Genomic DNA, 72089 nt, shown 5'->3' with positions numbered 1-72089 from the left:
TGCCTCAATCTTCTTAGGATCCACTTTAATGACCTCGGAATGTACAATATGGCCAAAAAAGGCAAACGAGTCCAACCAGAACTTACACTTTGAAAACTTGGCATATAACTGACAATCCCTCAGAGTCTGAAGTACGATCCAAAGATGCTGCTCATGCTCCTCTTGACTGCGGGAGTAGAACAAAATATCATCAATGAAGATGATCACAAAAGAATCCAGATAGGGCTTGAACACCCAGTTCATCAAATCCATAAAGGTTGATGGAGCATTAGTTAAGACAAATGATATCCCTAAGAACTCATACTGACTATATCGAGTTTGAAAAGTTGGGTTAGGGACATTTGATGCCCTAATCTTCAACTGATGGTAGCTAGATATCAAGTCAATCTTTGAAAACACCTTGGCACCCTGAAGCTGGTCAAATAAGTCATCAATTCTTGGCAACGAATACTTGTTCTTGATAGTGACCTTGTTTAACTACCTATAATCTATACACATCCTTATCGTTCCATCTTTCTTCTTCACAAACAAAACTGGTGCACCCCACGGCGAGACACTAGTTCTAATGGATCCCTTGTCAAGAAAATCCTGCAACTTCTCCTTCAATTCCTTCAACACAACTGGGGTCATACGGTATGGTGCGGTAGAACTGGGTTGAGTGCCCGGAACCTGATCAATGCAAAAGTCGATGTCTCTATCGAGTGGCATCCCCCGCAAATATATAGGGAACACCTCTAGGAACTCGCGCACAACTAGTACTTAATCCTTGGAAGGAACCTCCACACTAGGATCACGAATATAGGCAAAACATGCTAGACATCCCTTCTCGACCATATGCCTAGCCTTCATATAAGAAATGTCCCTACTAGTGTAATGGCTAGGAGTCCCTCTCCATTCCAATCGAGGCAACCCCGGCATAGCTAGTGTCACAGTCTTAGTGTGACAGTCCAAAATAGTGTGATAAGGTAACAACCAATATGCCCAAGATCATATCAAATCTACCATATCAAGAAGTAGAAGGTCTACCCTAGTCTCATATCTCCCGATAGAAACCACACACGAGCGATAAATATGATCTACCATTATTGAATCTCCCCTAGGTGTAGACACATAAATAAGAGCACTCAAAGAATCACTAGGCATAACCAGATATAAAGCAAAATAGGATCACATATATGAATAAGTGGAGCCCGGATCAAATAAAACAAAGGCATATCTATGGAAAATCAAAACAATACATGCGATGACCGCATCAGATGACTCTACCTCAGGTCTAGCTGGAAATACATAGAAATGGGTTGAGCCCCACCACTCTGACCTCCGCCTCTCAAACGGCCTTTCCTTGGCTAACCTCCATCTCTAATGACCTAACCACCACCTCGGGCTGGTTAACTAGTGTATGCAGTAGGGAAACCGTCGTTGTCGGAATTATGGCACGAGAACTCTGATGTGGCGTGCTGCCCTGTGACCTTGGGCAAAACATCACAACATGCCTCGGGTCTTAACAACTATAACAATTCCTCGGCTACTATGACTGCCAACCTTGAAACTGACCTTGTCAATCTGAATAACCACCCTGATAACTCTAAGTTAGAGGTGCACTGACCAAAGCTGAAGGTGCATTGTAAGCTAGCTACTCAGGATGAGACCCATAAGAGCATGACTACTCAAAGAACCGAGGATCCAAAAGTGCTAACTGAATCACCTGTGAAGATAGACTCTACCAAGTGAACCCCTGCCTCCAGATGAGGCACCACTAAAACCACCAAAATGTCGAGGCCTCTTCTCAAATACCACCTCCCTACCCTGATGACGAATCATCACAATCCGTTTAGTAGTCTCCACCACCCTCTGGAAAGGAATATCATCCCTGGTCTCCTTGGCCATCTGTAGCCTAATACTGAAAGTAAGGCCATCAATAAATCTCCTCACTCTCTCCCTCACAGGAAGAAGCAAGACAACTGCATAGCAAACTAAATCCACAAATCTGGTCTCCTCCACCACCCTCTGGAAAGGAATATCATCCCTGGTCTCCTTGGCCATCTGTAGCCTAATACTGAAAGTAAGGCCATCAATAAATCTCCTCACTCTCTCCCTCACAAGAAGAAGCAAGACAACTGCATAGCAAACTAAATCCACAAATCTGGTCTCATACTGGGTAACAGTCATACTACCATGTTGAAGGCACTCAAATTGCCTGCGGTACTCCTCTTTCAGAGTAAAATAAATGAACTTCTCCAAAAATAGCTGTGAGAACTGATCCCAAGTGAGTGGAGGCGATCCTGCTGGTCTGGCTCATTCATAGTCTTGCCGCCACCTCTTGGCGGAGCCATATATTTGAAATACCGCAAAGTCAACTCCATTGGACTCCATTATACCCATGTTGCGCAACACCTTGTGGCAACAGTCAATGAAACCATGTAGGTCCTCGGAGGGAATGCTACTGAAGAGAACAGGAAATAACTTTGTGAACTTGTCCAACCTCACTAACCCCTCAGAAGACATCGCGGGCCTCTCCCCGGTCTGTGTAGCAACAATAGGCTGAGCCACTCCAATTGGTGGAACTTCCGGAGTCTGATATCCGTGAGCCATCTTCTCTGGTGTGTGAGTAGTGGGAGTCTGGGCTCCTCCCCCAGCCAATCTTCTTCAATTTATTTTTATTGCTTCATCTATGTGTTTTCAATCATTCCTATTGGAAAAATCCTTTTTGCTTAAATTTATGAATATTATATGCTATTGGTAACTTTTTCTAGCTATTTTTGGTGGCATGGCATATAGCCTATTGGGCCATGCTAGAAAAATTAATTTATTTTGATAAGTGCTTTTTCACAAAGTTCTTTTTGAAAAACTACTTTTGGAGAGAAGCAGTTTGTGTTTGGCTAATCAATATGAAAGCACTTTTAAGCAGTAATTTGTATTTGGCCAAGCTTTCAAAAAGTGTTTTTAAGTATCAAATTACGAATAAGGACATGAAGAGATCTACTTAATAGTTAATATTATATAAATAAATAAATAAGCAATCTCAAATATTTATTATTATCACGACCCAAATTCCACCTTAAGGATCATGATGGAACCTAGTCTCTAAAACAAGGTAAGCCAGTCACTTACAAATTTTTAAATCAATAAAGGCATGATATAATAAAACGGAGTTTAACATAAATGCGGAAATGAAAGTGATAGAGGCAAACGGGGAGAAAATCAAAACATACTCGCAGAACTAGGTGGTACAGAGTCACGAGCTCTAATTGAATACATAGAAATATCTCAAAATATAATATTGATCGGATGGATAATTGATAGTAAAACAGTAAGAAAATGACTCCAAAGGACTGCGATGATCAAAACAGGTCTACCTTGAATTCTCGCGATCAAAGAATGTCAAGTCCCAAATTCCCAACCTCGAGATCGTGATGGCACGTAACATCTACTTGTTAGGCAAGCCAACATTAGATAACCAATTAACGATTTTAAGAATTTATAATACAGTAGTAACAATTTCTAATGATTAGTGTTGTCTTAATATCTAAGTTAAACCCATAATATAACACGGTCTAGTCTAATCCAAAAATTTGAAGTTACCAATACATGAGCAACTAGAATACTATAAGTATGGCGTGAATGACATACAACTGTTTGAAATAAAATAAACAACAAGGATAGAAATAGATGGGGACTTCAGGGACTACAAACACCAGCAGCTCTACCTCAAGTCTCCACTGTAGATATGATACGAGGAGAAGAACCATTAGACATCATTGGGACCAATACCATAAACTGCACAAAAGTGAAAAAGTATAGCATGAGTACAACCGACCTAATGTACTTCATAAGTTTCGAGCCTAACCCTAACGAGGTACCGACGAGGCTGTGACAAGAAATCTACTAAAATCATGTACAAATATATACACAAAGCAACATAAATAACAAGTAGAGCATTTAAATAATAATTAGGAGGGAACACATAGAGAAGGAAGTATGATAAGAACAGCATGTACAAAAGCATCAAGTAGCCTTTTTCCGAAATATACAATATTGCGACCAATTAAATCATCAATTCGAAATTCAAATAAAGCAATGAAATCAATAATGACACGGCATCACCCTTCGTGCTTTTACTCTCATCCTTACCATGTAATATCATAAATGTAATGGCATGGCATCACCCTTCGTGCTTTTACTCTCATCCTCACCATACAATAATGATATGACAAAAGAAATGGAACGGCATACCCTTCGTGCTTTTACTCACTTCCTCACAGGATTTGATAAATGATAATAAGAAATCAAGTGCATGATATCACCCTTCGTGCTTTAATCCTTACAATCTCTCAAATAAATTATATTATATGCAAATAAGGTACGGTAACACCCTTCGTAGTTTTCACTCTTCCTCACCAAGCAACAACAATAATCCAAGGTACCAAATTCAAGGTGGGAAGCAAATTTCACTTCAATCATAGTGTTATGATAAACAAACTTAATTTTCAATAGCCCAACAAATAAATAATAAATACGAAGGTGGACAATTAAAGAAATGCTAATCTAACTAAGGCATGGAAAGCATAGTCAATGAAACAATATAGTACGGCGAAATAATTTCCACCCCCATGCGTAACCTAGTGACAACGCATATATACCTGTCACTTTACATATACGCCATCCCCACACATATGTAGCAAATATACCAACAAGTCCTGATTCCATTAAGTAAAAGTTAATCACGACACTTACCTCACTCTGCAACTAAATTAATGCTCAACCATGACTTTTCCTTTAGAATTAGCATCAAAACCAATCAATCTTGCAAAATATAGTTCAAATAATTCAAAATAAGCTTTAGAACTGACCACGAGTGAAAAAGACTCAATCATTAATGAATCCGAAAAAACATAATAAAAGTTAACCCCGGGCTCGCTTGGTTAAAACTTGAGTTCGGACGAAAACCCGATTACCCATTCACTCCTTAGCCCGGTTATGTGATTTGTTTCAAAATCTGACCTTAATTTGAGGTCCAAATCTCAATTATGCAAAATCCCTAAATTCTACCCAATCCCCTAATTTCTACCATGTAACTCCTAGAATAAAGGTTAAAATCAATGGGTGATTATGGAAATATATCAAAACTAGTTAAAATTTACTAACCAATAAAGTTCGGATGAAAAACCTCCTCAAAATCTGTCACGGCCCAAAATCCTCTAAGGGTCGTGATAGCGCCGGACACCACTGTCAGGCAAGCCAACACCAAAAAGTTAATTAAGTTCTCGTTTTAGGACTTATTGAAATCGTTCCTTTTATACAATTAAACAATAAATGAAGAAATTCATTGAGATAAGATGATGTCTTTAACTTATTTAATATTAAACAATCCCATAACCATCCCAGAACCCGGTGTCACAAGTGCATGAGCTATCCCTAGGAAGCAATATAATACAACAACCGTCCGGAATACAAATTGGACAGAAAGTAAATACAATAATCTGAAAGAGACTCTGCTGGCTGCAGGCCGTCTCGAGAAGTGCAGCTCACCCTAGTCTCCGTATCAACCATACTGTTATGCCCACTAGGTCTCTAGAGATGCATGTGCATGTGCAACAAAAATGCACAGCAAGTGTAGCATGAGTACGAAAACAGTGTGTACTCAGCAAGTATCTCGTCTAATCTCAAAAAAGTAGAGACGAGAGGCCGATTTCGACACTTGCTAGTGGTCCAAAAATAATATACCAATACTGTAGTGAATCGAGGATATACATAAAATGGTTGTAAATCAATAGCATGGAGCATGTAATCGATTCTTTTATTAATAGGAAATTTCCAGATTCATTTTCATCATTTAAGCACTTATCTCAAGCCAGGGAGAAACAATTATCAACATCAATGAATTTCAAGGCAAGCAATACAAGCATGCGCAAATCATTCCGAGGTCATACGGCCCGATCCAAGAATATTTAAATTATGTACTGCCAAAGGGTCGAATGGCACGAACCATAGATGCATCTATTTAATCTACCGAGGCATTCGGCCCGTTCCACAATAGATAAAAACATTCAAACAGTCAAATCAAGAATTCATCAAGGAGCAATTATTCAGGAAAAGGCAAGTTTCTCTTTTAAAAGTCAAGAAGTGATATCTAGCCTTGTAGAAATTTATACAATCGATATGTGTTTAAGAATTTTTAAATTGACAACAAGATTGCAAATATTACAAGTAAAGCATGCTTTTGGGCCCTAGACTACCCGGACTTAAGCATAATAGTAGCTACGCACGGACTCTCGTCACCTCGTGCATATGTATCCCCCACAAATAGGAGCACATGATCAGTTAACTCACCTATGGGGACAATTCCCTCTTACAAGGTTAGAAAGGAGACTCACCTTGCCCCGAAGATCCATAACCGGCATTCCACACCCTTTCGAAGACTCGAATCGATGCTAAACGCTCCAAAACTAGCCAATAATTATGCAAATCCATTAATATGTGTTCAATTACTCATTACAATCCAAATTATAACAATTCCTAACCCCGGTCGAAAAGTTGACAAAATTGTCCTCGGACCCACTTGCCCGGATTCCAAAATTTTTCGAAGATAAAGTTTATCCATAACCTCACGAAATCAAATATACCATTTACTCTTAATTTCATGCCCAAAATCGTGGTCAAAATCCAAGAATTCTAATTTTCTAGGTTTTCACTCAAACCCCAAGTTTTCCACTAATTTCCATGTTAAAATCTACATATAAGCAATGTATTTAACTCATAATAGGTAGGATTAACTTACCTCCAAGTTTCTAGGTGGAAGCCCCTCTCAAAAACCTCCAAATTCGCTTCTGCGCTTGCGCAGATGTGGCCAATACCGCATCCGCGGTCCTTCCCTTGGCTGCCCATTTCCGCTCCTGCCACTCCCAAGCCGCTTCTGCGGCTCCGCACATGCGGCCACAACCTTGCAGGTGCGGTTACACCAGATACCAGCTGTTGAAGCCGTTCTTCAAACACCAAATTTGATCCGTTAACCATTCAGAATCCACCCGAGGCCCCCAGGACCCCGTCCAATCACACCAACCAGTCCCAAAACACATTACGGACTTGCTCGAGGCCCCAAATCATATCAAACAACGCTAAAAACATGAATCGACCTCCAATCCAAGCTTAATGAACTTTAGAATTTCAAACTTCTACATCCGTTTCCAAAACATATCAAATCACGTCCGATTGACCTCAAATTTTGCACACAAGTCGCATTTGACATTACGGACCTACTCCAACTTCCGGAATTGGAACCCGACCCCGATATCAAAAAGTTCGCTTACGGTCAAACTTCTCAAAAACCTTCAAATTTCTATCTTTAGCCAAATGACTCCAAAATGACCCACGGACCTCCGAATTCACTTCCGATAGCGCTCCCAACACCAGAGTCACCATACGGAGCTATTCCCAGACTCGGAACCCCAAATGGACATTGATAACACTGAAATGCACTTCAACCCAAACTTATGAAATTCCTCCAAAATGTTAACTTACACAATAGGCGCCAAAATGTTCCCGGGTCTTCCAAAACCCGATCCGGACCTACGCCCAAGTTCGAAATCATCATACGAACCTGCTGGAACCTTCGATCTCGATTCCAAGTTCGTTCACTCAAAAATCCAATCTTAGCTTATTCTTTCAACTTAAAGCTTCCGAAATGAGAATTCTCTTTCCAAATCAACTTTGAACTCCCCGAAATTCAATTCCGACCACGGGTACAATACCTGAAATGAAGCTGCTCATGGCCTCAAACTGTTGAACGACGTGCTAGAGCTCAAAACGACTGGTCGAGTTGTTACATTCTCTCCCACTTAAACATACGTTCGTCCTTGAACGTGCTAAGAACTATGCTGGAGTTGTCTGAAATCACAGTTAAACACATTGTGCACCTGCCCGTGCTACCACAACTCGGTTGAGCATATTAGCTCGAGCAAATCCGAAGATATTCCCTTTTATTCAAACAAATAAGCTTAGAACCCAATTCCAACATCTGGAATTCTCCGTCAGGCCTGCTCCCTTTATATGAACACCGTGACAATCACTACACGCAGTACCACAACATGACTGCATACCTTAGCTGAATTCACACCTTGCACCACTTTACTCACAGGACCACAATAACATTCTCTGATCAAATTAGTCGAAATTCCACAAATCTGATGCTCACAACGCACCTCTTGATATATATAAGTCTTGTTCCAACTCTCACAATGCCGCAACGATGGAAGAGATGTGAAGAATTCATAACCAACTACAGAGCCAACAAACCATTGAGCATATACCCCTGACAAGAATCATTACCTTATTCTACACCAAATTATGGTATTTGTTCTTTAATATACCTCATATAATCCGATCGCACTGATCCTAGATCCAATAACCTTGTCTCACCCAGTACAAAATGCTCAGGCAACAAGCCACCCCAGTCATGATCAAAAGTCTCATATGCTGCCATAATGTGCCAATAGGCTACCAATTCGAACATGATACATAAGGAAACCGAACTCTGGAAGGGACTACTCAACTCATGCTACTAATATGGACTTTTCTCAGAAAATGGGAAACAAAACATATAAAAACAGGTATATGGAACTGTACTCAACATCACACTGTTGCGGCGTGCAACCCGATCCAAACAACATACCCATGGCGGTGTGCCACCCAATCCACACATAAAATTCACACAAGGTGATACACACCGAGCTAAATTGATCATTACAACAAAAATCCCGAATATCGGTCATAAGCACGCTAAGTGCATAACACCATCCCTGGGGTGACATATAGCGCTAAGCTACAAACTCAAGCACAACTGAGGTGTGATATATGATCTGAATCGCAATAGCCATTCTGCTCTTATAAAATCATCTCTACGCAGAACCTCAACACAGAAGAAATTCACCAAGCCGTCTCACAACTCACACAGTGCAATATATCATTACATGAAATAGCTGACGACGAAATAACACCCCGACTACTCTTCCATAAGGAGCGCATTGCTGAAATGAACACATTCGGCCTGATATAGAGTCCATATTCACATTTAAATCCATCTACATACTTCAAGCTTATTCTGATCACACTGAACTAGGCTAATAACCTTTCAAAGGTCCATAATCACCCCCCTTTTTCTTATAACACCCAAGAACAACCATCATAATCGGAGTAATCCTCCATAGTCCACAACTCAATAAACTGAGCGCCCTCCAGGCATCAATTCTCAATTTAACGACATCACTACAATCTTTATACTTGGTCTAACTCTTCAATCAATCAAGTGGCTACATGCCACACTTCTATACCCTTCCCGTGGGGCTCGCTCCCACAACCTTCCGTAATAGATAACAGGTCTATACATCCAAACCACCGGCCGTACTAACGCTGAAAAGCGATCAAGAATCCTTAACCAGGATGCAAAGTCTTTTTCACAAAACACCAATCTCAGATGACGCCGAAGTCAATACCAACTTACTTTAAACATCGAAACTCCTTTCCTGCTCATCCAAGCTCGTAACACCCCTTGTCAACACCGAACTGCAACCTTGATACTCACTTCAAATTCCATACCACTCACTGCACCCAACATGCCAATATATGATAGAACACGATTTTCATCATAACTCTGGAACCACTAATAGATTAACACTTCATCATATAAAAACTTTTTACTTAACTCATTCCAAGAGAACCATAGCAACACACGAGTGAATTCTCATAATCGTAGAATATGCAAATATCTAAGTAGTGGTCTAAGCCACCTTAGCCCTTCCGGGATCTGCCTACACATAACAGGCCATGCCAGTAGGATACTCCTGAATAACATCAATTACGGTGGCCGACAAGCCTCACACATTCCGTCACAAATCACTTGCATAACTTGATCACGCTGAAGGAACTGATTACTACTACCAATATGCCAATTCAACTATGGCTAACCAACCTATCTTCTTCCAATTTATCCTTGATTGACTTAGAAATAATAATAACTCCATGAATCTTCTAGCATATGAATACCCTCTCGACGAAGCACCCGGTAGAATCAATTCCCTTGAAACTCGCACCTATACAAGGCATAAATCCTGAATCCTTCCCCAAGTCTGAACATGAGCCAATAAGGCCAACCATAGCATACCTTTAACAATTTCTTTGCTCAAATTACCACTTATGTTCTTTTCCCGTAGCTAAAATAACCCATCAATATGCTAATAACCAGAAACCTCGCAAGTAGTTAACCGTGCAACCCAATCATTGGCGGTGGGACTCTCCCACTTGGCTTGAAGTCACTATTACACAACTCTGGAATTCACCAGGATTCCTTATCTCTTATTGACATAATCTTGCTCAATCAACCGCCAAAATTCTCGGAATCTTTTTATTAAACCCACTTTTATACTCTGAATTATCAACCACATTCGCACGACCGATCTCTTTGCTGAATAACCAATAGAATTCTTCGTAGAAGCTTCGCCAACCATGTGACCGCCGATCTGCTCACTGGAGATAACCCACCTATTGAATTTACGTGCCTACATCTTCCAATGCCGTTACACGGGGTACAATCACCATGACATCAATAACCCATCATGAGTCCAAGTTCACTCTCTAGCCGCACAAGTCCATTCACCCCTCGTGGACATCAATTAAATGTGCGGCAACATCCTTGCAATTCAAAGTTATGTTGAATCCTTCTTCATATCAAGTAGCTCCTTTTCGTTATATCAAATATCCTACCGCATAATAGCCCATGCTTCAAATTAAATTTGTAGACCCAACATCGTCTGCTAAAAATTCCCAAATCATTCAAAACTTCTGTTAAGGTGTGTGGTCATCCTATCACAAAACCCATATGCAACTCCGCCACTCTCCCTCTTTGGCAGAAATCACTCCTTTAATTAACTACTCGACCTTCACTTCTTATACCTGGACTTCTAGAAAAGTTAACCACTGCCTGACACTCCTCACATGTCCTTCCCCATCCTTTGCTGCTCAGTTGTTGCCATAAATATAATCTATCTTCGTAGAGCTTGAACCCACAAATCGCTACTAACTTTAAACCCTTCTGAAGATCATCTTTCTCGAGCCGTCAACATTAGAAACACCGATTCAATCCTGAACTACCGCATCCCGCGATCTCTGACAGCCGTTTCTCCAATATTATTTCACAATATCTTGCCCCAAAGGCGAATTGCAGAAGACCATAACACCGGCGAACTTAACACATACAATCGAGGATGACGACACTACATAGCAGATAAAAATTCCACCACACTCAAAAATATCAAGTCTCGTTATTCCATCACCCCAAATATGGACATTTATAGGCCAATTGCTTTTCCTCTGCTAGAAATAACATAGCAGATCTCTGAATTGTGCACTGAGTAGACTTCCTTTCAAATCATTCACCACCCCAACACATGGGCAAGTATCCTACCATCAAGTCAATACTGTGCGATATATAATCGTGAGCATCATAACAACCTGTGCATAGCCTCCAAGCTCTTAAAAAAACAACTACCGAGCCGAAGTGATAGAAAAAAATCCTTCTGCAAGGCGACGACAATAGCCCAACCAACCATGCCAGGAGAAACATCCTGCACCACATCTGTAGTACCATTACAATTCTTCAATTCTCGATTTATAACAAGCGGTTCACATGGTATAAGATTGAGTAGGAAGGAAACAAGGTCATAAGCCTCAAGGAATCAAATCGCACATTGAGGAATCAAGAAGGGAAGTACTCCTAACAACCCTGTAGCCTCCCGAAGATAACTACAGACGTCTCTGTACCGATCTGCAAGACTCTACTAGACTTGCTCATGACTCGTAAGACCTAAGGGAACCTAGTGCTTTGATACCATGTTGTCACGACCCAAAATCCTCTAAGGGTCGTGATGGCACCGGACACCACTGTCAGGCAAGCCAACACCAAGAAGTTAATTAAATTCTCGTTTTAGGACTTATTGAAATCGTTCCTTTTATACAATTAAACAATAAATGAATAAATTCACTAAGATAAGATGATGTCTTTAACATATTTAATATTAAACAATCTTATAACCATCCTAGAACCTGGTGACACAAGTGCATGAATTATCCCTAGGAAGCAATATAAACAACAACCGTCCGGAATATAATAATCTGAAAGAGACTTTGCTGGCTGAGGACTGTCTCGAGAAGTGCAGCTCACCCTAGTCTCCGTATCAACCATGCTACTACGCCCACTAGGCCTCTAGAGATGCATGTGCATCTGCAACAAAAATGCACAGCAAGTGTAGCATGAGTACGAAAACAACATGTACTCAGCAAGTATCCCGTCTAATCTCGAAGAAGTAGAGACGAGAGGCCAATTTCGACACTTGCTAGTGGTCCAACAATAATGTACAATACTGTAGTGAATCAAGGATATACATAAAATGGTTGTAACTCAATAGCATGGAGCATGTAATCGATTCTTTTATTAATAGGAAATTTCCAGATTCATTTTCATCATTTAAGCACTTATCTCAAGCCAGGGAGAAACAATTATCAACATTAATGAATTTCAAGGCAAACAATACAAGCATGCACAAATAATGTTGAGGTCGTACGGCCCGATCCAACAATATCTTAATTGTGCACTGCCAAAGGGTCGAATGACGCGAACCATAGATACATCTATTTAATGTACTGAGGCGTTCAGCCCGTTCCACAATAGATAAACACATTCAAATAGTCAAATCAAGAATTCATCAAGGAGCAATTATTCAGGAAAAGGCAAGTTTCTCTTTTAAAAGTCAAGAAGTGATATCTAGCCTTGTAGAAATTTATACATTCGATATGTGTTTAACAATTTTTAAATTGACAACAAGATTGCAAATATTACAAGTAAAGCATGCTTTTGGGCCCTAGACTACCCGGACATAAGTATAATAGTAGCTACGCACGGATACTCGTCACCTCGTGCATACGTATCCCCCACAAATAGGAGAACATAATCAGTTGACTCACCTATAGGGACAATTCCTTCTTACAAGGTTAGAAAGGAGACTCACCTCGCCCCGAAGATCCATAACCAGCATTCCACGCCTTTCTGAAGATTCGAATCGATGCTAAATTCTCCAAAACTAGCCAATAATTATGGAAATCCATTAATATATGTTCAATTACTCATTACAATCCAATTTATAACAATTCCTAACCCCGATCGAAAAGTTGACAAAATTGTCCTCGGGCCCACGTGCTCGGATTCTAAAAATTTTCGAAGATAAAGTTTACCCATAACCTCACGAACTCAAATATACCATTTACTCTTAATTTCATGCCCAAAATCGTGGTCAAAATCCAAGAATTCTAATTTTCTATGTTTTCCCTCAAATCACAAGTTTTCCACTAATTTCCATATTAAAATCTACACATAAGCAATGTATTTAACTCATAATAGGTAGGATTAACTTACCTCCAAGTTGCTAGGTGGAAGCCCCTCTCAAAAAGATACAAAATCGCCCAAAGTAGAGAAATGGGTAAAATGAACTCAACCCCGCTTTTCAAAACATTTCGCCCAGCGACTTCCGCACCTGCGGACTCCTCGTCACTTCTGCGAGTCCGCATCTACGGAGCCCTCATCGCACCTGCGCTAGTCACTGCTTTTGCGGTCTTCCGTCTCGCTTCTGCGCTTGCACAGATGCGGCCAATACCCCGCATCTGAGGTCCTTCCCTTGGCTACCCCTTTCCGCTCCTGCGACTCCCAGGCCGTTTCTGCGGCTCCGCACCTGCGGCCACAACCTTGCAGGTGCGGTTACACCAGATACCAGCTGCTGAAGCCCTTCTTCAAATTCCAAATTTGATCAGTTAACCATCCGGAATCCGCCCGAGGTCCCCGAGACCCCGTCCAATCACACCAACCAGTCCCAAAACAAATTACGGACTTGCTCGAGGCCCCAAATCATATCAAACAACGCTAAAATCATGAATCGACCTCCAATCCAAGCTTAATGAACTTTAGAATTTTAAACTTCTTCATTCGATGCCAAAACATACCAAATCACATCCGAATGACCTCAAATTTTGCATACAAGTCATATTTGACATTATGGACCTACTTCAACTTTCGGAATCGGAACTCGACCCCGATATCAAAAAGTCCACTTCCGGTCAAACTTCTCAAAAACCTTCAAATTTCTATCTTTATCCAAATGACTCTAAAATGACCCACGGACCTCCGATTGCGCTCCCAACACCAGAGTCATCATACGGAGCTATTCCAAGACTCGAAACCCCAAACGGACATTGATAACAATGAAATGCAACTTCAACCCAAACCTATGAAATTCTTCCAAAATGCTAACTTCCACAATAGGCGCCAAAATGTTCCTAGGTCTTCCAAAACTCGATCCGGACCTACGCCCCAGTCCGAAATCATCATATGAACCTGCTGGAACCTTCGAATCCTGATTCCGAGGTTGTTTACTCAAAAATCCAACCTTATCTAATTCTTTCAACTTAAAGCTTCCGAAATGAGAATTCTCTTTCCAAATCAACTTCGAACTCCATGAAATTCAATTCTGACCACGCGTACAAGTCATAATACCTGAAATAAAGCTACTTATGGCCTCAAACTATTGAACGATGACCTAGAGCTCAAAACAACTGGTCGGGTCGTTACATCGCCTCTAGGCCGTGTTCTAGCTTTCAAAAATGGTGAAAATAGTCAAATCATGATTTTTAGCTTTTTAATAGATGGACGTCGAGTGTTCTTCGTGTTTGCGAAGCACTTGACGCGTTCGCGAAGAGCACTGGCCAAAAGGCCTACACATTCGTGAGCCCTGTTTCGTGTTCGCGAAGGCATCCCTACGCGTTCCCCATACAAGGTTAGGCAAGATACTTACCTCAAAACAAGCAAAATCAATGTTCTAAAAATCCTTTCTAGCGTGAGTCAACCTCAGGCTGACTCGAATATAGACAAAACAACTTAATAATATCAATAAAAGTGATAGGAAACAAGCCCAAGCGATAAAGCTACGATCTTGGTCCAATTATGCAAAGTCAACTCAATAAGTCAACCCCGGGCTCACACCCTGGAACCCAACAAAACTCATAAATTCCAAATATTCATTCAAATATGAGTCCAAATATACCAATTTCATCCACTTCCGACCTCAATTCGACCTCCAAATCATCAGTTTACATTTAGAAAAGTTTTTACAAAAATCTCATTTTCCCTCGCTTACATTCATCAAATAAATGCTAAAAATAAGGTTTCCAATTAGGAGGAATGAACAAGAGAAAGTTATTTGTGATAAAGTGGCAAATTTTGAAGCTTTAGTGCCATGACTTGATTTCTACTTTGACTAACTTGGTGTTTGAACACTTGTAATGAAATGATATTCTTACGATGTTGTCGGTGATTCATATGCCTTGGATTAATTGTTGGTACCAATCGAAGTCACTAGATTGTGTTTAATTTAAACCTTTTTGACTTAAAATGATGTTTGGTATGTCATTGAGCTTAATTGATGATTTTATTGAAGGATGTTCTTAGTCGTTGAATTGCTTTAGGACAAGCAATAGTTTAAGTTTGGGGGTTTGATAAGTGGGTATTCTACCAACTTATCTCGTCTTTAATCTTAAATTTTTGTTATATTTGATTGATAAAATCGTGTGTTTAATGTCATTTACTTCTATTTTATAGGGTTTATGTGATTTAGAAGTGGTGGTGAAGAAACCAAGTGAAAACGAGTTAAAAGGAGATACAATGAAGAATAGAGATTTGCCCAATGAATTACCCTTCACGAACGCGAAGGTGTAATGCGAATGTGAATCAACAAGAAGCCAAACCTTCGCAGATGAGAAGGATAGCTCGCAAATGCGGAGAAGTAGGAATCAAAACCTTCGTGAATGCGAAGGATAGTTTGGGAACACGAAAGATAGTTCACAAATGTGGAGAAGCAGGAAGTTAAACCTTCACGAACACGAAGGACATACCACGAACACAATGCTGCAGAAATCAAATCTTCGCAAACGCGAAGGATGGATCGCGAACACGAAGAAGAAATGGGCGGAAAAGCCTGCAGTTCTGGAATTTCATGTTTTTGACCCCAAACCATTTCTTACACAACCTAGCTCATTTGTGAGGCAATTCTTAGGCAGTCTTCGGGCATCTCTTGACTAGATAACACAAGTTTTGTGTAACGACCTGACTGGTCATTTTGCTTTTTAGGACCTTGTTCCCCTAAATAAGACTTCCCACGCTTGCTTTAACTAATTTACAACCTGCGGGAATGGTTGATTTGGGATTTGGAAGAGTTTGGGTTGAAATAGGCACACTTGATTCCCTAAGATTTTCTTAAAAGGCTAAGTTTGACATTTGTCAATATTTCGAGTAAACGGACCCGAACTTATGTTTAGACGGTCCAGGAAGGTCCATAGTAAAATATGGGATATGAGCGTATGCCCGGAATCGAATTCCAAGTTCCCTAGTCCGAGTAATGAATTTTCGTTAGAAATTGTTAAACTGAAATTCTAAGGATTTAATGAAATTGAATAATGCTTGATCATGTTGGTATTGGGACCATATGTTGGTTTCGGAGCCCGGTACTGGTCCAATATAATGTTTAAGACTTGCTCGCAAAATATGGTGTCAATCTGAGTAGCATAAGTACGTTTCGGCATGTTAGAAGTGAATTTAAGAACTTGAAGTTCATAAGTTTGATTCAATTGGGTTTAGGGGGTGATTCTTAGATTTAGCGTTGTTTCAGGCGTTCTGAGGGTCCAAGCGAGTCCGTTTAATGATTTCAAACTTTTTGGTATGTTCGGATGGGGCCCGGGGTCCCCGAGCGTCAATCGGACGAGGCTCGAGTGAAGTTGGAAAATATGGCAAGGAGCTGAACCTCCAGCTATCTGTCATAACCGCACCTGCAGTTGGTCAGCTGTAGTTACAAGACCGCAGATGCGGTCGACACATCGCAGAAGCGGCCAAGGAAGGAGCCCAGGAACTGCAGATGCGGCTCCTTCTCCGCAGAAGCATCTTCGTAGGAGCGGCTCCAATGCCACAGAAGCGGTCCCAGGCCCCTAGCCTAATTTCGCAGATGCGGACCCCCTCTCGCAGGAGCGAGACCACAGATGATGTCCCCTAACTTCAGGTGCGGAAATCACTGAAGGCAGTGCCTTCATTTAATATGGGAATGTGTCATTTTTGACACATTTCCAGCATTGTTTGGGTGATTTGGGAGCTTTCCAAAGAGAGATATTCCACCTAGCATCTTGACGTAAGTTCATCCCACTCATTTCTAGTTTAATATTTGAGTCTTGGGTAGATTAACACACAAAGATTAACGAATATGGTTTTGATAAAAGTTAGATTTAACCACAAAATTTGTTAAGAAATTAAGTAAAAATCATATATTATTGATCCTTAGGTTATAAAGAACAACTTTCTTCGTAAAATTTCGGAATCCGGGCGCATCGGCCCGGGGTCAAATTTTAGGAAACTTATTTAGGGTTGGGAAATTTCTTTAATAGTTAGAATGCGAACTTGTGAGCTTGTATTGACTAGTTCCTACCTCGTTTAATTAGTTTTGGATCGTTCGGCTCCAAATTGAGGGTTTAAGCACTTTCTTGGTATTGGAAGTACGCTTCGGAGCGAGGTAAGTCTCCTTTCTAACCTTGTAAGAGGGAATTGTCCCTATATGTATAATAATTGAATAAATTGCCACTAATTGCAGGGGCTATGTACACACTAGGTGACGAGAGTCCATACGTAGCTACTACTATGTTAATTGTCTGGGTAGTTTAGGACTCGTATCATGCCATATTTGCAAATGTTTATATCCTTTTAGGCTTATGAGATCACTTAAGATATGCTAGAGACTTGGAAATGAACCAAGGTGAACTTATGCACTTGTATGAATTATTTGAATATAAATGCGCCTTCGTGCACCTTATTGATGATAATTGATATTTGTGGATTGGGCCGATCGCCTCGGTAGAAATGGATGCATCTATGGTTCGCGACATTCGACCCTCTGACAGTGCACAGTTTCTTTTCTGTTGGACCGGGCTGTACGACCTCGGCATAACGTGTGCATGATATTTATGTGAAATTTTATTCATGAATTACTTTGTTAAATGCTCTGAAATGTAAATGGCTAACTGTGATACTGTCTAGACATGACTTATCACTTCTTGCTATAAACTGATATTATCTGTGACATCCATGCTTAGCATAAAACTTTAGTATATTATTTGACCCTAGTAAGTATCAAGTCGACCTCTCATCTCTACTTCTTCGAGATTAAATGAGATACTTACTGGGTACATATGATTTATGTACTCATACTATGCTTCTGTACTTAATTGTACAGGATCTGATGCAGGTACATTTGGCTATCAGTCTGGTGCGCATTCTTGATCATAGTCCGAGACTTCCACGGTAAGCTGCTCCCTTTCTATGTCGTTCAGCATCTTGATGGAGTCTCTCTTTACTTTTGGTTGTCTACCCCATTTCAGACAGAAGGATAGATTTACTCTTTTGTACATTCTACTAGATGCCCACATACTTGTGACACCGGGTCTTAGCACACACATTAGTAGACTATTCTTTTGGGAATTGTATAATTATTTTTGGTACATTACTAATTATCCCTTGCTTTTAACTTCAAATTAAGAAATGGCTATACTTGTTTTTGGTAAAGTAAAATGAAAACTTATTCATATTTCCGCATTGGCTTGCCTGAAAATGGGGATAGGCGTCATCACGACCTATAATGATATTGGGTCGTAACAACATGGTATCAAAGCCCTAGGTTCACGTAGGTCTCACAAGTCATGGGCAAACCTAATAGAGTCTTGCGGAAATGTACAGATACATATGTATTTATCTTCGAGAGGCTATAGGGTGTTAGGAAACTACTCTTTATTCATTTCCTATCGTGCAGTTGTTGGTATACTAAATTCCCTCTTTTATTCTCTCATAGATGGTGAGGACACGCACGGCAGATGTTCCAGACCCGAGAGGGGCTGCCCCCCCCCCCCCCGGTTGCTAGAGGCCGAGGCAGAGGTGGGGGGAGGGCACCGTCCCGAGGTAGGGGACGAGGATGTCCCAGAGCTATTCCAGTAGTACTACCGGTGGATCCTGTAGAAGATCCTATCATTGAGGAGCAGGGCGAGGTGCCCGCAGCTGAGCCTACCCTGGCGGACTTTATGACAGCATCGGGTTTCCAGGAGGTCATAGGCCGTATGCTGCGGTTCATGGACACCATGACTCAGGCTAGTTTATTTCCAGCGGATCCAGCTATATCATAGGCAGGAGAGGGAGCACAGACCCCTACTACTCAGGCTCCTGGTCATGAAGCTGCAGTGTATCAGACTCCGGGTGTACTACCCACGTATGGGGCTGAGTCAGTTATTGTAGTGGTGCCCGAGCACAGACCAACTGTGGATGGTGACCCGCAGAAGTTGTTGGATAGATGGACTAGACTTTACCCTCCTATCTTCGAGGGTGAGCATCATGAGGATGCCTAGGATTTCATTGATAGGTGCAGGGATAGACTGCACAACATGAGGATATCAGAGTCGCATGGGGTTGAATTCACTCCTTTTCAACTAGAGGGCAGGCCCCGTAGATGGTGGCAGTCCTATGTTATTGGCAGGCCAGCAGGTTCTCCTCCCATCACTTGGGGCTAGTTCACACAGTTATTCTTGGATAGGTATATTCCACCCTCTGAAAAGGAAGAGCTACGGTATCGGTTTGAGCAGCTTGAGCAGGGTCAGATGTCCATGACCGAATATGAGGCGAGGTTTTCTGAGTTATCCTACCATGCATTGATGATACTTCCTACTGACGTGGAGAGGGTGCACAGGTTTGTTGCATGTTTGTATTCTGGCATTAGGGCCAACATAGCCTGAGAGGTGGAAATGGGGACTTCTTATCAGCTAGTAGTAGAGATTGCTCGGAGGATTGAGGGCTACCGTCTAAGGGGTAGGGAGAAGATGCAGCAGGATAAGAGGGCTAGATTCTCCGGAGAGTTTAGAGGTGCCCTGGCTAGGGGTAGAGGTCAGCTTGGGAGGGGTTATCCTAGCAGACCCCCATATTCAGCGCCACCACCTACTCGGGGTACTCCAGCGTGCCCCTATTTTAGCGTCATGCTAGAGAGTCCATATCGCCCGCCAGCTATTCAGGGTTCCTCCAGTTGGTATTCAGGTCCCCAGGGTTCTTCAGGTTCCTATTTCAGTGCTATGCCAGAGAGTTCATACCGTCCACCGACTATCCAGGCTTCTTCCAGTGGGTCTACAGGCCATCAAGGTCAGCCATCAGGGCAGCAAGTCACCGTGTCGTGGGGTTGTTTTGAGTGTAGAGACCTTGATCATATGAGGGGATACTGCCCTAGGCTTCACGGCAAGGCAGTACAGCAGGGTCAGCAACCTATGATTTTAGCACTGGTTGCCCAACCGTCTAGAGGTGGGGGCAGACTGGTAGAGGCCGTCCTAGAGGTGGAGGCCAGACAGGGAGAGGTCAGCCAGCTACTGTTTAGTTGGGTGGAGGCCAGCCAGCTGGCGCTCCAGCCAGGCCAGATGCATTGGACTCAGATGTTGTTATCACATGTATTATTTCCGTCTGCGATAGAGATGCTTCGGTATTATTTGATCCAGGGTCTACCTATTCATATGTATCATCTTTGTTTGCTCGTTTCCTGGTTATTCCTTCGGAGCCTTTGGGCACTCATGTTCATGTGTCCACTCCTATGGGTGATTCTATGGTTGTGGATCGGATCTACCGGTCCTGTGTGGTCACATTCTGTAGTTTCGAGACTAAAGAAGATCTCCTGTTACTTGATATGATCGACTTTGAGGTCATCCTGGGCATGGATTGGTTATCCCCATACCACGCCGTCCTTGATTGCCATGCCAAAACTATTACATTAGCAATGCCAGGGTTGCCCAGGTTGGAGTGGAAGGGCTCCACAGTTAATACATCTAGTCGGGTTATCTCTTTCCTGAAGGCTTAGCATATGGTTGAGAAGGGGTGTTTAGCTCATCTGGCCTATGTTCGGGACACCACTGCCGAGTCTCCGATGATTGATTCAGTCCCTGTAGTTCGGGAGTTCGCCGATGTTTTTCCTTCTGATCTTTATGGCATACCGCCAGATCGCGATATTGATTTATGTATTGATTTGGCTCCAGGTACCCAGCCTATATCTATTCCGCCGTACCGAAAAAGTTGAAAGAGTTGAAGGAGTAGCTTGAGGAGTTGTTAGCAAAGGGGCTTGTTAGACCAAGTGTGTCACTTTGGGGTGCACTAGTGTTGTTTGTAAAAACGAAGGATGGGACCATGCGGATGTACGTTTATTACCGCCAGTTGAACAAGGTTACCATCAAGAACAAGTACCCGTTGCCACGCATTAATGATTTGTTCGACCAGTTGCAGGGTTCTAGGGTGTTCTCTAATATCGACTTGATATCAGGGTACCATCAATTGAGGATTCGGGACACAAATGTTCTGAAGACTATTTTCTGTACTAGATATGGTCATTATGAGTTTCTGGTGATGTCCTTTGGCTTGACTAATTCCCTAGCAGCATTTATGGACCTAATAAATAGGGTGTTCAGACCTTATATTGATTCCTTCGTCATCGTCTTCGTTGACGACATCTTGATATACACACGTAGCCTGGGGGAGCACGAACAACATTTGAGAGTAGTGCTTCAGACCTTGCGGGAGCAGAAGCTGTATGCTAAGTTCTACAACTGTGAGTTTTGGCTAGAGTCAATGGTGTTCTTGGGGCATATTATGTCAGGAGAGGGTATTAAGGTGGATCCTAAGAAGATTGAGGCAGTTCAGAGTTGGCCACGTCCTACTTTAATGACCGAGATCAAGAGTTTCCTGGGGTTAGCAGGTTATTACAGACAATTCGTGTAGGGCTTTTCATCTATTGCATCACCTCTGACTAGATTGACCTAGAAAGGTGCTCTTTTCCATTGGTCCGATGATTGTGAGCCGAGCTTTCAGAAGCTCAAAACAGCTTTGACTACAGCACCAGTTCTTGTGTTGCCTTCTGGTTTAGGGATGTATACGATATATTGTGATGCTCCACGCATTGGCTTGGGTTGTGTATTGATGCATGAGGGGCGAGTTATATCATATGCTTCACGCCAGCTGAAGATTCATGAGAAGAATTATCTTGTGCACAATCTAGAATTGGCGGTGATTGTTCATGCTCTTAAGATGTGGAGACATTATCTGTATGGGGTGTCATATGAGGTTTACACTGATCATCGCAGCTTACAGCATTTGTTCAAGCAGAGGGACCTCAATTTGAGGCAGCGTAGATGGCTTGAGTTACTGAAGGATTATGACATCACCATTCTTTATCATCCGGGCAAGGCAAATGTGGTCGTGGATGCCTTAAGCAGGAAAGCAGAGAGTATGGGTAGTTTGGCATTCATTTCAGTAGAGGAGAGGCCACTAGCCTTGTACATTCAATCCTTGGCTAACAGACTTGTGAGGTTAGATATTTCAGAGCCTAGCCAAGTCCTTACTTGTGTTGTTGCTCAGTCTTCATTATTGGGGCATATCAAGGCCCTGCAGTTTGATGATCCACACTTGGTGGTTCTCAAAGAGACAGTGCTACAGGGTAGTGCCAAGGAGGTTTCTATGGGCGAGGTTGGTGTTCTGCGACTCTAGGGTCACCTATGTGTTCATAATATGGATGGTCTGAGGGAGAGGATTCTATAGGAGGCACACAATTTGCGGTATTCCATTCATCTGGGTGCTACGAAGATGTATCGTGACTTAAGGCAGCATTATAGGTGGCGGAGGATGAAGAAAGACATAGTGGAGTATGTGGCTAGATGCTTGAATTGCCAGCTGGTTAAGTATGAACACCATAGGCCAGGTGGCCTACTTCAATATATGCCTATACCTGAGTGGAAGTGGGAGCGCATTACTATGGACTTCGTAGTTGGGTTGCCCCAGACCTTGCGGAAGTTTGATGTAGTGTGGGTCATTGTTGATAGGTTGACCAAGTCGGCACACTTTATTCCGGTTGTGACTACTCACACTTCAGAGAGATTGGCTCAGATTTATATTCGGGAGATAGTCCGGTTGCACGGTGTCCCTGTTTCCATTATATCAGATAGAGGCCCTCAGTTCACTTCCCATTTCTGGAGAGCTATTCAGAGTGAGTTGGGGACCCGTGTGGAGCTTAGCACAACATTCCATCCTCAGACCGACGGATAGTCAAAGCGGACAGTTTAGATTTTGGAGGACAGTGGGATCAGTTCTTGCCCTTGGCAGAGTTTGCTTACAACAACAACTATCAGTCCAGCATAGAGATGGCTCCATTTGATACTTTATATGGTCGGCGATGTCATTCTCCTATTGGGTGGTTTGAGTCTGGAGAGGCAAAGTTGTACGATACAGACTTGGTGCAAGATGCCTTGGAAAAGGTAAAGTTGATTCAGGAGAGGCTTCGCATAGCTCAGTCCAGACAGAAGAGCTACGCGAATCAGAAGGCGCGTGATGTATCATTCATGATTGGCAAGAAGGTCCTCTTGAAAGTCTCGCCAATGAAGGGTGTTATGAGATTCGGGAAGAAGGGCAAGTTGAGCCCAAGGTTTATTGGCCCATTTGAGGTGTTAAGGCGACTTGGGGAGGTTGCTTACGAGCTAGCTTTACCCCCGAGCTTATCAGGAGTTCATTCAGTTTTTCATGTATCGATGTTGCGGAAGTATCACGCCGACTTGTCCCATGTGTTAGACTTCAGTACTATTCAGCTAGATGAGAGTCTCGGTTATGAGGAGGAGCCAGTTGCCATTATTGATAGGCAGGATCACTAGTTAAGATCCAAGAGGATTTTTGCAGTAAAGGTCCAGTGGAGGGGCCAACTAGTTGAGGAGGCGACCTGGGAGTCCGAGGAGGACATGCGGAGCAGATACCCCCATCTTTTTCCTAGCTCAGGTACTTTTTCTATGTCCATTCAAGGACAAACATTTGTTTAAGAGGTGGAGAATGTAACGACCCGACTGGTTATTTTGCTTTTTAGGATCCCGTTCCCCTAAATAAGACTTCCCGCGCTTGCTTTAACTAATTTGCGACCTGCGGGGATGGTTGGTTCGGGATTTGGAAGAGTTTGGGTTGAAATAGGCACACTTGATTCCCTAAGATTTTCTTAAAAGTCTAAGTTTGACTTTGGTCAACATTTAGAGTAAACAGAACCAGACTTGTGTTTTGACGATCCCGGAGGGAACGTAGGAAAATATGGGACCTGGGCATATGCCCGTAATCGAATTCCGATTTCCCTAGCCCGAGTAATGAATTTTTGTTAAAAATTGTTAAACTGAAATTCTAAGAATTTAATGAAATTGAATAATGCTTGATCATGTTGGTTTCGGAGCCCGGTACAGGTCCAATATAATGCTTAAGACTTGCTCGCAAAATTTGGTGTCAATCCGAGTAGCAAAAGTACGTTTTGGTGCGTTAGAAGTGAATTTAAGAACTTGAAGTTCATAAGTTTGATTTAATTGGTTTTATGGAGTGATTCTTAGATTTAGCGTTGTTTCGGGCGTTCCGAGGGTTCGAGCGCGTCTGTTTTATGATTTCAAAATTTTTGGTATGTTCGGACGAGGCTCTGGGGCCCCGAACGTCAATCGGACGAGGCTCAAGTGAAGTTGGAAAAAATGTCAAGGAGCTGAAGCTCTAGCTATCTGTCATAACTGCACCTGCGGTTGGTCAGCCGCAGGTGTGAGACCGCAGATGCGGTCGACACATCGCAGAAGCGGCCAAGGGAAGGAGCCCAGGAACCGCAGTTGCAGCTCCTTCTCCGCAGAAGCGTCTTCGCAGGAGCGGCTCTAGTGCCGAAGAAGTGGTCCCAGCCCCCTGTCCCAATTCCACATATGCGGACCCCTTCTTGCAGAAGCGAGACCGCAGATGCGGTCCCCTAACCGCAGGTGCGGAATCGCTGAAGGCAGTGCCTTCATTTAATACAGGAATGTGTCATTTTTGACACATTTCCACCTTATTTTGGGCGATTTGGGAGCTTCCAAAGAGAGATATTCCACCTAGGTCTTGAGGTAAGTTCATCCCACTCATTTCTAGTTTAATACTTGAGTCTTGGGTAGATTAACACACAAAGATTAAGGAAAAATCATGGGGTTAGAGCAAAACCTAAGGTTTTGATAAAAGTTAGATTTAGCAACGAAATTTGTTATGAAATGAAGTAGAAATTATATATTATTGATCCTTAGGTTATAAAGTACAACTTTCTTTGAAAAAAATCAGAATCCGGGCGCGTGGGCCCGGGGTCGGATTTTAGGAAACTTGTGTTTAGGGTTGGAAAATTTCTTTAATAGTTAGAATGCGAACTTGTGAGCTAGTATTGAATAATTCCTACCTCGTTTAATTAGTTTTGGATCTTTCGGCTTCAAATTGAGGGTTTAGGCACGTTCTTGGTATTGGAAGTACGCTTCGGAGCGAGGTAAGTCTCACTTCTAACCTTGTAAGAGGAAATTGTCTCCATAGGTGTAATAATTGAAGAAATTACCACTAAATGCAGGGGCTACGTACGCACTAGGTGAAGAGAGTCCGTACGTAGCTACTACTATGTTAATTGTCCGGGTAGTTTAGGACCCGTATCATGCCATATTTGCAAATGTTTATATCCTTTCATGCTAATAGATCACTTAATATATGCTAGAGACTTGGAAATGAACCTAGGTGAACGTATGCACTTGTTTTAACACTTGTTGAATTATTTGAATATAAATGCGCCTTCGTGCACCTTCTTGATGATAATTGATATTTGTGGATCGGGCAGATCGCCTCGGTAGAAATAGATGCATCTATGGTTCGCGCCATTTGACCCTCTGGCAGCGCACAGTTTCTTTTCTATTGGACGGGGCCGTACGACATTGGCATAACGTGCGCATGATATTTATGTGAAATCTTATTCATGACTTACTTTGTTAAATGCTCTGAAATGTAAATGGCTAACTGTGATACTATCTAGGCATGACTTATCACTTCTTGCTATAAACTGATATTATCTGTGACATCCATGCTTAGCATAAAACTTTAGTATAATATTTGACCCTAGTAAGTATCAAGTCCACCTCTCATCTCTACTTCTTCGAGATTAGATGGGATACATACGGGGTACATATTGTTTATGTACTCATACTACGCTTCTGTACTTAATTGTACAGGATCTGAGGTAGGTACATCTGGCTATCAGTCTGGTGCGCGTTCCTGATCATAGTCCGAGACTTCCACGGTGAGTTGCTCCCTTCCTATGTTGTTCAGCAGCTTGATGGAGTCTCTCTTTACTTTTGGTTGTCTACCCTATTTCAGACAGTAGGATAGATTTACTTTTTTGTACATTCTACTAGATTCCCACATACTTGTGACACCAGGTCTTGGCACACACATTAGTAGACTATTCTTTTGGGAAATGTATAATTATTTTTGGTATGTTACTAATTATCACTTGCTTTTAACTTCAAATTAAGGAATGTCTATACTTGTTTTGGTAAAGTAAATTGAGAATTTATTAATATTTCCGCGTTGGCTTGCCTGACAATGGTGTTGGGCACCATCACGACCTATAATGAAATTGGGTCGTGATATTTTGGAGCTAGGGTTCTTGCACACACACTGGGGTCTTGAATATTTGGAGCTTTTTGTTGAGAATTTATTACCCATTTATGTTCATTTCTTTATTTTCTTGCTTTGTATTGTATATCTAAGTGTGTAGTATTTTTTCCAACACTTGAATCTTGTTTATGGAAATATTCATATTTAAAGTGTGGATTAAATATCTTGTTGAGCTTATGTATTGAACGATTTTTATTTATTATGAAGTGAGTTATTTTTTCTTTAATTATTCTTGTTCTTTAATGTTTTCAAAGGGATTAGCTAACCCTAAGACTCGCCCATTTACTTCGAATTAATTTTGGGAATGATTAATTAGCTAGAACTTGAGGCTTTAACCCTCACTTTATAAATTCTACCTAGGGATAGGATTGAACTATTTGTAGTCATATTCGGGTGTGCTTAATTTCTTAATTATTTTAGGGATTTGGAAGTCTTGTTAGTCTTCGGAAGAACCTAATATAGAATTATTACCCGAGGCTAATCAACATAAACTCACTCATGTTTGTAAAATCATGAAATACATTGGATCGTTACTTGAGTGTAATTCCCAATGCATCCATGCTTGTAGCCATTGATCATTTTACTTGCTTTCTAAGTTAGTTTACATTTTCGCAATTAGTTATCAATATTTTCTCAAAACTTTTCTAATTGTTTGGCTTAGCATAATAAGTGATAATTCTCTTACACGCCTAATCACCAACATATTGTTCTCTGTAGGATTCGACCCCGACTCATAGTTGGGTCAATTATAATGCATGCGACCATGGCAATTTACTTTTTAGTAGTGGATTTGGACGTCACAAAAATTTGGTGCGGTGAACGTGGAATGCGATTTTGAAATTACTAATTAGTGTGTGCTTTACTTTACGTCTTATTATGTTCCATCACACCTTGCTTGTTTTTCTTGGTGTTACTAGGGAAACATGGGCAAGTCGGAAGAAGAAAATATTTTTGCGGATATAGATGAGTATATTGAGGATACAAATGTCATTGTCCCTTCAAGAGTAGATGTTGCTACCTTCAAAGTCGAACACAGTTTAATCCTAATGCTCAAAGCAGGGGGGTTTTCGGAAATTCTACGGATGATGATCCGACACAACATCTCAGAAATCTGTTGGGTGTGTGTGCAGTGCACAAGCAGAATCACGTCTGAGATTATTCCATAAGGTTGAGGGTGTTCAAGTACTCTCTAACTAGAGAGGAAAGACAATAGATCCAAAACCTACCGCCTAATTTTATTTATACTTGGCCCAAACTTGTTCGAGCTTTCCTAGCAAAGTGGTTTCCGCAGAGCAAGAAGTTCGAGCTCCAGGATAAAATTTTCTTTTTTAAGCAATTACCGGGAGAGCATCTCCATGAGGCATGGGATCAATTCAAGCTATATTTGGTGAGGTCGCCGAATCATGGTTTTCCGGATAATATCTTGTTGGAAAAGTTTTACATGGGCTTGGATCCTATGAATCAATACATAGCCAAAAATGCAGCTGATGGATCCTTTATGGATAAAACATTTGCAAGGGTCACACAATTCATTGACAAGATGGCAAAACATAACCAAGCTTGGCACTTGAAAGACACTATTGTGGATTTGCACATGGTACTCCTTCCTTGCCCAACATGCATAAGGAGAACCAAGAAAGAGATCAAGTGATTGCCGGGCTTGCCACCAATATCAATGTGTTGACGAAGATGTTCACTGAAAGCGAAACAAAAAAGCTGAATGTGGTGGAAGATGTTCAACCCATGTCAAATGAGGATTACGAGGAAGCAAATTATGTCAACAACTCTCAAGGAGGTTATCAAAGGCAACCCTACCAAGGTTTAGGACAACAAAACCAATGGAGGCCTAACCAGCAAGGGCAAGGCAACCAACAGTGGCGAAATGACCAAGGTAGTTCAAATCAAGAAAATTGGGGTAACAACAACAACAATTTTTCAAATCGGAGTTCCAACCCCTATGTTCCACCAAAGGGGAAATATTCAAACTCTCCACATTGGAAAGAAAGTTCTTCCGGTGAGTCCAAGTTGGAAAACATCCTTGAATGAGTATTGCAAAATCAAGATAGATCCGACACTTCAATGAAGAATATGACCAAGCTTGTGGGCTCTCATACCGCATCTATTCAAAAGTTGGAGATGCAAATGAGAGATCTCTCAAGGGAGCGAAATTCGAAGCAAAAAGTCACACTCTTAAGTGACACAATTGCAAACCCAAAAGGTAGTGGGAGTGGCCCAACTTTTCATGATATGGCAATCACAACTCGAAGTGGGAAACTACTTCAAGGAGAGAATGAACAAGTGGTCGAAATGGAAGATTCTAAACAAGAAGTTGAGGAACAAGTTGAGGTGCCAATTGTTGTTGAAGTTGAAAGACTCCCAAAGGAGGTGAAAATTCAAGAAATGAACCCTTAAGAGGTTAAGGAAAAGGTAAAAGAGACACCAAAAACTCTAGCACCAATTCCTAGTCCTCCACCTCCTTTCCCTTAAAAACTTGCTAGGAAGGTTGATGATAGCAAACTCGAGAAGTTTTATGACATTCTCAAGCAATTATCGGTGAACATTCCATTTGTGGAAGCATTTCAAGAGATGTCTGGTTTTGCTAAGTACTTGAAGGACTTGATCACTAAAAAGAGAAACACCAAGAAGGAAGTGGTAAATATGACTCACTGGGTTAGTTCCATCATTGCAACAACCACTATCCAAAAGAAAGAGGACCCGGGAGCCATTCCATGTACTATTGGGTTGCGCGATTTTGCATGAGACCTTTGTGATAATAGGGCTAGCACCAACTTAATGCCTCTTGATATTTACAAGCAAGCAGGGTTAGGTATGCCTAGGCCTACAAGTATGAGGTCGCAAATGGCCGATCGTTCAATAAAGAGACCAGTGGGAATTATTGATGATGTTCTTGTGAAAGTGGAGAAGTTCCTCCTCCCTGTCAACTTTGTTATCCTCGATTGTTCTGTTGATAAAGAAATCCCTATCATCTTGGGTTTTATTTCACCAACCATTGGTTTCCTCCTACTTTTGCTGTCTCTATAAAGCTCATTATCGGCATTGGGAAGGCCATAAATTTCGTTGATTACCTCAGGGCTGAAATTGACTTGCACACCCCGCACAGTAGTAACTAAGCTTCCTTGGAAGTCGGTCCTCAAGGTGTTTGCATAAAATTCCAACACTACAATATAGTTGGCATAATTTGGTTGATTGGCAAAACAAATCCACCTATTTTCATCATATTTCCGTTCACGTTCTGCAGATAAAAACCGGTCATGATCAAAGGGTTCCTCTTGTTCAGCTTCGGGGACATGTTCTTGCTCAATTTCATTGTGTTCCGAATCCATTTTATGCCCAAAGTACCTACAAAATAGACCAACAATGTTAAAAAGCTCATATAGACACTTAAAACAATATATTAGGAAGTATTTAGGCCAAAGAAATGGGTCGAAAGGTCCCGGGCAGAGCTGTGCAGAGTTAGTATTTTTTTGCCATTTTAGGGACTGCCAGATGAATGCGAAGAGAAAAAAAAAATTTCCCAGATTTAGACCTTCGCCATTGCCCAACCTATTTTTCTTTCATGCCTTTTTTCAAACACTTAGCTTGCATTGCTTTCTTGCTCATTTACCAGTATATGCGAGCACCTATCTCACCCACAGTTTGAAAATAACAATCACACACTCGCACTCAACCAACCTCACCCAGCAGGCAACGGCAAATTTCATACACAAGGTTGACATTTAGAACTCAAAATTTTGAACCCTAAGCACAAAACAATCATGGCTGCTCTTCTACCACTTCACACTAAGAAAGGGAAGAAAGAGTTGAGAGACAAGAGAGGAAATTACATACCTTGAGAATGGCGAGGGAAAATCGTAATGGAATTGAAGATTATGGAAAATTTGATTTTTTGGGGGCTGAAGGAGTAGAAGAAACTGTTCTTTGAGCAAAGAGGGGTTATATGTTGATTTCAAGTGTTTTAAGTATTTTAAACTTTACCTGATGTTCGTGTTTGCGTGGGACCAATCGCATTCGCGAAGGGTTAAAGCTGGCCAACAGTCACGAATGTGACAGAGTCATCGTGGACGTGTAGGCTAAGAAACTTTATTACCCTTCGTGAACACAAAATTCCATCTCGAACGCGAAGCAGTGCTTCTGCAATTTCCAGCAGCTACTGGTTTTTGGCTCTTCGGTCACCCCGACCTACTCAAATCAACTCCAAAAATTGTGAAACTTGGCAGATTAGTCAAAAATAATATACTAAGATATTCTAGAAAAAAGAAAAATTCAAAAATGACTAAAAATTTAAAAACGATGGGTTGCCTCCCACCAAGCGCGGCAGTTAACGTCGTGGCACGACGCGGATCAATTTTATCACTTTTCTCGCTACTTGGATGATATGAATTGGAAACCTAACTTGGACTCAAGATTGTGACCTTGAGCAATGGCGGTGGTAAGTAGATGATCAAGCCATGCATTAATTTCTTCATTTTGCATTTATTGGCTTTCTTTTGAGGAATGTCATTTTGCCTTCTCGAATATGCAAATTGCAAAATATATGGCTCTTGTTTTTCTTCTTTTCACCTCCGTATGGATTCGCACGGCTCAATTCCCATATCATCATGCAATTCCAAAGTTGAAAAATGCTTGGAATGCGGCCCCAAGCCTTCAAATTGCATTTCTTCCTGGATTTTGATATCCTCTTTTTCCCCCGAACTAGAGTCATTTTCAACCACATCTTCAATTTTTAGTTGACTCTAATTCCATATATTTTTTGGCATCACTAACAAGCATAGAGTCGGTTGTAGGATGTTCAATACTTGGTTCCTCAAAATAAAGCTCACTTCCTTGAAGTTGGACTCTTCTTGATCTCTTTCCACACTCTCAAGTTGGTGGGCATAGTGAGTCTCAACCAATATTTTCATTTGATTTTTCAAGGTGAGGATATTTTTATCATTTTGAGTTAGTGCTTGTTTTAAGTCCTTGAGTGCCAAGCTTTTCTTCTCCTCATTTTCAAGAATGTCCTCCAGCATGAGCATCATCCTCTCATTTTGAGCATTTGAGAGTTCTTCTTGGTTTTGATCAAGTGCCAAGGAAGGATTTTTGGCTTCAACCTCTAAGGAAGGTTCTTGGTTATCATCCACTTCCGAGGTTTTTTGGACCTCTAAAGCTTCAAGCATTTCTCCCATTTGTAAGCTCAACCTTTCAAGTGCCAAATCATTTTGGAGACTAGTTTCCAAAAGCTCCTCCAAGGCATTTTGCTCTTTGTTTCCTCCTTCAAGTAGGCATTATAACATGAGCTTGAACTCTCCATTTTGACCATGCTTAATTTCTTCCACATTCATATCCCTATAGTTTTCATCACAAAAAGTAGAATCATCATAGCGGGGGATGGGGGAAGGGAAGGACACATAAGCGCAATTATCGCAATGACCATTTTGATGACCATACTTATCACAAATACTCCACTCATGGGTTTGAGATTGTGCACACAATCAGCCCCTGGGAGAATTTAAACAATTTTGCTAAGAGTGTGGTCTTCCACAATAAGGACAAGGGTCATCAAAATATGAACAACTACCATCCGAACAATTTTCATTACATGATGTCATTTTTCAAAACTAACAAAATAAACAAGAAAAATAAACCAAGATAAAAAAAGTGTAATCACATAAGTATTCACAAGTTTGGACCAAAGCGCTTACGCTTATTTCTCAAACAACCTAAATACACCAAATTCTCCCCGGCAACGGCACCAATTTTGTGACGTCCAAATTCACTACTAAAAAGTAAATGGACATGGTCACATGCAATATAATTTACCCAACTATGAGTCGGGATCGAATCCCACAGGGAACAATATGTAGGCGATTAGGCATGTAAGAGAATTATTACTTATTATGTTAAGCCAAACACTTAGAAAGGTTTTGAGAAAATATTTATAACTAATTGCGAAAATGTAAACTAACCTAGAAAGCATGTAAAATGATCAATAGCTAAAAGCATGGATGCATTGGGAATAACATTCAAGTAACGATCTAGTATATTTCACGATTTTACAAACATGAGCGAGTTTATTTTGATTAGCCTCGAGTAATAATTCTATATTAGTTTCTTTCAAAGACTAACAAGACTTTCTAATTGAATTATCTCTAAAATAATTAAGAGATTAAGCACACCCGAATATGGCTACAAGTAGTTCAATCCTATCACTAGGTAGAATCTATAAAGTGAGGGTTAAAGCCTCAAGTTCTTGTTAATTAATCTTTCCCAACCCCAAATTATCTTTCCCAAAATTAATTCGAAGTAAATGGGCGAGTCCTAGGGTTAGCTAATCCCTTTGGAAACATTAAAGAACAAGAATAATTAAAGAAACAATAACTCACTTCATAATAAATAAAAACGGTTCAATACATAAGAACAACAATGTATTTAATCCACACTTTAAATACGAATATTTCCATAAACAAGATTCAAGTGTTAGAAAAAATACTACACACTTATATATACAATACAAAGCAAGAAAATGAAGAAATGAACATAAATGGGTAAGAAATTCTCAACTAAAAGCTCCAAATCTTCAAGACCCAAGTGTGTGTGCAAGAACCCTAGCTCCAAAACATGTGTTATCTAGTCAAGAGATGTCCACTGCCTAAGATTTTCCAAAGATTGTTTACAAATGAGCTAGGTTGTGTATTAAATGGTTTGGGGTAAAAATGTGAAATTTCATAACTGTCCAGGCTTTTCCACCCATTTCTTCTTCGCGTTCGTGATCCATCCTTCGCGTTCGCAAAGGTTTGGCTTCCTGCTTCTTTGTGTTCGCAAAGGTTTGGCTTCCTGCTGCTTCGCGTTCCCGAAGGATAATTCACTGGGCAGATCTCTCTTCTTCATTTTAGCTCCTTTTTGACTCGTTTTCACTTGGTTTCTTCACTATCAATTTTAAATCACATAAAACCTGTAAAATAAAAGTAAATGACATTAAAATACGATTTTATCAACCAAACATAGCAAAAATCTAAGATTAAAGACGAGATAAGTTGGTAAAATACCCACTTATCATTGGAATCATGAAAAATTTATAAATTCGAATCAAATATATTTACCCGAATACAAATCATAAAAATCCCCTCCAAAATCACCCATATCCAAGCTTAATAACTCAAAATGGGATAAAATAACCAAAACCCTCGAAATGAAATGTTATATAAATCTGCCCAGGGGTCCTCTACGCAATCGCTGGACCTACTTCACGATCGTGAAGAACAAATCATACACTGGTCAAAGTCCTTCTTCCCGAACGCGATCTGACACCCGTGAATGCGACCCTCAACTTCACTGGCCTCCGTGAATACGACCTCAAGCACGCGAAAGCGACGCGCAGGACGCGAACGCGATGAACACCCCTCAGGCTCCGCGAACACGCCATGCCCATTGCATATGTGATGAGTAAATCATCAGTTACCTAAATTACACTCCTTGATCGCGATGAACTATATGACATCAGAAAACCAGCAACTTCAAACATGAGCGAAATGGTCTAAAACTCTTCCGAAACACACCCGAGGCCTATGGGACCCCGTCAATTCATACCAATAAATTTCAAAATATAACACGGATCTACTTGAGACCTCAAATCATACAAAATAACATCAAAACCACGAATTGAACGCACATTCAAGCTTAATGAACTATATCAAAATTCCAACTTCCAAACTAACGTCGAACATGCCTAAACAACTCGGAATCTCCTCAAAATTTGCATACAAATCCCAAATGACATATGAACTTATTCCAACTCCCAGAATCACAATCTGAATCCGATAATATTAAAGTCAACTCCCGGTGCCAACTTTCGCCAATTACAGCCGAATCACCCTAGGAACCTCCGGAACGAAAACCGGACATACGCCTAAGTTCAAAATTACCATCCGGACCTAATGGAACTATCAAGACTCCGATTCGGGACCAAATACGAAAAGTCAAACTTGGTCAACTCTTCCAACTTAAAGCCTCTAAATTGTATATCATTCCTCCAAATCAATCCCGAACCGCTCAAGAACCAAAACCGACCATACACGCGTGTTATAATACATCATGTGAAGGTACTCAAGACCTCAAACCACCGAACGGAATGCAAATGCTCAAAATGACCAGTCGAGTCAATACATTTATTAAAGATGATAATTAAAATATTTATTTAATTTAAGTAAAATATCAAAATAAAATTGAAAAGTATTTTAATTCCTTCAAAATAATTTAAATATATCAAAAAATCATTCAACAAATATAAAAGCATTCATCCCAAAAGTCACTATATATTAGAAAACTATAGCTTATTAATTAGCTATATTTATTTTATGTGATTTTATTATCTTTATTGTTAAATATTTTAATACATTGTAATGACTCATCTCACATTATTTTGTGTTATTTTCTTGAGTAACACCTTATATAGTGGTATCCTACTAAGACCAAGTTATATATTTTATACTATGAATATTTTATCAAAAATATCCAATAAACCTGAAAAAAATAAAGAAAATCCGAGAAAAACAAAGATTGAAAAATTTGAATTTTGATGGTTTGGTTTCATTTGTTTTATAAATTTAAATATGTAATACCCTATATTTTAATAAGGGTGTATTGGTCATTAGCAAAATAATAATAATAATAATAATAATAATAATAGTAATAATAATAATAATAATAATAATATAAGAAATTAGCTAAAAAAAAAGAAGAAGAATAACTAAAAAAAAAAAAGATAAGGACTTCAAAAAAAAAAGAAGGGTCGAAGCCCATTCTGCCCAAAAAGGAAAAGAAACAAAACCTAGCAAAATAACTAACAAAAAAAAAAATTAAAGCCAAAAAGGAGTTTGGGAAAGGAATACGCAGTTTGCTCCAAATTGAAACAGAAGCAAAAGAAAAGGGTTGAGACAAAAATCCCTTAGACTACTATCGAACAGAAAAACAAAAGAAAGAAGCTTTGGTTGTTTCTCTAGCGCTGAATACTGTGTTTCATCTAATATTTGGCATACAATTCCTTAAATTTCAGCAATACACTCCAGGTAGTTACATGTATTTCTTCCTCTTTAAGAATATGGAATTTTATACACATAATCTTTGTAGGGCTGAGTAGATATAATTTTGAAGTTGGATTAAAAATTTGTAAGATATAGTTAAGGAAATTGGGAGAAATTCATGAGACTTTTCCTTGAATTAACTGGGTAAATTATATGAATAGGTTGGAGTTGATAGATTAGTAATTACTCATATGTGGGTAAATATAATTCGGCGAATTAAGAGTCAAATATGGAACCTCGAGGGTTGGGTATTCTAAATTATCTAATTTTTGGCATACAATTCCTTAAGTTTCAGCAATACACTCGAGGTAGTTACATGTATTTCTTCCTCTTTAAGACTATGGAATTTTATACACATAATCTTTGTAGGGCTGAGTAGATATAATTTTGAAGTTGGATTAAAAATTTGAAAGATATAGTTAAAGAAATTGGGAGAAATTCATGAGACTTTTCCATGAATTAACTGGGTAAATTATATGAATAGGTTGGAGTTGAAAGATTAGTAATTACTCATATGTGGTAAATATAATTCGGCGAATTAAGAGTCAAATATGGAACCTCGAGGGTTGGGTATTCTAAATTAGCTATAAATTAGCCTAAACATAGAAATTAACATGAGACCGATATTATGTAATTATAGATTGAATTGGAGGAAGTTATACGAATTGCTCGAGGTGAAGCATTTGGAATTTCGGCACGACTACTGTGAGTAGTAACCTTACCTCAATTTGTATTTCTACAACTAGCATGATTTACATACGATTTTAATATGAACATGTTACCGACTGCTTTGAATTTGTATGTGGGATAAGTCCATTGCTCGATATGATACTACTATACTTATTTTAGACGATTACAGTCATTCTGAATATTCTCATTGTTACTGAATATGTTATATCGTTACTTGAGATAAGATTTACCGTTATCGAAACAAAGTTACATGATTTGATAAGAATCGAAATGCCCTAATTGTTTTAAATTATTTTTCTATGAGTATATACGGATTACAGAGACAAGTATAAATGGGAGTAGACTTTGAAGGATCCCGTAGCTAACGGCGGGTTCGTTTGACCTGGTGCACCTTGTATTTTCCGATTACAGAGTACAGTTATAGCCCTCGCTAGTAGGAAGGTAGAACTAGCATACCGTTACCGATTTCCCTCGAGTAGGGACTACCGTTATATTTGACTTCTTGCGAAGAAGTCCACAGTTATACCGATTACATGATTCGTTCATTGAAACCTCCCAAAATGTGAATATTGATATTATATAGTGATTACCGAGCTTATTATTGAATTGTTAATTATATTTTACTACAAGAAAAGCGTGATGAGACTGAAAATTATTTATTGTTTTTGAAAGGGCGTTTTTATGTTATTTTCTCTTTGAGATACTAGCATGTTTCTGACTTGTCCCCAAATAAAAACGGTTGTGGTTAAGTATTATTACTCACTGAGCTAGCAACTCATTCCCTGCTAAATTTTTTTACAGAGACAGCAGTTGACGCAGGCGAGGATTTCGTTAATTAGAGCGCACAGGTTGAGAATTCTTGGTGAGCCTCGCACTTGTTCGCGTGGGGCGGAGATGTTTATCAATTGTTATGGTCTTTTCTTTGAATTCTTAGAGTCGCTCCGTAGTCATTCTTTTAGTGTCATGAGTATTATTTTGCTATTAGTCTTATGTCGAGTATCGTTATTTATTATCAAAGTCGGAGATAAATTAGTATTTCTGGTTGTTAGTGGGTTGATTAGTAATGGTGAAGACTATTTTGGTTAATTGATATGTTGTCGATTGTTTGAATTGCTATTAGGATGTTTGGTTGCTGAGTTGAGACAGGAAAATTTTTTGGGATAGTCCAAAAACAGAGGAAACTCTATCCGATTTTTTGTAAAACACCGATGAGGCTTACTTGGGAGCACTTGCTCCTAAGCGCCGGTCACCATCCTGAATTGGGCCGTGACAAAATATCTGACACAATTAATTTGGTTTGATAATTAAATTACCCGAACTAATCCGACCTATGTACCCCTTATAACTAGGCAACCTATAAGAGAACAAACAAACAAATAAAATATAATATTGAGTTATGAGTGCTGGATTATGACCCAATAGTTAATCTTAATTGATCCCGCACATCTTGATACAGACTATCATTTGCCTGGGTTATTATCCAACCGATTTATTGACTCGACCCATTTAACCCACTCAAACATACCTCAATTTGCTCATTTAACACCTCTAGTGGTACCTTGCGGCACTGTTTTGGTTCGCCAGTTTCATCACATTGGAGTAAGCCATATATAATGTCACTAATCAGCTCCTAGAAACCAAAGAAAAAGTAATCTCAATTGATTGAGTACATTTGTTTCTTCTCCTTAATCACTTCATTATTTGATCTATATATATCGGGTTCACTTGAATGCTGCATAAATTTTATGACCATTTAGACGTTGACTTAGAGATTATTTTGATTATAACCTTTTATTGTTATTCATCCACTAACACAATTATCATTAGCGACCATCATCCACAACCACATCTTGATTGCTAGCCAAAAATGTACAACCATCACCTCCGATTACTTCTCCCACCAGCCAATTCTAGCAACCACTTCCACCTTCACTTTCGCCAATGAATCGAAGTTATGCATGTCAAATAAGTTTTAACAAAAGAAAAAAAAACCATTTAATAAGTTGGGATTTGAATAATTCAAAACATCCACAAGGTGAAAACTTATAACAAAAACTTTAACTCTTTGTGACGTTCTAGTTTGTCATAATATATTCAATGTGAAAAATATTGAAAGAATTACGTACAAGAAAATACACATGATTTCACACCATAACAAAAAATGACCCATGTTTTTAAGTTTTACCCGACCTAACCCATATTGTACATATTTTGACAACATTAGTTCTTGCAAATTCAAAATCTGTGTTCTTACAAGTTACAACCATTGCTTCTAAAAGCTATGGAGTTAACTCTGTGTTCTCACAACCATTGTTTTCAATCTCTCTTCTTCTTACATCTTTTACATATGCTTCAAGGGGCCGTCCCCAATTACTGCTTCTCCCACAATGTCACCTAGTTGCAATGTAAAAAAGTTGAAGAGTAGAAGTCTACCATTGAAGGCCATTCAAATCTTTGCTTTCGAAAATAGAATTTTTTGAGTTTGTTAGTTGTTTGGATTGGGTGTTGTTCCAATTGATTGAAAATATCAAAAGGAGTTCAAAATTTAAATTTAAAGTGATTTGGAGTAGATTTGAGCAAGATTTGAGTTAAATTTCAGAAAAGACGCAAGGAAGAAGACGAAGTGAGTTTTTTGTATAATTATGTATAATCTTGTATAATAGTGTATATGAGTGTATAAACACATCTTATACAATATTATACACTTCTATACACATTTATACAAGCGTCTATAGACGAACTTCGACGAACTTCTTCCACGATTTTCAGTTGCAATTCTTGTTCAAAACCAGTCCAAATCTCCATTAAATTACTTCAAATTTTATATACAACCTCCTTATACTATTTCTAACAAGTCTAAATAATATTCACTCCAAATTTCTCATAAAATCAAATTTTAAATTTAAACCCACATATTTAAGCTTGTTAAAAATATAATTTTCACCTCCCAAATAGATCTAGTTTGTTGAACTAATATTTGAGTCACAGTTATTGATTCGAAAATTAACTTAAAAGCTTGAGCAATCTTTTTTAAAAAATAAATAGTAATTTTGAGAGTCTATTGGAGTTGGATATTGAATCTTAGCCTATTATTTTTGGGCTAGTTGATTGTAAATTAAAATATGGGCTATAAAATTGAAAAGTATGAAGCCCGATTGTTCTTATATGAAATTTTCCCAAAAATATTTGAAAGAAACGACTGCTAGGAACAAATATCGTTTAATTGGAAGTTGGAAATTGATATACGAAAAAAAATGATTGCTTACTAGGGTATTGATTTTGAAATTTGTATATTTTGCACTATTTGTGTTGTATTGGCTAATAAATTGCTTTTTAATGACAGAGGAATATGAACTTTCTATTTATGACCTTCACAAATTATATTATAATTAAATCGCTTTGGGTTGCCTTCAAATGCAGTAATTGATAATTAAACAATTCGCTTTAATGACATGCTCTTATAATATATTTGTGATCGAATGTTCTAAAGCATTTTATTATATGCCAAAAAATTAATATGTTTGACTCTAATCATGTTATTGCCCTTTTAAAGCTAGTCCTAGACTTGGTCAGCTAGTCTAACCCCACATGTAGAAACATTATTCCCTCCCTTTATTCATCTTCAAAGCTTGAAAAGTCTCTCACAGCCACCCGCGCAGACACGGAGAAAGTTCTCGAATTCTGACTACGGATATTCAAATCTATTTTCTTAATCAAACATTGACAAACACGCGAAAGCTTGTTTGCTTATTTATTTTTTTCTTTTTCAATTTGACAGGGGAAAAAGAAGAAGATTTTAAGCTCTGTCCCAATTGTGAAATTTGTACTGCTCAATTGTTGTTCCAACGGCTTCGTCGGAGGCTCAAATGGAGAAGATGAAAATCCGTCAAAATTATCGAAATCACTGGCACACTGATCTCCTCCGTGCTCCTCAGTCGGATCCTCTTTGTACGTGTCACTTCAAATTAATTTTTTGCTCAACTTTTTCGATATTGCTTAGTAGTTTTTGAAGGCAGATTCATATATTGTTAACTGTAATAGTAAAGCCATATAGTATTTTGTTTCGTCACATTGAATATAATAGTATATTCACTTTGCATTACAATAAGTTTTATAATACAAAAGTCACAAAATTTTATCCCCATATTGTGTAAATTTTATCCCCATATTGGGTAAAGACACCTTGATAGATATTTATCGCCATATTGGGTAAATTTTGTGGCTTTATTTATTTATTTATTTATTTATTTATTTATTTTTGTGAGTAAAGTTAAGTTGTGACTTTATTCTTACTACTCTTAATGTTTCATACTAGAGGTACTTTCCTTTTTAGTCTGTTCCAAAACAAATGACACATTTTTAAATTTGGAAATAATTCAACTTTAAATTCTTCATTTTACTCATTTACCCTTAATGAGAAATTTTTATAGCCACGCAAATATCATGGCCCCACAAAGCTTTTACCTCTTAAGCTTTTAAGACCACAAGTTTCAAACGTTTTCTTCTTTTTTCTTAAACTTCGTGCCGAGTCAAACTACCTCACGTAATATGAAACGGAGTGAGTAGTAGATAAAAGTCAACCTCTAATTTTTTATTTTTTTTTGGTTACCTTTGCAGTTTGCTGTTTCTCGCTTTGGTGGTGAGTTGATTTTACATACATTCTCCTCTTTTACTTTATGCTTATGAATGCTTTAATCCTTACTTCTCGAAGGTCCAGCATCAGTTGCTGCATAGTGCAGTGACGGTTAATTTGAACTGATAATTCGTTATAAAAGGATTTAATTATATGTACTCACAGTTAAATATTTTTTATTGGTTTCAAATAATCTGATTGTTAAGTATCTTTCACCCGGTCAATGCTTAAAACTTAAATTCTTGACGTAATAACTTAGAAACTGAAAAAACAGGATTGACTTGTAGTTATGGAGAGCAGACGTGGTCAAATGGACTAAATTGAAGTTTTTTAAGTTACTTTTGTGAGAGAAAAAAACAGGAAAGCAGCTTAAAAAATTGCATTCTAAATTGCACAATTGCTGCTTCCTTTTTTTTTTAGATGGAGTTTAGATTGGGTCACTTCTGATATACTATTTTACTATGGGGTGAGTTCAGTTGTTAAGAGAACAAACAAAGAAATCAATAGAACTGCTGGTTACTTTACTGAAAGGACCCTACTACTATCTCACTCAAATCACAAAAACAGTCTTAGTTATTATCAAGATTCAAGAACAAATAAAATGTTTTTTGTCGAGCTTTCCAGAAATCAATGTTCCTAGTGTGATGATGATCAAGAGCAGACGAAACATCTATTTATTCAGTCCAGAAGTCATTGTTCATTATCCATTGTCTGTCAGCTTTAGAGATCATCATACTGCAGAGATAATTAAAGGCAGATTCTTAATACAAATACTCCTTTTTGTCATCTATTTAATTGTAGTTGATACCAAATACTTGTATTTTGATGCTTCTGCTTATGTTCAAAATTGTTTATCAGTTTACCTTTGAATGTCTTAGCGGTCCTTGTGCATCATACATCCTCCGAAAACGAGCTCTATACAATGATATGTCAAGGTAAACATTGTCTTTTCTCTGTTTGGGTGTTCAATATAATTCGCTACATTTCTTTATGAATCCATATAATTTAAAATATTACTTGCTTATAGGTATACATGTTGTGGAGGCTATATGCCTTGTAGTGGCAGATGTGGAGAAAGTCATTGCCCTGAGTTATGTCTTTGCACAGAGGTTGGTTGGTTGGTTCAATCTCAAAATTCATGTCATATAACAGCTTATTTATAAAATAAGTTTCAGCACTTGGAGCTAAGTCAAACGGGCTTTATGAGCTTTTTCTTCAGCTGTCCTACTTAATTACTTAATCATTCTCTACTGTTCAGGTGTTTCTTTGCTTCGCAAATTCAGTTGCCTCAACGCGCTTTATGTTGCAAGATGAGTTCAATCTGCAGACGACAAAATGCGATAATTGCATAATCGTAAATTCAACTTCTCTCTTCAGCTTTGCTAGTGATTTATCTAGTTATCTTCTTGTTTTTTTACTACCTCAGCTAATCTGCATTGGCTTTGGTTGTAGGGGTTCATGTTTTGCCTCCAGCAGGTAGCATGTATACTTAGCTGCATTGCTTGTATTACAGGAAACGATGAACTTCAAGAGGCTTCTCGGGTTCTCAACTGTTGCTCGGACATGGTTTACTGCACGTAAGACATTTGACTGAGTATTAAAAACACGGATTTAACTTATATCTACTGACAGTGTAAATTGTGATCGTAATATCCATCTCTATTAACTTTTCTTTTTCTTTTGGCAGGGTTTGTAGCTGTATGCAGGTAGGTGATAACTTGAATATATTCTGCATCTGAAATACATAGCACACATAGATTTTCCTAAATCTATGCCAAAAGGAAGTCCTGATAAGATTATCTAACTAAAAGATAACTCAAATCAAGTTTTCCAGATACAAAAACAAAAAGTCATTTGATATCAATCCAATTTTTTGGTTAAGTTATCCAATTTTCGGATATTCTCCTCTGTTTTTCTTATTAAGCAACCTCCACTTCCAACCAAGAGGTTGTGAGTTCGAGTCTCCCCAAGAGCAAGGTGGGAAGTTCTTGGAGGGAAGGATGTCGTGAGTCTATTTGGAAACAGCCTCTCTACCCCAAGGTAGGGGTAAGGTTTGCGTACACACTACCCTCCCAGACCCCTCTAAGTGGGATTATACTGGGTTGTTGTTGTTGTTTTTCTTATGTCATAAAATTTCTTGGTGATTTCTTGCCTCGAGCTTGTGCTATTTTTTATGTATAAATTGATATATTACTCTTTACCTTCATTTTTTTCACATAAAATATGATAGTAACAGTGCATCCTCCCATATAATGTTTACGTAACGAAAGCTGAACTAATAGCCTATGTTGCTCGAACTGTCTAAAAATATTGTCACATATATGTCTGATCCACCAAAATTGCATTATCGGATCTTCCAAAATTACATTACTTTATGAAGATCCAACAAGCACCTGAGCAACATAGCTAAGTGATAGTCGTGTAAAACTAATTAATTAATGTTATATGTTCTTTTGATTAAAAATACTTTTGTTGATTCAAAATAAATTTGCAGACACAGCACATGGTAGAAATGAATAAAAGAGATGGTAAATTTGGGCCAAGGCCAATGGCAGCACCAGCTGTTCAACAAATGTCTCGTTTGGATCAGCCTCTTCCTCCAACCATCGGATATGCACCGCCGCAGCCACAAGCTTATCCCCCAAAGCAGCTACCCACTATGTACCCCCCACCACCCCAGCAATCCCCTATGTACCCACCACCACCCCAGCAATCCCCTATGTACCCACCACCACCCCAGCAACCCTATGGATACCCACCACCACCATCACAACCCCATGGATATCCACCAGCCAATTATGCTCCTGGTGTCGGATACCCTCCATCTGGTTATCCGCGGTGAAGGTAGTCCGGTGCACTAAGCTTTTACCGTGCGCGAGGTTCAGAGAAGAGTTAGATCACATTGATCTGATGTAAGCAGCCTTGCTTTGTATTGCTACAAGAGAAGCCAAGAAGGTACGAACGGAGTGACGGCCCTTTAGAAGATTGTTTCCCACTTGTAGAACAAGTCAAAATAAGTACATATTCTACAGAAAAGGGTCAAATATGCCCCTATACTATTTGAAAAAGTCTAATATTGCCCTCTGTTATACTATCAGTCCAAATATATCCCTAACGTCATACTATCGGTCCAAATATATCCGTGACATCATAAAAGTGGTACAAACATACCCTTCCTCCGTTAACTGCCTCCTTATGACAACATTTCATTGCCACCTCACCATTATACTCCCATGTTCATCCCTTCCCCACAACCTTTCTTTCCCGTTCATTTGAAGAAAAATCACATATCATAGATATGCAAACAAACTACATCAAAAAGAAATACTAACAACTAAAGATAATATGAAACAATGTGACCGAAAAAATTCTGATTTTGCTATTCAGAGAATGAACGCTTTCTTGTGATTGAGGCGTGGAAGCATTCTGATTTTCTATGCAAGAATTATATTCTTAGCGGACTGGAGGACGATCTGTATAACGTCTACAGTGGCGTGGAGACGTCAAAAGAATTGTGGACTACGCTTGAAAAGAAATATAAAACTGAAGATACCGGGTTGAAAAAATTTATTGCCGCTAAATTTTTGGACTACAAAATGGTAGATAGAAAGTATGTTATTACCCAAGTCCAGGAATTACAAGTGATTATTCACGATCTCCTTGATGAAGGTATAAATCGAATTAATACAGATGTTGAAAGTAGTAATTTTAGTATTTTTACTAACAGACTTTTCATTGAAGATCTTGTCATGAATGAAGCATTCCAAGTAGCAGTGATGATTGAGAAGTTACCTCCTTTGTGGAAGGACTTCAAAAACTACTTGAAACACAAACGCAAGGAGATGTCCCTTGAAGAACTCATTGTTCGGTTGAGAATCGAAGAGGACAACAAAGCTGCTGAAAAGAGAGGCTGTGGAAACTCAACAGTAATGGGAGCAAACACTGTTGAGGATACTTCTCAAAATAAAAGAAAGAGGAAGCAGGCTTTTGGACCGAAAAGCAACTCAAGCAAGAAGTAGTTCAACGGAAATTGCTACAACTGTGGAAAAGCTGGGCACCAATCTACGGAGTGTCGTGCTCCTAAGAAAGACAAGAAGAAGGGTTAAGCAAACATGGTTGAAAAGCATGAAGATGTTGATGACTTGTGTAATATGCTTTCTGAATGCAACCTGGTGGAAAATCCTAAGGAGTGGTGGATTGATTCTGGCGCCACTCACCATGTTTGTGCTGTTAGGGAAGCCTTTGCAACATATGCTCTTGTTGGACCCAAAGAGACGCTTTCTATGGGAAATGTTGCAGCCGCCAAGATTGAAGGATGTGGGAAGATCTTTCTAACGATGACTTTTGGTAAGGTGGTGACTTTGAACAACATCCTTCATGTTCCTGAGATTAGGAAGTGTCACACCCCTTTTTTCACTTCACTAACCCTCTTTAAATAATAAAAAAGATTTGTAAAGCTCAAAAGGGTTTTAATTAAAAAGTGACAAAAATTGTGTTCAAAGGGATTTTTTCAGAGTCGCCACCTGACATTGGTTTCGGTGTGTCAGATCACCGTTTTTTAAAATGATTTTTCCTTTTAAAATACTTTGGACACCAAACTAAGTCTGCACCAAAATTTCGGGTAAGGAGGTTCATTTGACTCGGGGAGAAGGTGTTAGGCACTCCCCAAGTCCCGTGAAAGTCATGGTTGAGTAGTCGATCTAGTTGGCTTTTAAAATATTCAAATTGAGGTAAAAACAAATACATAAAAGGAAATAAACACATAAAAGGCTCGAGGCCGTCCTCACCTAATAAAAGAAAGATAAAAATAAAAATAAAATGAGATTAAAGGTGCTACGATTTCGCTTTTGGCCTCCAACTACAGAATACTACGAGGCATTCCTCGGAATAAAATATATACAAATTCTTCGGGGCATTCCCCGGATAAATTTAACTAAGGGAACGACCTCTCGCCTCAAAACTAAAAAAAAAATACTAAGGCTTGCTTACCCAAATGTGGTCAGCTTAAACATGCCACTAGCGGCCCAAAAAATAAGATATAATTAACTTAGTATCAAATCCAGTTTTACGCATAAACTATGACCAAAGCCTAAATTTCATTTAATTTCAACTAACTAGATTCTCATCTTTTCGAATTCTGACCCACGTCCCAATTTACTGTTCCAAAGTCAATAGATCAAAGTGTAGTAGTCATTTTTTAAGTTGGTCATGCTAGCACTGGAAATCAAATTCAAACTATTGTCTACTAATTTAATAAAAAGCAATAACTATGCTAATTCCTCTAAGTCAACAAACATGCCACAACAGTTCCAATTAAACAAGCAAAGACATACAATCCCATGAGATAATTTTTTTTTTTTAAAAAAGACAAGAGCAAAGGGAAAAAATGGAGCTCACTGATGTAATCTCTCAAAGTCTGATTAATGAAAGAGCACCCAACAATGAATCATCAGCAAATCTTTAAATGAGCAATTGGACACGCGACCGGAAACCTCGATAATGGCCGGAACTACGAACCAGCTTCAAACAACCTCCTCACTTTAATCGAACTCCATAGCAACAATCAAACTCGGCAAGTCCCTTAGAAATTCTGTCTAGATTTTTTTCGTCTGTTGTTGGTGCGTGTGTGCGTGTGTCTGGCGTGAGGGAGATGAAGATGGGTGGAGTTGAAGGGTGGTGTTTGGATTCCGGCGAGCTGCTGCTGCTGGCTTTTGGTGAAACAGCAGCTGGATGGGGTGAAGAGAGGACGGATTTTGGGCGGTGGATATTACAGCTTGTTTTCTGACGAGCTGGGGCTGGAGATGATGGTGTTGGGTGGTCGTTTGATGTGAGGAGATGGAGAAGCAGCGGCTGGAATGGGCTGTTGGGTTCCGCTGCTGGGTGGGGAGGAGATTCCGGTGAGTTTTTGGTTAAATGGGGTGGTGGGCGATGTTGCTTTAGAAAGCTACAGTGGGGTGCAACGACGGGGAGTTGAAGATGAGGTGGAGGGGTCTGTTCGGTTGGCGTTGCTCTCTTGGGGTGTTCTAGGGTTTGTGTCTTGTGTGTATTTTTTGGTTCCGGGAGAAGAAGAAGAAGAAGGTTTAGGGTTTTTTAATTCCAAAAAGAAAACCTGATGGGGAATTGGGCATGGGTAAGGTGTTTGGGCTTCAGATTTGGGCCTTAACATTGGGCTAAAAATAAATGTCCAAATCTTAGTTAAATCCCTCTTAATATAAGATAAATATACTATATAATGCAAAAATTAATTTAATTAATTAAACTAAATTATATATAAAATATGAAACTATTTTTGGTATTTTTCAAATGTCATACTAAAATAGGATTAGATTAAAATTATTGCAAAGTTAAATAATACTACTACCGAAAACACTAATATCCTCAAAAAATAAAGTGGAACTATTTTTGTATTTTTGAATTTTATGTAAGGTAGATAAAATAAAGGCGTAATGGCTTTCTGGCCACTTAAACTTGTAAGGATTTTGAAAGCCGATACACGAACTTTGGTTTTTCCCATTTGAACACTCCAACTTGACAAAATGGGTACTAATAAACACTTTTGACCGTTGATCATGCCTATTGGAAGCACTACACGCCCCAATCCAATGGGATTGCGAAAAGAAAGAATTGTTCATTAAAGGAGATAATGAACGCATTGTTGATAAGTTTTGGTTTGCCACAAAACTTGTGGGGGGAAGCCGTTCTTACGCTAACCGAATACTAAATCGAGTACCCCATAGCAAAACACAATCCATTCCATACGAAAAATGGAAGGAAGGAAGCCCAACTTGAATTATTTAAAGTATGGGGGTGTTTAGCAAAAGTGCAAGTTCCTAAACCCAAAAGGGTAAAAATAGGACCGAAAACGTTGACTGTATTTTCATAGGATATGCAACCAATAGTAAAGCATATCGATTTTTGGTTTATAAATCAGAAAATCCAAACATTCATAATAATACAGTTATAGAATCAGATAATGCTGACTTCTTTGAAAATATATATTTGTATAAAAAGGAATGTGAGTCGATTGGTGAAGGATCTAAACGACCTCAGGAAGAAACAAAAGAAAGTACATTTAATCAGGAGGATCCAAGACGTAGTAAACGTCAAAGAATGTCTACTTCATTTGGACAAATTTTGTGACTTTCTTATTGGAGAATGAGCCTCAAACATTTAAAGAAGCTATATCTTCGGAATCATTGTTTTGGAAAAAGGCAGTCAATAGTGAAATAGAATCCATATTGAACAACCATACATGGGAATTGGTTGATCTTCCTCCTAGAAATAAACATTTGGGTTCTAAATGGATCTTTAAGAGGAAAATAAAAGATGATGGCACTATTGATAAATTTAAGGCAAAACTTGTAGTCAAAGGGTATAAACAACGAGAAGGGCTTGATTACTTTGATATATACTCTCCAGTCATAAGAATTACGTCCATATGGATGTTAGTAGCATTAGCTGCAGTGTATGGTCTTGAAATTCATCAAATGGATGTTAAGATGACCTTCTTGAATGGAGATTTGGAGGAAGAAATCTACATGGAATAACCTGAAGGGTTTGTGATTCCGGGTAAAGAAAAGAAGGTCTGTAGACTTGTTAAGTCCCTTTACGGACTAAAACAAGCACCCAAATAATGGCATGCGAAATTTGACCATACAATGTTGTCAAATGGTTTTAAGATAAATGAATGTGATAAATGTATGTACATTAAAAATATTCCAAATCACATAGTCATTGTTTGCTTATATGTGGATGATATGCTGATAATGAGTAATGACATTGCCAACATAAATGCTACTAAGCGTATGCTAACTAGAAAGTTTGATATGAAAGACTTGGAAGTTGCTGATTTAATTCTGGGAATTAAGATCCATAAGACTCATCAAGGTCTAGCATTGTCACAATCTCATTATATTAAGACAGTACTTGAAAAATTCAAGCACTTAGGTTTTAAAGTTGCAAAGGCTCCAATTGACGTGAATTTTACATTAGCAAAGAACAAAGGCCAAAGCATATCACAATTGGATTATGCTCGTGTATTAGGATACTTAATGTACATCATGAATTGTACACGACCAGATATAGCTTGTGCTATAAGTAAATTGAGTCGATACACGAGCAATCCAGGTCAATCTCATTGGATGACAATGAAACGAGTTTTGGGATATTTAGAACATACCCCGGGCTTTGCTTTGCACTACAGTAAATATCATGTGGTGATTGAGGGATATTGTGATGTAAATTGGATCACCGGTTCAGCTGATTCGAAGTCCACGAGTGGATATGTGTTCACCATTGGTGGAGAAGCGGTATCTTGAGTCGTCCAAACAAACTTGTATTGCTCGCTCTACAATAGAGGCTGAATTCATAGCCTTAGATAAAGCCGGTGAAGAAGCTGTATGGCTCCGAAATTTCTTGGAAGACATTCCATTTTGGCCCAAATCATTGGCACCAATATGCATACATTGTGATAGTCAAGCGGTAATTGGAAGGGCCGGGAACGTTATGTATAACGGTAAATCTCATCATATACGACGAAGATATAAAACTGTTAGGCAATTACTCTCTAGAGGAATTATTATGATTGACTATATAAAGTCAAACGGTAATGTGTCGGATCCACTTACAAAAGGCCTAACTAGAAAGGTAGTTGAGAAATCATCAAAAGGAATAAGACTATGGCCGAGAACAAGTCATTGTGGCGGTAACTCTACCTAGAAGACTGGAGATCCCAAGATCTAGGTTCAAAGAGATCCAACAAAGTCATTAATGACGGTTCAACATTGTCAACTAAAATTTTGGTCCATTCTCGTGATGAGACAATGTTCAGTACCAAGGATAAAGCATTAAGGCTTTTTAATGATTTCTAAATTTGATACGGGGTATATCAAATAGTGTATCTAGGGGATGACACGTTTAGGAATCACATATGTAAGTGTGAAGTGTTAGCCACTTCAAGGAGAACTTTTTAAGACCAGTTCTTTACGCACTTATGAAACCAGGCGGTGTTCATGGCTGAAACAAACATAACAATGAGAACCAAAGACGGTTAAGGGTTGATTGTGTGACTTATGGTTGTCTAGGTATACACCAAAGTTCGACGGTTCAAAGATATCAAATCTACCGATTGACAGAGTATATCCGACATAAGTTCACTACGGAAAGTTCAAAGGGAAACCTACTTATTCAGATGCAATTAACCCTTGCTTGCGAATCACACAGTTTTTCATGCATATTTTCGTGATATAGCCATTCCCCATTCATGTGGGGGATTGTTGGGGTTTTAAGCAATAATATGTCTTAAAAGAGGGTGAATGGGAAATGGAGAGAAATGAATTTTTAAGTGTTAAGTTCCCCCCCCCCCTCTCGACAAAGTGACATTGTCCCATATTGGAAGAGCAAGAGGTTTTTGATGGGTATATAAGCATTTGCTCTTCTTCTAGCTCTTAAAGATCAGTTGAGAAGAAGGCAAGTCTCGCGCCGTCGTCGTCGTCATCGCTCGCTCGGCTCGGCTTCAGCGGCTTCGGATTCGGATTTGGATTTGGTCAAATAATTAATCGATTGATTAATTTTTTGGACCAAATTTATTTGCTAATAGTAAATATTAATAGAAATGTTATTAAATATTCGTTTTAATAATAGAATATTAATATTAATATTAAAATTCAACGGAATCGTTTTTAGTTTTTTAGTTGTATAACTAAAAATTAAACTTCCCTCTTCAATTCCCGGATTATTATTGCATAAATTAGTCATTTATGTTATGGCATTTATGTTATAGCCATTTTGCATAAACAACCATTCTGAAGAGTTGTACCTCTTCAGTTTTCAGCCCAACATTGGTTATGAATACAAGTTCATTCTCTCAGAATTTCCATACGATTTTCTGAGTTTCTCCTCCTTCTTCTGCATTGTTTTAACTTCAAAGAAAGCAACAGTAAGTGTGATTTGCTACCGATCTTTGTGTTCGCTGAAACACTGGGGGTTTGAAGTACCACTACACCAGTGTGTAATTTGTTCTATCCTGGGAGGAAATAGTCCATACCTTGGGTACTAGGAGGGGTTTAAATTCCTTAAGGAAACACTATGAATTCAGTGGGCTCGGATTAACTTTTATTTCGTTTATATTTCTATTTATATTATTTTATTTTGTCCAGAATTATTTTACAAATACAGTTTACTAAAAATTTGTGATTGATATTATGCTATTACGAGTATCTTCTTGGAGTACAATTCAGGCTGCCTTGGATTACATTGGTACTATCTTGATCAGTCATTTACAGGAACTCCATAAGGTTGGTTATTCTAGATTCCTACACAGTTTCACATCATGGAGACAACATTCAAGTTATAGGAGGATCAGTTGCTATATCTACTCACGCATGGAGGAATTTTGGAGAATTGTTGTGGTATGGTGTATTGGTTGGAGATTCACATTTGCCTTGTCATTTGGAATGCAAAATCTGGCGCCTGATGAAAGCATTAGAGGTGCTACTATGAGGTCTTTGCACTTGGCTTGTGGAGTCACTTACATCATCTTCTTATGGCAATCTTTCTTCACATTCATTGTAACAGCTAGTTTGTTATTTAGAGCTGCTTGTGTAATAGCTAGTTGTAGACGTCTTGTTTTATTTTTATTTGGATAAATTGTAAACCTTGGACTCATTTTGAGATTATTTTATCTGTATATTAGCTACTAGGCAGATATCTATACTATATTAAAAGCACGAAAGCCCTTAGTGAAATGTCGTTCGCCTTTTTTATCCCTTAAAAATAGATTTTACACTAGACAAAATTGTCATTTAAATTATTTTCCTAATATTTAGGAGTTTGAAATTAGCTAAACTTTTAATTATTAAATCTTTCCTTATTGAACTGTGTAGAAAATTTTAACATTAAATTTAACTGAACTTTCCCAACATATGTTCTCCTTAACATGTTCGATAATATTTTAGTTGTCCTAAACATGGTCTCCTCTTTTGCTTTTGCTTTTTCTATCCTTAATAACTAAAATAATCCATTAAATAATAATTTTACAGTAGATAAATTTGTTAACAACCATTTTACAAACAATTTTCATTTGACCAATTGAATCTAGGCATCAACACGAACTCTATCTTCTCATACAGAAAAAACACTAACTCATCAACATAAATAATTGGAGGCATTGTCATATAGGACAAAATTATGAGAGGAATTCTAATCAATCTATTTCGAGAATATGGTGAAAAAAACTAATTAAAGAGATAAAATAAGGAATTTATCCATTATTTATTATTATTACTATTATAAAAGTGAGAGAACTAAAAATAATCAGTTGATAGATCCAAATGTCCACGAAAATTTGAACGATCATTTTATTCTTCAATCAAACATTATTCCTAAAATATTTTTGTATTAAAAAAATAATTTTACATTATAATAAGTACTACTATTAAATATAATTATTATTTTTTTGCATAATATCTGAAAACTACAGTCAATAATTAAAATAAATAACTAAAAAAATATTTAAAAATATAAGAAAAGAGAGATAGAGAGAAAGGTGGTTGGCAAGAGTCAAACATCACTAATCATTCTATAAATACAAAAATTCAAAAATGAAATGTATGACTAACTTTTTTTACCTTTTGAAAGTAGAGTTCTTATTTGATAAAATTATAATAGTTGTTAAATATGTAAAATCAGAATGAGATAATATTAAAAAATTGCATAAGAAAATTATTAGCTGTTTTCATGAAAATTGAGGGAAAATATAACTCTTTGAATTAACTAATTAGTAAAAAATTTATTTATAAAATTCATCATACAAGTAAATTTATTTTTCAAGTTGAAAATTAATTATTTAATTTTTTTAATAAGAAGATCACTAGCAGTGAACGTTATTGACTATAGTTTAGTATTAAGAGTGAAATTACCAAAAATAAAACTTGAAGCAATAAGGATGAAATAGCAAACAATAAAACATATTCTAAATTAAATGAATTGTCATTAATTAAACTTTTTCCCCAACAAATTACATCTTCCTATATTTTTTTTAATATATTAAGTTACTATTATAAAATATTCACTCAACATTAGTCATTTTTCGAATTTATGTCATACTAATAATTTTTTTCTATGAGGATCAACCTCTTCATTTTCAAATCTCTAAAAGACTTTTATCAACAAAAAAAAATATCTAAAAGACCAAACAAAATAATTTATTTAATTTGACAAATCTTTAAAAAATCATGATAAAAGTATTTTCGTGTTATTTGTTTGTCTTCAGTATTAGGTTATAGAAATAACAATAATCTTTTGTACGATATTCTTGCAATAAGTTCTTATAACTTATACTTTTCTTATAAATTTTATTTTTTAACTCGAACTCATTACTTAATAATATTTATACTATTATTTAAAATAATTTATTTGTCGATATGAATTCACGCGCAAAGCGCGTACTCTAAGACTAGTTTAATATTGACTAGCTAGATTAGCATATATATATAGCTTCACACATGTATAGAACGACTCCATCTTGGTCAATTACTCTATATGTTATTACTAGTTTAAACTTTGGGTCCTTTACTGGCCGGAGCTAAAAGGTCGAATATAAGTTCGGCCAAATCTAGTAGCTTCTGTTCGAACAATTTATTAGTGTTGAGAAATTCATTAAATATATAAATATTAAATTTAGAATTCAGTTATTAACAGTGGAAGTCGTCATTCTAAAATTCAGAATCTAGAAAATAAAAATCTTGGCTCCGCCTCTAATCCTTTAGATCATTATTCTTTAAAATAGAGACTTATACAGATTGGCACAATCTTGCTACTAACTGCATACTAGGAGTGGAAAACGGGCGGGTTGGATCGGATATGGACGGATCGAAAATAGATAATGTAAAAAACGGATAAATTATCCGACCCAACTCATGTTACGGATAAAAAACGGGTTAACCGGCGGATAATATAGATAACCATATTGTCCATGGCTTCTTGAATATGATCACTTTTGGGAGAATTTCTAGTTTCCCAACTTGAGGAACCCCCAATAAATTAAATTCATTAGTTATCCATTCGTTATTCATTTTCTAAGTGGATAATATGGTTCTTATCCATATTTGACACGTTTTTAAAAAGTTCATTATCCAACCCCTTTTTTAGAGAAAATGCATAAAGACCCCATTTAACTTGTTATGAAAAATTATTTACACACCTAAACTTTACATGTGTCCTAACACCCCACTATTGTATTTATTTACTCTCTCCTAAGCCCTAGCCTAGCTATATTAATTTGAGTAGGAAACATGCGCTTTATAATTAGTAAGTCATGTAATTAACATGGACGACACTCAAATTAATATATTTCCTTGTCATCTTCCTATCTTTTCTCCTCAGTTCAAGAATTTCAAATATCAATTCATTCCCCACTGAAAATTCAGAAAAAAAACATTACATAAAACCCAAGAAAAAAACAGTGTTCAAGTCAATGGAAAAATATAGTTATGGGCGTGAAGGAATATACAGATTACTTAGACCTCCTCTGTTCTTCCAAAGAACCAAAATCTTTCTATGGTCTCTTTTCTCTTCATAAATATTTCATGAAAACCCATCTCTTTTTGATGTTGATTCTGGTCAAACTTTGATTTTTTTCTCAATTCAAAATATCTAGTAAATAAAAATAACAGTCTCTAAACGAGCCTTATTCACCCATCAGCTAAAAATTCCCAAATTGAAGAACCCTAATGCCCAACCATTTAAAATTCTTCTTGCCTCACCAAAATCGATTTACCCGAACAAAATCGAAGTGACTAGTTGCAAAATCCTTTGATTTCATTGTTATTTAAAATTCCCAACGAGTTGGAGGAAGACCTGTTCGAAGCCGAAGTTCTTTGAAGAATCAAGCTCAAATATTGAAGTTGAATTATCTGTGAAATATTATTATGTTTGGAGGAGAAAGATTAAGCTTTGCTTTCAAAGATCAAAACTTCAAAGAGCAATTTGATGCAGTTTCAGCATAATTTAGATGAAGAAGAAATTAGAGTTCTTCAATTGGGTTTGGCAAAATATTGTGGAAGAATGGATGTTACTGTTGGTTAGGGGTTATATTGAAGTTAAGAATTTAATTTTTTCTTTTTTTTTGGGTGTTTTAATGATTAAAATAGAGCAAAGACGCGCTCAATTGCGTTGTCTAAGACGCCCGACTGACCAAGGCTTAGGAGGGAGTAAATAAATACAATTGTTTTAACAATAGTGGGGTGTTAGGATACCCGTAAAGTTTAAGTGCGTAAATAATTTTTCATGACAAGTTGAATGAGGTCTTTATGCATTTTTTTATTTTTTAATAAATAATATGAGTGACCCATAATTTTCTTGTAATCACTTTGCCACCACTACTACATGCCATCAGCATGAAAGTTACATGAATAAATCACAATTCAGACATGGAAAAAGAAAAAAAAAGATGATAGAGGAAAAATAACAGGACACAACAATAACACTTGAAGCTACTGAAACCTACGAAATTAGAATCTAATCATATTTTAAACATGTGTGGGTCTATGAACAATTCCATGAATAAGCAAATTGGGAAGTCATTCACAATGTACTGCTGCTCTCACCGGCAGAAATAGAAGGTGTTCGCGGTCTTGACAAGATGCAAATGTTAACCCGATACCTAAATTAAGATCCCGAAAAAAGAGTAAGAATAGTGTCACGTCCCAAACTACCCCTAGACGTGACTGACACTCAGCTAACACCACCCGCCAGGCAAACCATATTTTCACATCTTAGCCATTAATTTGCAGCATTTGATTAATTAAATAAGTATTCAAATAATCTGATAATTAATTACGAACAATTAATATCTCGAAATATTAAACTGAAACTCTAGCCCAAATCCCACACTAGAGATGGAGCTTCTAAGAGAATTACAAAAGACATCATATGAATAAATAATAAGGACCCTTTTGGCAGCCTCCACGAACAATGCGGCAGCTCACCTCAATAACTGAATCAACTATAGTAAACTCGTCAGCTACTAGCTCCGTCTTTACCAACACTATCTGCATAGACATGCAGGTAAGGAGTGAGTTGTACGTAAATATAACCCAGTAAGATCATCTACCCACCACTCTAAATACCTCTGAAACAAGTGTTAGAAAATACAAACACACTACAACACGAATGATATAGTAAATATGATAATTATACAATAACTCAATATATGTGTATTAACAAAGTTATTAAGAATTAACCAACAAGGATATCCACTAAGGACTTATCATAATTGCAGTGAAAGAAATTCACCAACACACCAGCAGTCCACAACGGCACCACAATGCCTCAAATATGTAACAAAACATACACAATGCTCGAGTGATGTATAAAGGCATACACAATGTCCCAACATCATGGCGCACAACCGTATCAAACTCAATATCATGGCGCACAGCCGTACCAAACTCAATATCATGGCGCACAGCCGTATCAAACTCAACATCATGGCGCACAGCCGTATCAAACTCAATATCATGGCGCACAACCGTACCAAACTCAACATCATGGCGCACAGCCGTATCAAACTCAATATCATGGCGCACAGCCGTACCAAACTCAACATCATGGCGCACAGCCGTATCAAACTCAACATCATGGCGCATAGCCGTATCAAACTCAACATCATGGCGCACAACCATATCACACTATCAAACAACTTATAAAATAATATTTTTTTTCTTCATAAAATAATATATTTGCGGCTAGTCTAAGACCACCGACTTTATCAAGCGCACGCTTGTCCCAACACATAGACCAGGCAGAGAAAACACAATTTCAAAACGGATTTTAGAAAAGCAAGTATCCAAGCTTAAAGTTTCACTTACCTCGCTAACGTGAAGTTCCTCAGCCTTGCAACGTCTAGAACACCAACTAAACGGCCTCCAATGGCCTCAATCTATCCAAAATATTAATTAACAGTGTCAATTATGCTAAACGAGGTCAAATCTCAATTTTCCTAATTTTCAAACTTAGAGCTAAACTTTCTTATCCGATTCGCTATTAAATATGTGCATTGACATATTGGTTTTCATCTCCAAGAGAATAATAATTATCGGGAATAACTAACTAATCACTTTGCCTCAAAATTAGTCTCTTTTATTGCTGCAACAAGTTCAATAGTAGAGCTGTTATATCCTCGTAATGATACTAAATTAAATAGGGACATGAAACTATGAGAAGTATTATCATGTTACTGTCAAGAAACTAAAGAATGATTGCTTCCGTTTCTTTTTTTATGTGATATTTTGAGAAGAAAGACCACACCCTTTGTCCCAATTATTGGCATACCATTGTAAGGATATTAATTAATAACCTTTCTGCAATTTAAAACCATGTACAGATAAAGATGAAAATAATTATATAACTTTTCCTCCACAAAATTTTCCCTCATTATTGACTTAGTCATTATGTCTACTAGTTATAGTAAAATTATTGATTCCTACATATTATACTGCCATAATTGCCATTGATAAAAATAAGTACATACTAAAATAAGTAATACCTGAAGCCTTCTTTCTTCAACAAGTAGACACAGCAATGAAAATAACTCAAATAGCTTCTTTCTTTTGCCGCCGTCAGATTCCCTACCCAAATCCCTTTTTTAATTCCTCCTTCGTCTTTTTTCGACTCTTTTTTTTTCTTTCTTATAAACAAGACCTAGCACTTCTGGCACGTGAGGTGAGTTAGGCCCACTAGTTTTTTTTCTTTTACTATTATTATTATTATTATTTATAAAAACCCAACCAAGTTAGTTAATTTACCACCCATCATATTTGATATAAAAAATTTGGTCCACCAATAAATTAACTAGTATACTACCTTATATATAATAATAAATTTCCCCTTCCACTAACTTAATATCTGACCCATAATTTATTTTAAAAAAATTAATTCTCCATTCCCATCATTAGGAAGATATAATTTTTAGGTTATTACAAATAGTGGTAATAAAACTTATATAAACGTCCATATTCTCTTCTTTATATACCTTAGTGGTGGTAATAGATACAGTTTGTACCAAAGATAATGTGCACTAGCTAGGTTGCCAGCAAAACTTAATTATGTAACTGAAGCTTCAGAAGAAGTTCGGAGAAATTTTTGTATTAACCCAAGAATAAACTTCTCTAAAGTATAATAGTGCTATCTAAAAATGCGCAAAACTAGTAATTTAAAACTCAAACTGATACGTCATCCAGATTTCTCTTGCTTAATTTGGATGAATTTTCTGAAAAAAGTTTCCTTGTGTTGTTGTTATTCAGTGAAAACTGAGGTCGAATAAATTTTTGCTTGGACGTATAAACTTGAACTTTCAACAATTAGCAAACCTTCCCAAGTTTTGCGTAATGAAGCAAATTTGAGCTCGGCCAACTTGGACTTTTGACGTATCTAGAAACTAGTCCTTGACCCTAGACTACGTGCATCTGCTGCATTTTACCCATTCAGATCACAAGACTTGAAGTTTGAAAATTCTATAAGCTAGTTCATCGTAAAAAATGGACACAGAACAATATTCATAATGAATCCAGCGTGGTTGGAATTAGGGGTACAAAGAAAAACGACAAACCGCACCAACCGATAATCCGAGTCAAACCGAAATCAAACCAACCCGACATTATATTTATACAATTTTTAAACATATTTTATATATATAAATATTTATTGTAATATAATTTATAAATATTTCTTAAACTTTTTCACAATTTTATCTTTAAACATATTATTTCAAGTTTGGAGTTAACATTCTTGAATGGTCCAATAAATTTTATAGCACTAATTCAAATAAACTTCAATTCAATACAATGCTAATAAAGGAGATTCAATTCAACATTAGAAATGACAATAGTGTTGGATATCTATTTTTAAATTTTGCATTAGTTTATAATGAAAATGTATAACTTAGTTTATCTTTTTCTTTAGTGCTTGTTGTATAATTAATAGTACTTATTAGCTGTATTTATTTTAGCATGACTTATATAGTACTTTTAGATTATGTTAATTTTTATTATGGCTTATTATTATTTAGTAATATTTTCTTTATGGATTTTATTATTTTGGTTATGGAATATTTTAGTACAATGCTATGACTCATCTCATAATATTGTGTTATTTTCCTGAAAAATACATTGTATAGTTGTATCTTACTAGGACTAAAGACATATTTGGAGCACAAATTATATATTTTATGCTATAAAGACTTACCGGAAAAAAAAAACTCAAAAACCCAGAAAAAACCCGAAAAACTCGAGAAAAACCGAAATTGAAAAATCTGACTTTGTTGGTTTGATTTGGTTTATAAATTTAAAACTCCGATACTATTAGTTTGGTTTGGTAATTGAAAAATCCGAACCAAATCAACCTGTGTACACCCTTAGTTGGAATGACATAATCGTTATTTGTGTTATTTATACTAATTGAGAAGAATCAATTTTACCAGAGTGTTTTCTATTGTCAGGACCGGAAATATGCTGATCATCTGAATTTCAAATAAAAAGATAAAAAGAAGGTAAAAAGCGCCTAAAATTTTCATTGAACAATTTATGCAATTTGAAGATAGTATAGTTTGTAGGATTTAACTTATGTACCTTTTGTTTGCACGGAATTATTGTATTTTAATCTGTTACACCTTATTATTTATTTAATTTTTAGATTACCATATTAAATTGCTATGAATATATAGCTACACATGATGTAGAAAATTTAACACAGGTAAACACTAATTTGTATTCATCGATATACTGAAAATTTATATCATACGGTAGTAGATAGATATATTGTGGGAAATTTTCAAGTCTTCCAGAGAAACCCGTGCTGTGGAAAATTAAAACAGTCCAACAAACACGGCCTTAAAATAAAGTGGTAATTAATATGAAGTTACCAAAATATAAACGGTCCGATTCTTGCCGTCTCCACTCTTCTACACGCTTCCTCAGGATGAATATATGAAGTTATCAACACCAAACGAGACTAATCCTAGCCATCCATATTTTCTCACGTTGGACTATCAAGATCCAACGGTTCTTATCTTACCATGAGTCCATGACTATAGCCCTCCGTATTATCTTCAATTCAAAACCTAACCTCATCATTTCTGAAATTCTACTCGTCTGCACAGCTAGCTTTCCGCCGCGATTCTTCTCTCATCCTCTTTACTGTACAGCCTCTCTCTCTCTCTCTCCCTCTCTGTATTTTTTTGTACATATACTTCCTTCTTTTTTACTGTAGTTGTGTATATATGTATGTTTGTAACTAGTATGTATGTTCTTGTGATAATCGGTGAAAGGTTAGGTGTTTACTGTTTTGAAAAGCTTAGTATTGGTGGTTAATTTGAGCGGATTCGTTTTTTCTCTCGTTGTATGTAGTTAGGGTTGTTTGATGCGGTGAATTTGAAGTGTTAGGTTTTAGATCTATGGCAATGTTACGTGCTAAGAACATGGTTTTTCTGAAAATCTTTATGTCTTCCTTTTGCTTGGTAGGTCCTTTGCTTGAGAATTTGGAGAGACGAGATGGGTGTTAATGAAATATGAGGTTATTTATGCCCTTGAGGCTAGCTCAATTGACAAAGGTTGAGGGAGTTGTGTCTTAGGTTACATGTTTAAGCCGTGTCAACCGGACTAATTATGGTATTTAAATGGAGAAGGGTGAATGGGTGAGTCCATCATACCTGAGTTTCGAAGGTTGCGATTGGCCCAAAGGATCTACTCCAGACCAGATGGACTTTTTAGTCATTAAAAAATTGAGGTTATTTATTTAGCAATTAGATAAATCTCAATCTGTTTGAAACAAATTATGATAGATGACCGATTGCATAAGCCATGGGGAACACAGTCACCCGGTACTTGTGTTGGTGGGAGGTAGCAGGTATCTTGTGCAATATCCAAGATATGCATAAGCTGGCAGAGTTTCTCGGTACTTCTTCCAGTAACTAGCTAGATTCATTTTTATTTGGAGACGGCATGGTGGGTTAAGGCTTGGATGAGGAGATATTCTTGCGAGGATCGAATTGAACATGTAAAACAATTGTTGTACTCCCTCCGGTTTATTTTATTTTGTGTCTTAGTTTGATTAGGCACAAAATTTAAGAAAAGTAAGAAGACTTTTGAATCTTATGGCGTTAAAATAAAAATGTGTAAATATGCGATGTGCAATGTTGGAGGTAAAGTGTTACACCCTCTGGTTTCAATTTATATAATGTAGTTTGATTTGACACGGAGTTTAAAGAAAAAAATAGGAAGACTTTTAAAACTTATAGTTTTAAAAACTTAAACGGTGAAAGCATTTGTGGATGGAGTCTTCAATTTGTTTTGCTATAAAAGCTCCCCATTAAGGGTAAAATGGGTAAATGAAAAGTTTTATTTCTAGCTATAGATATGTGTCATACTTTTCGGAACGAACTAATAAGGAAAGTGTGTCACATAAATTAAAATGGAGAGAGTACTAAATATAGAAGAGATATTTTCTTTTTAAAATAGGAGAGTAAGGCACATAAATTGAAACAAAGGTAGTATCTGTTATTTTTTTTTATTTTTTTTGAGAAAGAAAGGTAGTATCTGTTATTTAATGTAATTTTCTTAAATTATCTTCTAAACTTGAGCTAAATCTCATCTTTCCATCCCGCTGCAATTATAGAAGTTACCGGTGTTTAGGTAGTAAAGGTGTGTATATTGTCTCCTGTTATTCTGATCAATGAAAATATACAAAGACATGTTCAAGATGATGTTTGTTTCATGGTTGAGTAAAGATGTTCAGTCTGGCTGTTGTGATTTACAAATGGTTTATTTGGTGTGTTGCTTGTTGAGGACTTGAGGGCATTTTCTTCAAATGTAGCATGTTGGATTGCAATGTTTTTTGGCTTCACATATTTATTGTCTCTAAAGTTCAAGAAAACTGTTTTAGGAAATAAGTGTTGCTAAAATAAACTAGAATTTAACTATTGTAACATACAATTAGATGTCAATTGCCGTATTGTCACCAGTAAAAAGAAGTTGCCTTGTTTTCTCCTCCATTCTATGGGTTTCTTCCTTTTTTCACGTCTTATTTTTTTTATTTGTGCAGTTTATTGATATTCAAATGAGTCGTCCACAGGAACCACACCGCCCTTTTCTCCCGTTTGGAAATCCTTTCAAATTTATATTACCTAAGGGCTCGTACTTGTCTCCTAAGCTTCTTGCTCTGTTGAATGCTTTTGAGGAGTCATTAGCAGTGAGGGTTAAGAATCTTAAGCCTGGAGATAAGGAAGATATTCTCACTTTATCATGGATGACACAAGCAATAAGTGTACTTTGTGCAATTCATACAGACGTGAAAACTCTCATTACTGAACTTGAATTTCCCGTATGTGACTGGGATGAGAAGTGGATAGATGTGTACTTGGACAACAGTGTGAAGTTGCTGGACACTTGCATTGCCTTCAGTTCTGATATCTCAAGGCTCGGCCAAGGCCGCCTTTATCTTCAGTGTGGCTTGCATAACTTGGATGGAACCTCAAAACAGTTCATGAAAGCCTGTTCATCATTGGACGGATGGAAGCAGCACATCAATTCAAAGAATCCAAGGCTGGAGAATTGCTTTGCCATCTTGGACAGCCTTACCGAGTCACTGAACCTACCTAAAATCAAGAATTCTGCAAGAGGGAAGGTTCTGATGCGAGCAATGTACGGAGTGAGGGTGGTAACTGTATTCATATTCAGCATGTTTGCCGTCACATTTTCGGGTTCTACAAAGAAGTTGAAAGATCTGCAGGTTCATGAAACTTGCTTGTGGACAGAAGCATTTGTTGATCTTCGCGATTTTATTAGTGGGGAGATCAGGAGTATTTATTCGAATGGAAGGCTCACAGCACTGAAAGAGCTGGAAGCAGTGGATACAAGTGTGAAGAAGTTGTACCCTATCATAGAGGATGGAGTAGACCCTAATGAAGCTGAGCAGTTGCAGCTTCTAACTTCAGGACTGAGTGAAAAAGCAGAAAAACTTTCAGTAGGACTAGATCTGCTAGCAAAGGAGGCAGATAGATTCTTCCAAATCCTTTTAACCGGACGCGATTCTTTGCTTTGTAACCTTAGAGTTGGTAGTACTGTCTCTAACCAAGCACAAGCGAACAACAATGTAGAAAGAACAGAGGTGAGATGAACCTTAAGAAAGAGGAAATCTCCTGTGTATAAGCAGGAGTGTGGGGGTTGGTGTTGGGGTTTCTGTTCTACAGTTGAATATCATGGACTATTAGCAATGCAATATATAGTAATTGTTGAAAAAGTGGTTGCTTGCGGCGATATGGCTTTATACATGTTGATATATGTGTGAACTGTGACATTAAAATATATGGCTTTATACATGTTGATATATGTGTGGACGGTGACATTATTATGTTAATGATAGCTGGGAGTGGGTTATAATGCAGACATCAATGTTCTTTTCGCGAGCAGAGCTAGACACTATTTTAAACTACAAGTAGTACTGTAATGATTTGCTTTGTATTTAAACTGAATTAGTGGTGGGAGAGCTACAACATTGTCAACAAGTATTGACATGAGGGATATTGCTATTGATAATTTGTCTGTGTCGTAGGTGAAACTTAGTACATGAATCGCTGGCATATCCTCATGTCTATACATACTTTTGAACTTACATAAATTCCAGCAGACTTCATCTTTTGTGTTTACGCATGGATATTTTGTAAAAACGATACCAAATAGCTTAGAATATAGCCAGCGTTTCACAGAAGTTGAAATAACAATTTAAAAATTTAGTAGACACATGTTTTTTCAAACTTTAAGACAGTTTATTATCTTGAAGTTCAATTCTTATAGTTAAAACTTCAGCAAATTTTCTTGAAATTTGAACTACCACGCGAACTTCAGGAGATTTTTTTGAAGTTCGAACTCCGATTATTTTGATCCTCAAGAAAATTGTGTGCATACTAATTTTTACTCGAATAGAAGCAATAATTCGTAATCATGTCTGTTGATCACGTCCAACTATGCCTTATAAAAAGAATTAAGCGGTCGTTACAAATATAATCCGGTTTACAAGTCCGGAGTCGAATTCCATAGAGAACTAAGGCTTAGCTACAGTTGTTGACTATCACTAAGAAGATAAGCTTGAACAATTCCTAAGTTATAAATATTAAGATTCTTGTATCTAATTAATTAAAAAATTAAATTAATAGATTAACAACTTGGAGAAAAGATTAAAAAGGTCTAGAGTTATGATTTTTCCTATTGTCGAAATCCTTCCTGCTATGTTTTTGTTACACCCCTTTTTAACCTAACTTCTCACTGAACCCTCTTAAATAAATAAAAAGATTTAGTAAAGCTCGAAAAGGGTTTTTAATTAGAAAGTGACAAAAATGTGTTCAAAAGGAAATAACTCAGAGTCGCCACCTGACATTTGATTTCGGTGTGTCAGGTCACCGTTTTTTTTTTAAAAATAATAATTTTCCTTTCAAAACACTTTGAACTCTAAAACTAAGTCTACACTAGAGATTTAGGTAAGGGGGTTCATTTGACTCGGGGAGAAGGTGTTAAGCACTCCCCGGGTCCTGTAACTAGTACAGTTGCATACTCGATCTAGTTGGCTTTTAAAATATTCAAGTTGAGGTGAAATCACAGGAAAAAAAATAAACACACACGAGGCTCGAGGTCGTCCCCACCTAATAAAAGAAAAAAGAAAAATAAAATACTACGAGTTCTACTATCAATCTCCGAGTACAAATACTTCGGGGCATACCCCGGAATAAAATATATACAAATCCTTCGGGGCATTCCCCGGATAAATTTAACTAAGGGAACGACCTCTCGCCTCGAAGCAAACAAAAATCCTAAGGCTTGCCTACCCGAGTGTTGCCGGCCAAATCATGCTCCTAACGACTAAAATAATAGGAATAAAACAAAGTAATAATATTAAGTTTGATTCATAGTTTATGACCAAAAGCTAATTCCATTTTTTATGGATTATTTCCCCGACCCAACCCTTCAAAGCGCCGCCATTTCCATTCAAAGTTCTTTCTTTGTCTACATTCTCAAATGTATAGAACAGATCTAACCAATTTCAAAATCATAACACATTGATTCAACCATTCAGAGAACAAACTAAACAAAGTGGCAGTGAAGCTAACAAAGAATTAAAATAGCTGGTTCGAACTTACGAAGACATAAAGTATATCAATGGATTAATAAATGGGATGAAAAGAGACGGACCTGAAAAAGGATCTTGTAATTAATATAAATTGGGCAGTCCACGGACAGAATAACACGATTATGAATAGGGTTCAAAATAGCAAATCCATTTCGAACGAAACTAACAGACCGCACCTCGGACGACAGCTCCAACAATCGAACACCCGTCTCAACTCAACTCCATTTCAGAAACCAACACAGAACCACAAGAATCAATACTCCAAAAGGCGTCGAAGCAACTTCAAAACTTTATCAAGAGACAACAACGACGAATATTTTTGTTGATTTTGATGGGGTCAACAAGGAAAGGAGGGATAGAGCTTTAAGAATAGCCATTATCAACCAACTATCGACATAATTTAGGACAAAGAGGGAAATCGGACAATTAACTCTAATTGTAACAAGAACCAATTTGTTCATTAATATAATACTAACAAAAACAAAAAAGTTGAATGTCAAAGTAACAGTAGGCACCCATAAGGTAACTTGTTGACACTTTCCACCTAAAATGAAATTCTGAATCTAATTTTTGAACCCCGATCGAAGAACCTTGGCTGAGATCACACGGGACCGGAAAGCCTCAACGTCGACATCGTCGGAAACCTCGAACGAGAACCTCTGACAGAAGCTCCAAACAACAATTTTCAACGTCGACAGATCTCGATGCGATCTCAAGCGCAAATACTTCGCATTATAATAGGTCATTGGACTGATTTTTTAATCAAAGCAAGATCCTAATGTTCAACAAAAGAAAGATGAAGCAGTATTGTCTAGGTTTTGGTGGTCATTTCAGCTCGTTTTTCGGTGAGCTGTCATCTCTTATTATCTGTGTGCGTCGCTGTGTCTGTTCCCGGTCAAGCCATGTTAGGTTCAAGCTACTAAGGTTTTTCTATGGCTGCTGAAGAAGATGAAGGACAAGGGGAGGTCCGTTTTGTTCTTGCGGCTGGTCCCTTTTTTAGTTCAAGACTAGGAATTGAAAACTTGGGTTAGAGTTTCTATAATTGAGTATTTTATATGAAGGTGGGAAGAATGAGCTAAGAATAATTGGGTTTAAGTTAAAAGAAATGGACTCACACCTTTAGGCCTACAAATTTTCTTGTTGGACAAAGACAAACTCAAAAATCCTACCAAAATATTAATTAAACTTAGTTAAGTAAATAAACAAAATTTTAAAATGAAACTGCTTTTTTGTATTTTTAAATGTTATAACAATAAAGTAAAAAGTAAAGAAAATAGGCTAAAGTCATGATAAAATTAAGATACCATGAATAAACATATACTAATTGATCTTAAACTAAAGATAAAAATATAGAAAAGCGATAAACACGATAAATATAACTATTTATGTTTTTTTTCTTTTGTTTTTTTATATCTTAGGACTAAAAGTAAAAAGATTAAAATTATATTAAAATAAAGTCAAGTAAATATTTTAAAAATATTAAAATACTAAAACTAACTTTAAAATTTGCGCGGGTCAAAAATTACGTGCTTACAGCTGCCCCTCTTTGCTTGGAAACACGACGAGTTTTCGGAGCAAAGAACAATAAGCAACGTAATTGATTTATAACCCGACGCTTATTCAAAAGAAAATAAAGGTGGCTAAAAAGATTGTGACCGAGCCCTGGTATCTGAGCTGCCTACTTATCCTTGGCTATAAAGGAATCAGGTCACGTGTAGTTCAGAAGTGAGAAGGATGATGGAGTACCGGGGTGGAGAGTCGAGTGAAGTGCCGTCGAGGTTCTGGTCCGCGGTTCCTGCCATTACATAAAAAATAAAAGAAAAAATTACAGCAAAGTGAAAGAAAAATACAAGATCCTATCTACTTCTTGTATTAAATCTTCCTTGAATCTCTATTTGATCTTCAACATGAGACTGAAAAGTGGACCCTGTTCTTCAGGCGGGCTTCTGATACTTCTTAAATTTGCGAATTGAAGTAAGTCTAAAATGAATTCCCTTGTTCTCCAGGTGGGCGCCTGATTACCAACAACTTGAACTGTATTCCCTCGTATCCAGGTGGGCGCCTGATTACTAAAACTTGAATTGTATTCCCTCGTTATCCATGTGGGCGCCTGATATTGCAACAAAACAGACAAAACAAAAGAAATTTTTCTGCCCCAGTTTGGGATCTGGGCATATTTGTGAGTGTTAATCGGATCATGTTACCTATAGAGCTCTAAGAATTCAAAAGCTAAATCCCATTATCCAGGAGGGCCCTGAAAACTTCGAATTAAATCTCATCTAAAACTTAAAACTAAATCCCATTATCCAGGAGGGTCCTGAGAATTTAAAAACTAAATCCCATTGTCCAGGAGGGTCCTGAAAATTTAAAAACTAAATCCCATTATCCAGGAGGGTCCTAAGAATTTAAAACTAAATCCCATTATCCAGGAGGGTCCTGAAAATTTAAAAATTAAATCCCATTATCCAGGAGGGTCCTGAAAATTTTAAAACTAAATCCCATTATCCAGAAGGGTCCTAAAATTTTTAAATTAAATCCCATTATCCAAGAGGGTCCTGAAAATTTTAAATTAAATCCCATTATCCAGGAGGGTCCTGAGAATTTTAAAAACTAAATTTCATTATCTAGGAGAGTCCTGAAAATTTAAAAACTAAATCCCATTATCCAGGAGGGTCCTGAAAATTTAAAAACTAAATCCCATTATCCAAGAGGGTCATGAAAATTTTAAATTAAATCCCATTATCCAGGAGGGTCCTGAGAATTTTAAAAACTAAATCCCATTATCCAGGAGGGTCCTGAGAATTTAAAAACTAAATCTCATTATCCAGGAGGGTCCTGAGAGCTTTTAAAACTAAATCTCATTATCCAGGAGGGTCCTGAAAAGCCGAAAATGAACTTACCTGAACCATGCTCTCTTCTTGGAGGATTCTGAACAGAATTTCTTGCCCCTGAACCACGCCTTCTTCGTAGGAGGGTCCCTGTGGATTAACAAATTTTCTTGCCCCTGTTTCAGACAAATAAAATCTTGTTAGTTTGAGAACGTGGCGGTTAGTTTGTGGCATCATTGCTGAGCGTCTGCTTCTGCCATTGCCATGCTTCATCCTGATTAGCTGCTTCGGGCTAGCAAAGAGTTGTTTGACCTTTTGATTAGAATTGGACCACAAACCTCTGCATGACCTGAATCTCTCACGCTCGCTTGTTGCATTGTGTTTTCATTTTGAAAGTTGTTGAATCCTTGTATTTTCTCAAAATTCAAGATTCACTTGATTGCCTGAACCTCAGTTATCACCATACTGCCTATTCTAAATCAAGTCAATTTTGATGTGCCTGGCCGGACTCTGCTTTGTGCAATTTAGAAGCTGGTAGTAGGCTTTGAAATCCTTTCCTGCTTGTTCAACTAGGGCTGACTCCAAAGAGACCCATAAAGATAGACTCAAAGGGCAAAGTGAAATGATTTTTGACAAAAATGAACAAAGGAAAATTTTGAGCGCAAATGACTATATGAAGAAGAATGAGAAAAGAAGACTTATCTGAGGGAAGCATCCAGCTCCAATGATCATGACATGCATTTCGGATCGATCAGCCTAATCCGTCCAACCAATCATATTTTCAGTTCATGTCCTGTCTTCATACTTCAAAACCGGGCTTTAACTGATCCAAATTCTTTGTAAAGTCATGAGCCTCATTCGACTTGTAGTACCCCAAAGGGTCTTCACCAACAAGCCTCTCTCATTTGTTCATCTCTCAACTCACCATCGCCTTATGGTGTCCGCAAGGGTTTTCACCAATAAGACTCTCTCACTTTAAATTTTCTCTCAGCTCACCATCGCCTTACGGTGCCCGTGAGGGTTTTCACCAATAAGACTCTCTCATTTTAAATTTTCTCTCTTGCGCCCGTGAACAAAGTGTTACCCATGATGTAAATCATACCTCTATCTCACTTGACCTGGCATCCTCAAAGATTGATCGGAAGGTCTTTCTTTGGACCGTAATGTAGGCTTTTGGACAGGGTTAGAAAGAAAAGGTGGCATGAAGGCTCAAACTAACTTAAGATGAAAAGGGGTCAAAATTACAACTTTTGGAATCAGATCTTTTCAAAACCAAAACTTCTGCCCCAGTTTCTTTGGGTCTGGGAAATTTTAATTTTTATTTTGATGGGACCGAACTGTAAGGCTGCCTACGTATCCTTAAAAGTAATCAGGTCGAACGTAGTTCAAAAGGAAGTTGTTTGTTTTTGTTCTTTTTCTTTTCTTTTTTCTTTTTTTATTTTTCATTCATTCATTCATTTTTTTGTTCTCTAATTCTGTTACTGATTCCAAGAGAGGGGTATGAAAGAAAATAAATAAAGCTTAAAAGGGGTAACAAAGGATGAAAGTGCTTGGGTAGCGGAACAAAATGCCCTCGTCATTTCAACTTTGAACATGCCAAGTACAAAATACAACTGAAGGTAAGCAAAGAAATCATACATAGTACCTCTTAACTGCATCATAATTGATAGCCATATCTACACATTTGCCTTCTATGTCTGTTAAATACAAAGCACCATTGGGCAACACTCTTGTCACAACAAATGGCCCCTGCCAGTTTGGGGCGAACTTGCCTTTGGCTTCCACCTGATGAGGAAGGATGCGTTTTAATACCATCTGGCCCACTTCAAATTTTTGAGGACGCACCTTTTTGTTATATGCTCTTGCCATTCTCTTTCTGATACAATTGACCATGACATACTGCAACCAATCTTTTCTCATCAATCAAACTCAACTACTCTAGCCGGGTTTTGACCCACTCATCATCATCAATTTCAGATTCTGCAACGATCCGAAGGGATGGAATCTCAACTTCTGCAGGTATAACTGCCTCAGTTCCATATACCAGCAGATAAGGAGTTGCACCTACTGAAGTGCGAACAGTAGTGCGATAACCCAGTAAGGCAAAAGGCAACTTTTCATGCCATTCTCTAGAACCTTGAACCATCTTACGAAGTATCTTCTTTATGTTCTTGTTAGCAGCCTCAACAGTTCCATTTGCCTTGGGGCGATACGGGGTGGAGTTCCGATGCATGATCTTGAACTGTTGGCATACCTCCTTCATCAAATGACTGTTGAGATTAGCAGCATTGTCTGTGATGATCACCTTGGGAATTCCAAACCGACAAATGATATTTGAATGAACAAAATCCACTACTACCTTCTTGGTCACGGACTTGAAAGTTACAGCTTCGACCCACTTGGTAAAGTAATCAATGGCTACCAGAATAAACCTATGCCCGTTTGACGCTGCCGGCTCAATTGGTCCAATAACATCCATACCCCAAGCAACAAAGGGCCAAGGTGCAAACATTGAGTGTAACGCAGATGGGGGATAATGAATCAAATCACCATGTACCTGGCATTGATGACACTTGCGAACAAAACTGATACAATTCCGTTCCATGGTGAGCCAATAATAACCTGCTCGAAGTATCTTCTTTGGCAAGACATACCCGTTCATATGCGGCCCGCAAACTCCAGAATGCACTTCGGCCATGATAGTTGAAGCTTCTTTAGCATCTATGCACCTCAGCAGTCCTAAATCCGGAGTTCTTTTGTACAAGATTCCTCCACTCAAGAAAAATCCACTAGCCAGACGTCTAATGGTTCTCTTTTGGTCACCTGTAGCATGTACTGGATATACCCCCGACCTGATGTATTCCTTGATATCGTGGAACCAAGGTTCGCCATCGATTTCCTCTTACACCATATTACAATAAGCATGTTGATCATGAACTTGGATATGCACGGGGTCGACATAAGCCTTGTCCGGATGATGTAACATTGACGCCAGAGTAGCCAAGGCATGAGCAATCTCATTATGAATCCTGGGAAAATGTCTAAATTCAACCGACCTGAATCGTTGACAAAGATCATGCAGGCACTGTCAGTACGGTATGAGCTTCAGATCTCGAGTCTCCCATTCTCCTTGAATCTGGTGAACCAACAAATCTGAATCTCCCAGAACAAGTATTTCCTAGACTCCCATGTCTATAGCTAACCTCAAACCTAGAATGCATGCTTCGTACTCAGCCATGTTGTTGGTGCAATAAAATCGAAGCTGGGCTGTTATAGGGTAGTGTTGCCCTGCTTCAGAGATAAGTACAGCCCCTATTCCGACCCCTTTCTTGTTAGCAGCTCCATCAAAGAAAAGTTTCCAACCTGGCTTTTCATCATAGTCAACCTCGTCAACACACATGACCTCTTCATCAGGAAAATAAGTCTTCAGTGGCTCATATTCATCATCCACCGGATTCTCGGCCAAGTGGTCGGCCAAGGCTTGGGCTTTCATCGTGGTCCGAGTCACATAGATGATGTCAAACTCTGTAAGTAAAATCTGCCACTTCGCTAGTATTCTCGTGGGCATAGGCTTCTGAAAGATATACTTTAAAGGATCCATGCGGGAAATGAGGTAAGTAGTGTAGGACGACAGATAATCCTTCAACTTTTGTGCCACCCAAGTCAGGGCGCAACATGTCCTCTCAAGCAGAGTGTACTTAACCTCATAGGGAGTGAACTTTTTTACTGAGGTAATAGATTACTTGCTCCTTCTTTCCCGTGACGTCATGTTGACCCAGTACACAACCAAAAGAATTATCCAAGACTGTCAAATAGAGAATTAAAGGTCTTCCAAGCTCTGGTGGGACCAGCACAAGTGGATTCGACAGGTACCTCTTAATCTTATCAAATGCTTCTTGACATTTGTCATTCCACTTGACCGCAACATTCTTCTTCAGCAGCTTAAAGATGGGCTCACAGGTTGTCGTGAGCTGAGCAATGAACCTGCTGATGTAATTTAACCTTCCAAGAAAACTCATCACCTCTGTTTTATTCTT

The 72089-nt window shown here is 37.9% G+C and overlaps 2 protein-coding genes and 2 long non-coding RNA genes across 10 annotated transcripts; 3 read left to right on the top strand and 1 right to left on the bottom strand.

The window, feature by feature from the left end:
* The first annotated feature begins 35604 nt into the window (after positions 1 to 35604).
* LOC104248059 (uncharacterized) lies at positions 35605 to 37374 on the top strand. Its single transcript, XR_716378.2, has 3 exons — positions 35605 to 35712; positions 36368 to 36432; positions 37219 to 37374. It is a non-coding gene; the product is annotated as an uncharacterized lncRNA (long non-coding RNA).
* Positions 37375 to 40020: 2646 nt separating this feature from the next.
* Positions 40021 to 51744, top strand: LOC104248060 (uncharacterized). Of its 5 annotated transcripts, none has more exons than XR_011401833.1 (9): positions 40021 to 40365; positions 41035 to 41056; positions 41929 to 41985; positions 42078 to 42159; positions 42309 to 42404; positions 42503 to 42627; positions 42738 to 42756; positions 43545 to 44005; positions 51324 to 51355. XR_011401833.1 is itself a non-coding variant. In XM_070155594.1 (8 exons), the coding sequence occupies exons 1-8, from the start codon at positions 40284 to 40286 to the stop codon at positions 51694 to 51696; spliced, it is 795 nt and encodes a 264-aa protein (XP_070011695.1). In that variant the 5' UTR covers positions 40021 to 40283; the 3' UTR covers positions 51697 to 51744. The 5 variants fall into 5 exon arrangements, 2 of the variants coding, with proteins under 2 accessions (XP_070011695.1, XP_009802551.1); XR_011401834.1 differs by having other exon boundaries at positions 51334 to 51351; XR_011401832.1 differs by lacking the exon at positions 51324 to 51355 and adding an exon at positions 44810 to 47259 and having other exon boundaries at positions 43545 to 44719.
* A 4275-nt stretch (positions 51745 to 56019) lies between these two features.
* LOC104248061 (uncharacterized) lies at positions 56020 to 57669 on the bottom strand. The gene is made up of 3 exons (XR_716379.1): positions 57597 to 57669; positions 56920 to 56990; positions 56020 to 56100 (listed from the first exon to the last, which is right to left on the bottom strand). It is a non-coding gene; the product is annotated as an uncharacterized lncRNA (long non-coding RNA).
* Positions 57670 to 60063: 2394 nt separating this feature from the next.
* Positions 60064 to 63749, top strand: LOC104248062 (protein BPS1, chloroplastic-like). Of its 3 annotated transcripts, XM_070153066.1 has the most exons (3): positions 60064 to 60245; positions 60568 to 60832; positions 62147 to 63749. In XM_070153066.1, exon 3 carries the CDS (start codon positions 62162 to 62164, stop codon positions 63218 to 63220), a length of 1059 nt encoding a protein of 352 aa, XP_070009167.1. In that variant the 5' UTR covers positions 60064 to 60245; positions 60568 to 60832; positions 62147 to 62161; the 3' UTR covers positions 63221 to 63749. The 3 variants fall into 3 exon arrangements, with proteins under 3 accessions (XP_070009167.1, XP_009802552.1, XP_070009166.1); XM_009804250.2 differs by lacking the exon at positions 60568 to 60832 and having other exon boundaries at positions 60066 to 60245; XM_070153065.1 differs by lacking the exons at positions 60064 to 60245; positions 60568 to 60832 and adding an exon at positions 60847 to 61102.
* The last annotated feature ends 8340 nt before the right edge of the window (positions 63750 to 72089 follow it).

This window comes from Nicotiana sylvestris, chromosome 8, assembly GCF_000393655.2.
Source record: "Nicotiana sylvestris chromosome 8, ASM39365v2, whole genome shotgun sequence".
Lineage (NCBI taxonomy): Eukaryota > Viridiplantae > Streptophyta > Magnoliopsida > Solanales > Solanaceae > Nicotiana > Nicotiana sylvestris.
This window is presented reverse-complemented; position numbering and strand designations above follow the sequence as displayed.

Coding starts and splice junctions, on each gene's coding strand:
- LOC104248060 (XM_009804249.2), top strand. CDS start 40,284: ATGGAGAAGATGAAAATCCGTCAAAATTATCGAAATCACTGGCACACT. Junction 40,366..41,034: donor TCCTCAGTCGGATCCTCTTT/GTACGTGTCACT, acceptor TTACCTTTGCAG/TTTGCTGTTTCTCGCTTTGG. Junction 42,405..42,502: donor AATGCGATAATTGCATAATC/GTAAATTCAACT, acceptor CTTTGGTTGTAG/GGGTTCATGTTTTGCCTCCA.
- LOC104248062 (XM_070153065.1), top strand. CDS start 61,067: ATGAGGAGATATTCTTGCGAGGATCGAATTGAACAT. Junction 61,103..62,146: donor GCGAGGATCGAATTGAACAT/GTAAAACAATTG, acceptor TTATTTGTGCAG/TTTATTGATATTCAAATGAG.